Here is a 60,948-nt window from a genome sequence, read left to right as displayed (position 1 = left end):
ATTCTAAATTGTACAAATATTTCACAATATTATTGTTTTTATTTTTAATCAAATAAATTCAGCCTGGGTGAGCATAAGAATCTTCTTTCAATTTAAAAAATCTCACCCACCCTAAACTTTTGAATGGTAGTGTATTAATGTCAATGTTTGAAACAGCAGCCTTATTTCCTATCTTTTGCAAAAGTGTGATTTAGTAAAATTATTTGATACTGATTTGAAAGACTAAGCTTTTAATTCAGCATTAAAGTTGATTTATTCTAAATTATTATTATATACGACAAAAACCTTGAGCTGTCGTTAGCTTTAATTTTTAAGCTGCAAGTGTCACAGAAATATAATTTATTGCAATTTGTATCTTGCCTTTCTTTTTTCTTTTTTTCTTTTTTGGGTTAAAGATTTTTGGGAGTGGGAGAGGAGTACGTTTCACATGTGTCTATTATTTCTAGCAATTTTGTCTATCTCCTAGATTGTTCTTTTTGAAAATTGTAAGTTTTAAAGCTTTTCTCTCTCTCTCTCTCTCTCTCTCTCTCTCGCTCTCTCTCTCTCTAGAGAGAGAGAGAGAGAGCGAGAGAGAGAGAGAGAGAGTATTGACTGAGGAAGAGCGAAGCAGGTGTGAAGAACGCAGGGATTTGATCTCTGTACCTTTGAGGAATAGTGAGATAAGTGCTCTCAGAAAAGGTTTTGCGTGCCAAGACTGCAGAATGAAATAGATATTCGGTGTCTAGGTAACCTGTCCACTGTTTATTCACATATTCTTTTATTTTTGACAATAGATATTTAAAATATCTAAAATGCAGTCCTAACTTTAAAGATAGCTACAGGTATGTGTTAGGTGGCTGTAAAAGATGGTTAAGTGGCGAACAGTAAGTTCCCTTACTATAAACGGTGAAAAAGCAAATTGAAATATCAAATTTAAGATTTAAATTTATATAATGTTACATATTATGTTGTTAAAATAATGTCTATTGCATTATATTAGTGTCATATGTTGCCACGATGGTTTTTTGTATTTGTATGAACCTCTTTGCGCCTTCTATATATTTGCATTTAGCAGCTTTATGAAAATCTTCTTGTAATGAACTTTGATTCATCTCTTTACCACTGTGTTTTTATGGTGGTTGTCGGTATATTATAAAGTTATACAACAGGAATTCTCTAAAATTAAACCTCTCTTGATCGAAACAGTGCCACTTAAAGCCATAATAAGTATTTACCCAAAAATCAAAATTTACTGAGAATTTATGTACCCCAGGCCATCCAAGATGTAGATGGGTTTTTCTTCTTTGGAACAGATTTGGAGAAATTAAGCATTACATCACTTTCTCACCAATGGACTCTCTGCAGTGAATGGGTGCCGTCAGAATGAGAGTACAAACATCTGATAAAAACATCACAATAATCCACAATTAATCCACACGACTCAAATCCATTAATTAACATCTTGTGAAGTAGTCAACAGAGTTAAATGCCTTAATGATGGATTTGTTTCTTACAAACATCAAGCTTTCCACTTCACAACACATTAATTTATGGACTGGAGTCATGGATTATTGACAACTGAGCTTTTTTCAGTTTGGACTCTCATTCTAACCGTACACGCAGTTTATGAAGTATACATACACATATATAGAAAAACAAATAACTCTCTTGTTCTTCCTCTGTTGTTAAGCGAATTTCCAAGTTAAGGACATCAATGGCCATTTCTCATCAGTTGTTCTTATAGCTACAGCAGCTTGTGTCAGTCTCTGCCATTAGATCAGTGCACCTCTTGTCTCTGGGCCACTAAAACACTGTGATTAATTATTTCTCTCTAATCAGAATCACAATGGAATAAAACAATGTTTGTCTGTTTACAATTCTCCCAGGCTGATCCTGAAATTTGCATGCATTTGATGGCGAAAAAAGGAATCTCTTATCCGCGGGAAGATCAAGGTTATGACTTCCTCAAAGCAGAGTTCCTGAAACCAATTAAACGCAGTGTAGTGAAGTTCAGCTGGAGGACACAGCGCTTTAACAATAGAAGAACGTGATGACAGCCAACACCACTATCTCCCTGCATTTCCTCCCGTGCTAATTATATTTGCAGATTCTGTCATTTAGACAAAAGGCGAATAACTTTGGTAATCATCATGAAACATTTAAATCACTCCCTGGCCGATGCAAATAGTCGACCTTTCTAAATGAAGTCAATTGCAAGATATGTGGGGGTAATCAAATATCATTTCGATAAGCTGAAAATGGATATTAAATGTGAATAATTATGAGCCGTGTTTACGGTTACAATTAGCGGCAGGTATGATCTTCATGAAAAAGCGATGAATATGCCTTTTGAATGCCACTAGGGATTTTAAAAGAACCAAAACAAAACAGGTGTGTATCATTTTGGCTGAGAGGGATCAAAAACAGAAAGTGTTAAAAATGAATAATTCATATGTTCTGGAGTTAAATTCAGAATGTTTGTATTCACACACTTGTGAGCGGTACATGTATAACTCAAGGAAAGCCATTGCGCTACGTTGAGTCATACCCAGTTTTGAGGCACTGGATTTACAAAACCTCTTTATTTCAAGTGTTTCGATGTCCATTGTTAACGATCAAAGCCATTCTAATTCAGATAATGTTGTTATAGCCACAGGTTCCTCCCCCTACTCTTGTTCCTGTTCAAAAGACTATCATGCCAAAGAGAGCTGGAGTAACTGCTTTTGATTTGAATGTGAAGTGTCATTCAGTTGCGCGGCTACCGAGCAATTTGCCATGGTGATAGGCCTGCGTTTGAGAACACCTGGCAAGGTGGCAAATGTATTCTAATCTATGTGAATTGTAATGCTCTCACCTGGAGCCAATGGGCCGGGGTGTGTGTGTGTGTGTGTGCAAACACAAGTGTGTACGGAAATAAGCAGACATCATTACTAAACACAAACTTGAGGGGGATGAATCAGAGTGAGATGCATAGAAAGGAGCTGATATAAGTAGGTTTTGTCTTTTGCGTCTTAAGTAAAAAAAAAATTTAAAGTTTCAAAAAATGATAATGGATCAGCATTGAGTGCAACCTTTAGTAATCCAACCAATTCAGTTTAGGTAATACAGCCACGCATGTTTTAAGACTTGAAGCGCATCAAATGTTTGGATGTTACATTATCAGAATGGCTTGAGTGGAAACAGGAATATTTTTAGCGGGTTTCAATTTTGATTGCTTCAATCCTGAAAATTGCTGCTGTTGTTAAATGAATGGGTCTCTAAAGGCAATGAGAGGATGAGAGGAGAAAATCCACAGCCTAGGCTGAAAATGGCAACATTAAATAGCCTCTCCTCCTCTGGAAATGCTGAGAGCGATTTATATTTTAACCTTGTACGTGTAATCATTAACGCCAATGACATTCAGAAACCAGGTCCTTAGAGAAAACTATCTAGAGTTATTAACAGGCTGTCTGGGATACTTAATTCTGACTGGTCAGTAATGGCATTGTGTGGAAGTAGCGTTTCGACAACAAGCTTACAAAAATCTCATCAAAAACTAATTTGTGTGTGTATTTTATTTGCTAACTAGTCATGTAGTAAGAAGGAAGTCAGACACTTTCTTTCTTTCTTTCTTTCTTTCTTTCTTTCTTTCTTTCTTATTTTATTAGCCATGTAATCGGCAGGATTTAATAGTTTTTGTTTTTTATTTTTATTTTTTTTATTAAAGGCTGTGAAAATTAAAGTTATCATTCAAGCAATTATTCATGATTCAAAATTACTTTATATTGCAAAAGTACATTACCGTGAAAATTGGACTCCTAATGTTCAAACAGCATTGTATCTCTGAAGGATCCATAGAGGGAGCTTGCTTTGTTTTCCTCCTCCTTCCCTGTTTGTGTCTGGTAAGCACCGGCCAAGTGGTCTTTGATCGGCAGAGAGAGGATAATGTCATAGCAAGTCTTATTTATGACAGCTGATGGAAGGATAGCTGAATTTTTGTTGATGCTGTTGTCTTGTTCCTCTGTGGCTATGAAGAGAGGGATTAAATGGAATGAGGTTTGTTTTTGGTTTTCCCTCGAGGATCCTCAGACTCCTTTTTCTCTCTCTGCGTTTCCCCTCCCTGCTGCCTTTCCTTCAAGGAATATGGCCAGATTCATTATTTAGCTGTGCTCTTTTTGACAGCTGGGTCGGAGGGAGAATAGGGCTTTGGTGTGTGTATGTGTGTGTGTTTGCACGTGGGTATGGAACAGCAGGCTGGAACTGAGGCCTGACAGAAGACAGGAGGCCTGTCGGTGATGCCTGCAGGAGCTGACAGCTGATCACACTGTCAGTCAAGGGAGCTGTCCACGCTGGAGGCTAACAAATTCAACACCGTCAACCTTCTCTTTGTCGTTCAGACCGTTCTTCCTGTCAATCCTTCCACAGTCCTCCTTTCCCCCCCCCACTTTCTTCTTTCTAAATGATCCACAGTTTCTCAGTATCCTCCAAATCATCGCTTTTCATACTTTTTCCCATCAAAGGTAAATGCATCCAACTTCTCCTCTCATCGAACCATCAGCCTGCTCTTCTATCTTCTCATCAACCATCTGATTTGTGAATTTGGACCCAAAAGAACTGTGTATTTCCAGGTGAATAGGGTTAGAAAAAAAAAATAGATGTCACTATACTTCCCCATTTGATTGATTACATTAAGAATCAAAACTGTTTTGCATTACAAGTTTTCGGAAATGTTATGTTTAAATATGCAAATTATACATTATTTAAATACATATACACTATTTCGCATACATTTTCAGAACAGAAATCCCATTGGATAAAGCCAGATTTATAATTCTTGGACCATTCCCATATACAAATGTATTATATATACACATACTGGTATTCAGTTTCCATATATGAAATTTATTGTCATATAAAACAAAAATGTTTATGAAACCTATTAGAAACTTGAACAATTTCATATTCAAATACGCAGGCGTTTATGTATGTATAATACATTTTTGGTCATATTTGTCATGCACATGTGTATCCATCCTAAAACTTGTCAATATATAAATAAATAAAAGATAGGCATCTATTTATTACAAAAACATATGCTTAAAAGTTGCACATTTATAAATAAATATTGTTGACATGTATGCTTGCTATATATCTATATATAATAAAAGAAAAAATCATCATACAGATATTATATATCACCTTAGGTAACACATATGGCAATATCACTCTTGATATATAGGGCAATATTTATAATATTACTTTTCTGAATGGGTTTTGCTGACAAATTCAAGTTTTTATGGAAAGGATATATGCCTAGCTCTTTCATGAAACTCAAGATGGCGCAGCCTGATGGGTTCTAAACGTAACTGATAATATTCACAGGGTTAAAACAATGAGCTTGTTGCTTTACATTTTAAATGGTTGGTTAGCATCCACTTGAGCATTTTGCAGCACTCTTTCAGAGTTCCTCTGAAATCCTCCACCTTCCCCAGCTCCACCTGTATAGATCTGCTACGGGTTAATATACATGCTATTTATGCAGCAGCAGTATGTCTTAAATACTCACAGCACTGCATTGCCATATGCATTGGCAGTAGCAAGTTCCTGTACTTGCTTGCAGCAGCAGCAATAATCTATAACAACAGAGTAACCAACAGCAGCAGCAGCGTGGCAGATCTAATCCACCAAGTCCAAATGCATTAACAGTGACTACGTTTACATGGACATCAGTAATCTAATTATTTACCTTATTCTGAATAAGACAATATTATGATTAAGGTGTTTACATGAGTTGATTTTAGAATAATCCTTTCATGTTCCCATTTTACATGTTATAGTACACAATACACATAGATCGATTAATGGCATGCGTCATTACGTCACCACGCGACGCCATCCGACATCCCCTCCAGAATTTCACGTATAAACATATAGTTTGTCTTCGTGATGGTGCCATATACAGTTTTGGGTGTTTCATTTTTCATTTTATGAAAGCTTCCAGTGCAGTTACTTATTTGTACGTGCAAACGGACAACGGCAGTTTTGAAGCTCTTATATTTGCCGTCAAACGGTTGACCACTGCCGTGTGTGTATCCTGTCGCAAAATGTGGTGAAACGTCCTACACCACGGTAACAGTGTGATTAAGGTGTGTACATGTCTGTACTGCACCTCGATAATGCGACTAAAATAGGAATACTCCACGTCTTAATTCTATTTCTGTTTACTTCGATTATGACTTTAGCCAGATTAAGGTGATCAAAAATCTCTGTTTACATGGTAGATTCTTAATCAGAGTATTGTCTTAATCGTATTAAAATCGGAGTATTGATGTCCATGTAAACGTAGTCAGGCATATCCAATACCATGCTAAAATCTTCATAGAGTTGTCATGATAGAAAATCATCAAGATCAGAAAATACTGTAAACTGCCAGAAAAAAATTAAACAAATTTTTTGGAATAAAATTAGGCAAATTATATACATGAACAAACCCTCTGTAAAAATCTTAAGAATATCAATAGAAAATACATCTGGAAAGCTTGGTGTATGAGATTTCTTGCTCAATGTGTGAGAAAAAAATATTTTCAAGAAAATTTTAAAGGTATGTATTGCAAGTGAAATCTAAAGATGCAAAGAGATAAAGTGCTGTAACGAAGGAGGTTTCCTTTCCACTTTCTGAAACAGCATGTTATAAAAAGCCTAAAATCTAAAAATTAACCAGTGCATGAAAAAAAACAATCTTTGCCTAGTGTCTTGCCTTAAAATGTCATCAGTCCATTTGCAATAGAGGCTGACAAGATTTTTCCATTTTTTTTTTTCATTTTAGTCATGAATTTCAGGCAGACCTCAAAAACTGATATGGCAATTATGAAAATCAGTCATTCATCTTTTTAGGTTAAAATAAAGCAGCAATTGAAGAAAAACTTGTTATTCAATATCAATTGTCTTCTTTATCCGCCGCTCAGCTCCACTCCTAATGAGAGTTTGGCCTGTGATTGCCTAGTGATGCTTCCATACAGACTCAATGCTCTTTGTGGTGACAATGGGGCTTCAATTCACCCATGAGACAAACTGACTGGACAAGTCATTCATCGATGCAAATGCCAGCCAAGACGTGGTCATACGCATCTGTTTCCCTCTGTGAGCCCACCACTTGTCCATGATGGACAGCCAGCGGCACGATTCCCTCATGACCTATCCTGCTGGCCTCTCTGGTGGATAGAAGGCGCCGTGCAGACTTGGCTCCAAAGAATACGTGGCCATTTACGATGAAATAAATGTCACAATCGCCACATTCTCAGTCAATTCTAACAGACAAATGTATTATTCAGAACATCAAAACAATGTCTTTCTTCCAGACTACAAAGGACTGGTGCTTCACAATGCCTTTTACATAAGAATAAGAGTGAGCAACAGAGTGACACGAGAAGTGAGAAATTATTGTGAAATTAGAAGTGACCAAAAATTATTTTAGACCTTTGTAAATGTATTGTATTATATGTTTTATATCGTATATATGTATTATATTAAATATAGATGCATACACTCAAACATGTATATAATTGTTTCGCAAAAACTGTATCTTTGGCTATGAGTCATTTTTAGATCAGTGTGGTGAATAACAAATATAAGTGCCATTTTTTATTTCCAGTCATTAGTCTGTGAAAATTTATGCACAGGCATGATTAGGCATAATGATTTTTATAACACAACACTTTGACATCATTTTTTACAAGTTGTGATAGCTTAATAATAGCCTGATTATCCAAACATGCTGCATATACAGTTACAGTATATACATAACCGAATGTTTTCTGTCTCACTCTTTTCATTTAAAATATTATTATTATTATTATTTCATTCTTTTAATTTTAATAATTTAAATTTCCCCTGCAATTTACAGGTTTACAATATCTGTCTTTCTGAGACTGAATTAGAAATTACTATAAAATTGGTATAGAAAGCTATAGGCTACCACAAATTTGTTTAAAAGATCTACCAAACACTGTCCGATCTAATATAGCCTATAGCTATCTAAACTTTATGGCATTTATATTTTGCAAAAAGTCGTTTAGCATATTTTTAAATTCAATAGGCCTATATTTCTGGAGGTGCGAACAGCGAAAACATCCTGGATCTGAACTCTGAACTCTTTCTATAAATAAACTAGGCCTATTGTTTTTATATTTAAGAAAGCCTATTTGGTCTGTACATGTTAAAATCGTGCCTCAACAATCTGTCAGTTCTCGGTCATAACTTTCGTTCTTTAAAGGGTAAAACAGGTTAATTATTGTAATCAGAAAGAGTTCTTTTTGTGCTTTGGAAAGAGTTTCTTTAATTCAATAACGCGTGATGACGTGTAGTAGAACTCCACTTCCCACAATGCATTGTGCAGAGGTGAAGCGGATGTTTATATTCCGCGTGAACAGTGCAGAATGGGCGAGCAATGACAGCAGAAGTGAGAGATGGATCGAGAACACAGAACACACTCAGCACAACACTCCAACACACCATTGCATCGTCTGTAAGTTGCCATTGTTTTTAAGTCCCTCAGGGCAATGTGGCATGACAGCCTGCGTTCTTATATATTACAGGCGATTCATAACCCAGCCTAATGAACTATAGCTCAGCTCGCTAACAGTTCCTCTTTTCTTGTTACATTTTTAATTTTTTGGATCACATAGAAAGCCACATATGGCTAAAATCAATCGATATGGTGGTGATAGAGCTAGCAGCCATCAGCAACAGCTTTCAGTCTAACATTAAAGGGATAGTTCACCCGAAAACACCAGGAAATTCTGTCATTTTCTCCTTTTGTATTTATTTAAAGAAAGTCTGGTTTGAAACAAAATGTGTGTGTGTGTGTGTGTGTGTGTGTGTGTGTGTGTGTGTGTGTGTGTGTGTGTGTTTTAAATATAGGATTTTTGGTGAACTATTTCTTTAACTTGCTGTGTTTGGTAATTTGTAATTGAATGGCTTTCACTTTTCTTTTTCACTATTTTGGCAGTAATCAGCATGATGTCAGTATCTAAAACTACTAGAATATGTTGTGGAAGTAACAAAGTACATTTGGATATAATGAATATTCTTGGCAACATGCGAATTAAACTATAAGAAAATAATTTTTACAAACTCATTTTGTGAAAACAAGTCAAACAACAGAAAATGTACAGAAAACACTTACAAAAGGATGTACAGGAGTTTTTAATATTTTGAATTGGCTTTCATATTTTTAGTTTTTGCTTTAATCTTTAAGTTTTAGTAATTTTGTAAGTTTGTAGTAAGTTTTTTTTAATTTTATTTCAGTTTTAGTTTAATATTTGTATTATAATTTTCAGTTAGTAATGTTTGTGCTTCAGTTTAAACTTAGTTGCCAAGGCAACATTTCTAATTTTCATTTAGTTTAGGTTTAATTATATATATATATATTAAATTCAGTTCCTGTTTTGTTTTAATCAACATAAAAACCGTGTTTTAGTAGTTCTTGTTAAAAATAATAACCTTGCTGTCAATACATTTACCTGTATTTGATTTACTTTGTTTACTTAATTTAATCCAACCTTTTTTTTTAGTATTTAAAACATAGAAGATGTGTATATTGTTCATAAATTCATTCTTGTCTTGTGAGCTTTTATAAATAATATACACAAACGAATTTAACTTGTGTTTCACGAATGAAGCCAAAACATTTCTGATCTTCCTTTATATTTCAGGGTTCTCACAACCTTTTGTGTGATTTTGTTTGTTTGTGTGTGTGTGTTTGTGTGCGTCTCTATAACCCACAGGTCATGCATGCAGCTTGGCCTATAGCCTGTTCTGTGTAGAGCCTATCGCGCCACAGCGCAGGGAAGAGAAAAGGGCTGTGCTTCCTGACTCAAACCCAGTCCTGCTGCTCCATGTTTCCGATGCTAACCCTTCTGAGCATGTTTTACTATATCTGTCTACGGCGGCGTTCCAGGAGCGGGACACGGAGCGAGGCATTGGGTAGCCGGCGGGCAGTGGAGTTGGGCCAGCGTTCGGCGCTGCCTGTCACCGTTGAGGTCGAGCAGTATGGAAAAGAGGTCCTGGACTTCAGTTCTCACTACGGCAGCGAAAACAGCATGTCCTATACCATGTGGAATCTGGCTGGAGTGCCTAATGTCTATCCCAGCTCAGGAGACTTCACCCAGACAGCTGTGTTCCGCACTTACGGAAGCTGGTGGGAGCAGTGCAGCAGCTCCACTCCACGGTTCCGTCGTACACCACCCAGTTTCCACAGCCAGGACTACCTGGAACTGGCCTTCGAGGAGCCTGTCTATCCCACAGCTGTGGAGGTGCTGGAGACCTACCACCCCGGGGCCATTGTCAAGATCCTAGCGTGCTCGCTCAACCCTTTCTCCCAAAACCCTCCAGCTGATGTGAGGTAAAATGTTAGGTGTGAGCGAATGTTCTGGATTTGTAATCTAAAGGTTGTAGGTTCTGATCCCACAAAATGTGATCCATGTTAATGTATTTTATTTTATTTTATTTATTATTTTTTTTTATAAAATTCATTAAGTCACTGACAATAAAATTTTATTCTCTAACTAAGCAATTTATCAACTAAAAAAAAAAGATTTATTTATTTATATATATATATATCACTATTATATTATATATTAATAATATATGTTATTATATTATTATATATTATTATACATATATTTAGTGCTGTGAAACGATTAATTGTGATTAATCGCATCCAAAATAAAAGTTTTTGTCTACATAATATATATGTGTACTGTGTATATTTATTTTGTATATAGACACACACATACAGGATATATTTGGAAAATATTTACTTGTATTTACGTATATATATTTATATTCATTTAAATTATATCATATATAAAAATATTTAATATATAAACTTAAAATATTTTTCTTAAATGTATACATGCGTGTGTGTGTTTAGTATTTATATATACATAATAAATATACACACCACACACACATTATGTAAACAAAAACTTTTAATAAATAATAAGTGTGTGTATTGTGCATTATAAATATACACAATACACACACATATTATGTAAACAAAAACAAAAACTTTTACACACGCACATATTATGTAAACAAAAACCTTTATTTTGGATTCGATCATTTGACAGCACTAATATACATATATGTGTATGTGTGTATTTATATGTGTATATATATATATATATATACAGTACCCTCCAATAATATTGGCACCCTTGGTAAATATGAGCAAAGGCGGCTGTGAAAATAAATCGGCGTTGTTTATCCTTTTTATCTTTCATTCAAAAAATTCACAAAATTCCAACCTATCATTGAAGTAAAACAATTGAAAGTGGGGGGAAAATCTCTTTGTGAAATAAATGCTTTCTCTAGTTCATGTTGGCCACAATGATTGGGACCCAATTATTGCAACATCCTTTTCCCAGGGTAACAGCTCTGAGTTTTCTCCTATAATGCCTGACGAGTTTGGAGAACACCTGATAAGAGATCAGAGACCATTTTCTTCATACAGAATCCCTCCAGATCCTTCAGATTCACAGCTCCATGTTAGTAGTACTTCTCTTCAGTTCACCCCACTCATTTTCTACAGGGTTTAGGTCAGAGGACAGGGACAGCCATGGTAAAAGATTAACCCTCTGGTTGTGTTCGGACTCCGGTCACGCCTTTTGTGTTACCGGTCAAAAATGACCGGACTCCAAACAATTGCTTATAAATCTGTCATTATGCTATATTATCACCAAATATTGCATTCAATCTTTTTGTCAACTTGTTTTCTTTCATTTAGGACTGGTTTTGTGTTTCTATTTGCTTCTGATTAATCGTAGGCCTCATTTATCTGAAAGTAGGTACCTCATTTTTTGAGTGAAAAAAATATTTTTTTATGAATAATTTTCACAATATGAGAGAAAAAATAACGAAAATTTGCACTGTTTCTCACACTAGTGTGCTTTAATGTTTAATCAAGAAGTTTGCTTTTAAATGCTTTTATTTTGTACAAAATTGCAAAAAGTCACACTCGTGGTGTTCCCGGTCAAAAATGACCGGACTCCAAACAACTGCTTATAAATCTGTCATTATGCTATATTATCACCAAATATTGGATTCAATCTTTTTGTCAACTTGTTTTCTTTAATTTAGGACTGGTTTTGTGTTTCTATTTGCTTCTGATTAATCGTAGGCCTCATTTATCTGAAAGTAGGTACCTCATTTTTTGAGTGAAAAAAATATTTTTTTATGAATAATTTTCACAATATGAGAGAAAAAATAACGAAAATTTGCACTGTTTCTCACACTAGTGTGCTTTAATGTTTAATCAAGAAGTTTGCTTTTAAATGCTTTTATTTTGTACAAAATTGCAAAAAGTCACACTCGTGGTGTTCCCGGTCAAAAATGACCGGACTCCAAACAACTGCTTATAAATCTGTCATTATGCTATATTATCACCAAATATTGGATTCAATCTTTTTGTCAACTTGTTTTCTTTCATTTAGGACTGGTTTTGTGTTTCTATTTGCATCTGATTAATCGTAGGCCTCATTTATCTGAAAGTAGGTACCTCATTTTTTGAGTGAAAAAATAATTTTTTATGAATAATTTTCACAATATGAGAGAAAAAATTATGAAAATTTGCACTGTTTCTCACACTAGTGTACTTTAATGTTTAATCAAGAAGTTTGCTTTTAAATGCTTTTATTTTGTACAAAATTGCACAAAGTAACACTTGTCAAAAATGGCCGGCCATTGAAAGTGAATGGGGAAGAATGAAAGAAACAACTAGTGTTCAGGAGCATGTTGTGCTTGCAAACATAAATGCCTTGGACCAGTGCGTGCATGTATACTCATGCTATCACACACACACACACACACACACACACACACACACACACACACACACACATCTATGCATACAAACTATTGTATTACACTTATTTCATCCTACCCTGAACTGTATGCAATATGCTTTTATGAATCTCATATTATAACTCTCTCTCTCTCACACACACACACACACACAATGCACACAAATGCTCAAACTGCCTTGTCTTTGGCCTGCATTGACTTTTTTTCCATCCCTCGACCAGAACGTTACATCAACTTCAGCTGGGTCCTCAAAATCAGAAGATTGCTTCTTTTCAGTTGTTGCAAGGTTTTCAGCTTGTCCAGTGATATTTTTATCTTCCAATATATCTTGCAATGCATCGTCACTGTAAAATTCTTCTTCAGTTGTCTCTTCCTCGTGTAAATGACAAGCAAGGCACTGTGAGGCATTTGTATGCTCTAGCATTTAATTGTAAACTTTCGTTTACTCTGAGAGAACATGAAAGCCTCTAAACATATTGTCATAATGTTTTGTCTAGTACGGAACCGCTTAGAGCTCATGGTGGTGGAAAGATTTCGGGGTGGGTGAAAAAAAATCGGGGTGGGAGGAAAAAAATATTTTTCAAATCTTTTGCGTTCCCTCACAAAACTGCAAGAGAACGCAAAGTTTTGCGAGAGAAAGCAAACATCTTTGCGAGAGAACGCAAACATCTTTGCTAGAGAACACAAAGTTTTGCGAGAGAACGCAAACATCTTTGCGAGAGAACGCAAACATCTTTGCGAGAGAACACAAAGTTTTGCGAGAGAACGCAAACATCTTTGCGAGAGAACACAAAGTTTTGCGAGAGAACGCAAACATCTTTGAGAGAGAACGCAAACATCTTTGAGAGAGAACGCAAACATCTTTGAGAGAGAACGCAAACATCTTTGAGAGAGAACGCAAACATCTTTGCGAGAGAACACAAAGTTTTGCGAGAGAACGCAAACATCTTTGAGAGAGAACGCAAACATCTTTGCGAGAGAACACAAAGTTTTGCGAGAGAACGCAAACATCTTTGCGAGAGAACACAAAGTTTTGCGAGAGAACGCAAACATCTTTGAGAGAGAACGCAAACATCTTTGAGAGAGAACGCAAACATCTTTGCGAGAGAACGCAAACATCTTTGCGAGAGAACACAAAGTTTTGCGCGAGAACGCAAACATCTTTGCGAGAGAACGCAAAGTTTTGCGAGAGAACGCAAACATCTTTGCGAGAGAACGCAAACATCTTTGCGAGAGAACGCAATGTTTTGCGAGGGAACGCAAACATCTTTGCGAGAGAACGCAAAAGATTTGAAAAATATTTTTTCCTCCCACCCCGAATTTTTTTCACCCACCCCGAAATCTTTCCACCACCATGAGCTCTAAGGGGCTCCGTAGTCTAGAATATGTGGTGAAAGAAAAGATTATTTTTGAGGTCAATGCAGGCTAAAGACAAGGCAGTCTGAGCGTGTGTGTGTGTGTGTGTGTGAGAGAGAGAGAGAGAGAGAGAGATCCTTTTTTATTCATAAAAGGATATTGCATGCAGTTCAGGGTAGGATGAAATAGGTGTAATAAAATAGTTTGTATGCATGGATGGATGGTGTGTGTGTGTGTGTGTGCGCGTGCGTGTGTGCGCATGTGTGTGTGTGATAGCTTGAGTATAAATGCATCCACACATGCAAAGGTCCAAGGTCTTTGTTTGCAAGCACAACATGCTCCTGAACACTAGTTGTTTCTTTCATTCTTCCCCATTCACTTTCAATGGCCGGCCATTTTTGACAAGTGTTACTTTGTGCAATTTTGTACAAAATAAAAGCATTTAAAAGCAAACTTCTTGATTAAACATTAAAGTACACTAGTGTGAGAAACAGTGCATATTTTCATAATTTTTTCTCTCATATTGTGAAAATTATTCATAAAAAATGCTTTTTTCACTCAAAAAATTAGGTGCCTACTTTCAGATAAATGAGGCCTACGATTAATCAGAAGCAAATAGAAACACAAAACCAGTCCTAAATGAAAGAAAACAAGTTGACAAAAAGATTGAATCCAATATTTAGTGATAATATAGCATATTGACAGATTTATAAGCAGTTGTTTGGAGTCCGGTCATTTTTGACCGGGAACACCACGAGTGTGACTTTTTGCAATTTTGTACAAAATAAAAGCATTTAAAAGCAAACTTCCTGATTAAACATTAAAGTACACTAGTGTGAGAAACAGTGCAAATTTTTATAATTTTTTGTTTAATATTGTGAAAATTATTCATAAAAAATAATTTTTTCACTCAAAAAATTAGGTGCCTACTATCAGATAAATGAGGCTTACGATTAATCAGAAGCAAATAGAAACACAAAACCAGTCCTAAATGAAAGAAAACAAGTTGACAAAAAGAATGAATCCAATATTTAGTGATAATATAGCATAATGACAGATTTATAAGCAGTTGTTCGGAGTCCGGTCATTTTTGACCGGGAACACAACGAGTGTGACTAGGTGAAATAAAACCCACAAAAAATTACGAAAATTCTAAAAAAAATTATGAGAAATACTTGTACCCTATGTGCGCAAAGTCAGTAAGTTTGAGTCCAATGCGATAACGTTAACTAGTATTTTCAGGAAAAAGAAAAAAAAATTCTTGTCAATTTGACCCGAACACAACCAGAGGGTTAATTTTGTGCTTAGTGACCCATTTTTGTGATTTTTGTTTTATCTGTTGGTATTTGATTGAATCCATGATGCCATGCATCTGAACAAGATGGTCAGGACCTCTGGCAGAAAAAACAGCATTCAAGATCCAGCAGTATATTTAACCGTGGACATGGGGTACTTTTTTTATCCCTGTTTGTTCTAAACTCATCTGGTGGGTTTGCTGCTAAAAAGCTCTTTTTTCAGTTTCATCTGACAATAGAAGCCAGTGCCATTTGAAGTTCCAGTCGTGTCTGATAACTGAATATGCTGGAGTTTGTTTTTGGATGAGTGAGGAGAATTTTCCTTGAAACCCTCTCGAACAACATGTGGTGAAGAGGGGATGTTTGAGATTTTTTTTTGGTTTCTGACCCCAAGACTCAACTAATCTCTACAAATCTCCAGCTGTGATCCTTGGAGAGTCTTTGGCCACTCAAACTCTCCTCCTCACCGTGCATTAGGAGGACGATATAGAAAACCTCCTCTTCCAGGCAGATTTTTAACATCTTTGGTTGATTGGAACCTCTTAATTATTACCCTGATGGTGGAAATGGGGATTTTCAATGCTTTAACTCTTTTCTTACAGCCACTTTCTATTTTGTGATGCTCAACAATCTTGTTCTGCACATCAGAAATATATTCTTAGGTTTTACTCCTTGTGATGGATGATTAAGGGAAGTTGGCCTTTGTGTTCCTCTTTTATAATCCTGTGGAACAGGAAGATATTGTACTCATAAGAATTTCTAGGGGTGCCAATAATTGTGGCCAACAATCATTGGAGAAAAACATTTATTTCATCATTAGATTTTCTCCCCACTTTCAATTGTTTTACTTCAATCATAAGTTAGAATTTTGTGAATTTTAGTGAAAGATCAAAAGGATAAACAATGCAGATTTATTTTCACAGCTGCCTTTGCTCATATTCATCAAGGGTGCCAATATTGGAGGGCACTGTATATTCATAGTCATGGCCAGCTACATACATTTTCATCATATTTTTGATTATCATGAACTGCTCCAAACTGTGACCAAATGTCTGATTTCAAGATGTATTGCAATATTTAGGAAAGAATCGTAATTGAATAACAATATCACAGATTCTTCAGAGTTGGATGACATTGTTAGTGTTTTGAGTATTGTCATGTAAATGTTTTGCAGGTGGGAGGTTCTGTGGGCCGGCAAGCCCAACAAAGCTCTGACCCCTCAAGCTCACCAGTTCTCCCCCAGCATCAAGCAGATCAATTTTGCCACCAACCTGCTGCGTCTGGAAGTGAACAGCTCTCTTATGGAATACTACACAGAGCTGGATGCTGTGATCCTGCGAGGCGTTCGGGAAAGACCCATTCTGGCCCGCTATAAGATCCCTGTCATCGACATCAATGATCTGAGTGACAGTGAAGAGGAGATCAGTGATGCAGGAGGCCTCTGCTGCAGGTCGGGTGGAGAAAACAGGCACAACCTGGGGAACGGCTACTTTGATAGGCTCCCTTATGAGGTTAGCGTTGGAAACTCTCACTGTAATTGCTAATGATGCCTGTGAGTTTTGGAATGTTTAGGAACATCTAGTTTGTGCCATCAGCGTGTTTAATAAATACTACTTATGCCAAGTAACAATGATTTTGTTTTCAAGAACTGTGGATAACAACACATGTTGGACCACAGAGTGTTGAAATCTTCTAAGTACCAGACACATATTTAAAAGAAATAGTTGAGATGTGGTCTAATTCCTCAAGCCCTGACTTGTGTGGTTGCAATAGGTCATTTTCAGATAATTAGAGACCATTTTATTGTAATTTAAAAATACCTTTCCCATTCGTAATCCCTTATTACCTCCACACAGTTCAGATCTCCTGTCCAAACCACTGCCAACATCACAGTCTCTTTACAGCAAAACGAAACATAATCTGGCCATTATCTGCAAACTGATATCCAGCATTACACTCATACTATTGTTCACTTTTCCAACAGTGCACGTAGCAAAAACATAATCCGTTCCTCCACAAAACGTCTTGAGAGTAATCTTAGTATCTCTGTTTTTGCAAGAAACTATTTTGATGCACAAGAAGAACATTTAGCATGCTGTGTTTTGGTCTGAAAGTCACTGTTTGTTTGTGTCACTGTAGCTAATCCAGCTGATCGTGAGTCACCTGCCGGTTCCAGACCTGTGCCGATTGGCTCAGAGCTGCAAGCTTTTTCACAAACACTGCTGTGACCCGCTGCAGTACATTCAGCTCAGCCTGCAGCCGTACTGGGCCCGGCTCACAGACGCCTCTCTGAGCCACCTGCAGAGCCGCTGCACCCTCCTGCAGAGACTAAACATGTCCTGGATGGGCAACCGTGGAGCCGTGACGGCCGCTGGGTTCTGCAGGTAATGGCAAGAGTCTCTGATCCAGATATTTAAAATACTTGATCTACTAAATGTATGGTAATAGTCGCTCCATCTCTGTCTTTTTTCTTTAAGCTTAATGAAGGCCTGTGGGGTGAGTCTGGTGTGTTTGGAGCTGTCGTGCTGTCATTTCCTGACTGAAGCGTGTTTAGAAGTGATCGCCCAGACGTGTCCGTGCCTCCAGGAGCTCAATTTGGCTTCCTGTGACCGTCTGCAACCTCAGGCCTTCAATCACATCGCCAAACTCACTAACCTACGCAGGCTCGTGCTGTACCGCACCAAAGTTGAGGTGAGAGCAAGACTGAGAAAATGCCTGATTTTCTCGGGTAAAACCATCTGGGATGCACTTAATTAAATAAATTTTATGTATTTTTAATTTTTAATTTGATTTGTATTTGCAAATTTACATTTTTAAAGACATTTTTACAGTTTCACAGTAAATAGCAGAATCTGTGATGCAAACTTATTCAAATGTGAGACTAAAGCCTGGAAAACACTATGCGAATTTTGCCCCGATTTTACAGTCTGAACAAGTTGAGGCTAGTTGAGGAAAGTCAGAGCCAGTCTGCAGATTACAGCTGACAGATTCCACAGAAAATCGTGTAGTGTATGATGGTCACAGACTCCGATTTTTTAGCTTCAGACTTTGATTCTATCCAGTCGGAGGATATAAAACATGTTTGATATTTTCAGCTGATTTTAGAACACATGTTTTAATTTGTCATGCGTCTCCTAGCAACAGGGTGCACGTTTCAGCGTGAGTTCGTTGTGATCGGAACAACTTTAAAATCTGGTAGTGTATGATCTTCAGTCGAGTAGTGTATGATGCCCAGTTTTCCTTTGTCACTATTTACAAAGTCGGTAAGTGTATGATGCCTAGTGTTTTAAAAATCTGTTCAGATTTTAAAAGTCGTGTAGTGTATTCCAGCCTTAATTCAAATTCTGCTGTAAAGCAGTATATAAATCAGTTCAAATCCGTTCAGTGTTCATTTATTTCAGTTTAGTAAGTGTATAAAGTTTATCAATTATGAAACAAGTTCAATTCAGCAAAATACCTTAGTCAGGTTTGATGGCATATTGAATTTAGCACATATGAAAATTAGGCCGTGAGGAGTAGATTTAACAGTTTTTCGCATACACTCTATAAAGTTCCTAGATCATTTCATTTTCACAACTCACAACTAGTTGTCAAACAATCGAACAGTCCATTGAACACACTGTACATGTTTGCCTCACAGCCTCGTTTTCATTCCCATCAAAAATTAAATATGATACTACTACCCTGACATATATCAATAAGCAGCTTGACAGAAAGCAGTAATAGAAAGGCAAGTCAGCAAATCATCTTGGCTGACTAGATTTTAGCTAGTAAAATTTGCTAACAATACTGTTAATCTTTTGCCACACTGTTTAAAAACCTTTTTTAATTTACATTAAAGGGATAGTTCACCCAAAAATGAAAATTCTGTCATAAGACCTTCGTTCATCTTTAGAACACAAGATATTTTTGACGAAATCCGAGAGCTTTCTGACCCTGCATTGACAGCAATGCAACTGACACGTTCAAGGCCCAGAAAGGTAGTAAGGACATCATTAAAATAGTCCATGTGACATCAGTGGTTCAACCGTAATTTTGTGAAGCTACTAGAATACTTTTTGTCCACAAAGAAAACACAAATAATGATTTTATTCAACAATTTCTTCTCTTTGGTATCAGTCTTTGATGCACATTCATGACAGTACTAGGACATGTGCATGCGGTGCTGCTGACGCAGGAGCTGCCATTCTGACATAGAACCTGGATATGTTGCGCCTTGATTGCAAAGAGAGGAATGCACACATGCATTGTGGTACTGTCGTAAACGTGCATCGAATTCAGACATGGAAGACAATAAATTATTGAATAAAGTCATTATTTTAGTTTTCTTTGCGGATAAAAAAATTCTTGTAGCTTAATAAAATTACAGTTGAACCACTGATGTCATATGGACTATTTTAACTGTATTCTTACTACCTTTCTGGGCCTTGAATGTGTCAGTTCCGTTGCTGTCTATGCAGGTTCAGAAAGCTCTCAGATTTCATTAAAAAGATCTTAATTTGTGTTCCGAAGATGAACATAAGGTCATATGGGTCTGGAACACCATGAGGGTAAGTTTAATAGTCTTGTTAGCAAATTTTACTAGCTAGTCAGCCAAGATGATTTGCTTTTTATCAATTGTGGGAGGGGCCATTTTCAGGAACAGCCAATCACAGCCATTTATTTTCCTGAAGCAGAACAACACACAAGAAAACGGAAACTCTTCTCAGTTCCATACAGATTAGATGAGCATTGTTTTTGTACCTCATTGTATACTTCATTACTTGTGCAATATTTGGATTGTGTCATATTCACTGTATATCCTGCATCACATCTTTATGACTGTATCCATGATTAAAGCAAAACATTTAGGTGGTAATAATGAAGATTTTTAACATCAAAGCTGAAACTGCTAATTACTGATCCATGAAATTTTGCGTTCCCCAAAAATTTATCGTGCATCACCTTTGTTTATTGTTTATACTACATCGTTAAAAAAGCAAGTTATCTTGGGAGTTGAAGAAGAAAACATGCTTATGCCAGCCTATTTTAAGCTGTTATAGTTACCTGTCCTTCTAATTATATAACATCAGGCCGTGTATATCTGGCATACTGGCATTACCACCTGTTCTACATGCTGGTACAGGCCCAAGCTGGCCACTTATCTTGGGTCGTCCTGTCCCTCCGTGTGTGGTTAACTGTGAATCAGCATTTGTAGTCGTATTGGTGCCTCTTCCAACAGGTATAATGTTTCTGTAGCTTTTCTGTAGGGATGGTGACTGCGCGTAAACATACACACGAACACACAGGCAGCAGACTCTGTAGCAAACCCACCTCTCTGTCATCATCACTGTAAATTAAATGTCTTCTAGGGAACCTAACGGTGTGAATAACAATGGAAATATACACAAAACAAACTCAAAGAGAACTGTCAATCTTCAAATGGTTGTTTCATTTCACGTGACTATTTTTAAAACCAACACCGTAATGAAAACAATGGCTGTATTCTCTTAGCGGTGCTCTCGTTACACTTCAGCTTTTAAATCAAAACAAACCCATTTTTTTCTGAGAAACATCATATCACTCTATATCCAATGTGAGCGTCAGCCATGTGTTCCAGGCTGTGAGGTCGTATAATAGTTTTATTTTGACATCTATTTAGAAGAATATTGAATAGCGGAGTTAAATATGTTGTCATCTTTGATTTGTGATATCAAATGTGCGTTTGTTCTTCTCATTTTGACTCCACTGGCATCTGAATAGAATGTTATGTTATTCTCTCATTAGTGTTATGTGTTAATCGTCACTGTTTTCTCCATTTTATTTCTTTTCACATGCAGCAATCAGCCATATTGAGCATCCTCACATTCTGCCCAGAGCTCAAGCACCTTAACCTGGGAAGCTGTTACATGGTGAGTCCACTGGTCAATTGAACTGATATGTAGTTGGTTTGTGGTTAAATCCCAGTTCGCAAATTACAATGGTATTTATTAAAAACAATGGTCAACATGAAAAAGGCTTTTGAAAGTAATGTTTTAGCATTATGAGGATAAAGTCTTTTTTAATGAAAGATGTGTGTAATGTTTAATATAGTTAAATGTGCAAGGCTTCCAGCGTTAGTTAGTTCTAGTTATTTTAGCTGTACAATAACAGTCTGTTATGCTGCTTTATATTGTGAAATTGTATTTATCATATTCATCAAATTGGTAAATTTTTTTGGCATTCTAGATTTTTACCTGTAACGGCTAATGAATTGTAAGTCTTACAGAAAAATAGCTTACATCCGCTTTAAAAAATTAAGGTGTATATTATGAATTTATTCTCAGAATGTTATGACTTTAACCTTATAATTTGACTTTGCTCTTGTCATTTGACTGAATTTTCTAAATATTATTGGTAACACTTTAGTATAGGGACCAATTCCCACTATTAACTATAGTTGTTTATTAGCATGCCTCTTATTAACATATTGGCTATTTATTAGTACGTATAAAGCACACATTCTGCATGACCATATTCTATATCCCGAATACTACCCAATACCTAAACTCAACAATTACCTTACTAACTTTTAAAAGCAGCAAATTAGGAGTTTGAGACGAAAGTCATTGTTTTTCCTAATCTTTCAAATGTTTGTTTCATTTTAATATGGCACTAAAATGCTGTTGTCACATACTAAATATTATACACTAAACCTAATTTTGCATACTGTATCTCAAATAATAATAATAACAATATATTGAAAATAGTATATTAAAAGGGACTCGAATGGTATACTAATTTTATTTTAAAGTAGGCATCCGTGCATGTTTATTGGGATATTATTGCCCATGACCCCTGATACACAAGATTTGTTGCATCAGAGCGCAATTTTATGATGTTATACACTCAGAAAAATAAAGGTTCCAAAAGAGGGTTTTCGCAACATGCCTAGAAGAACCATTTTGGGTTCCCTAAAGAACCTTTCAGAAAAATTTCTTTAAAGTACCATTTTTTTGTTTTAGTGTAAAGAACATTTTTTAAAAATCTTAATTTTCTTTTTTTTAATTTTCTATTCCACGTGGCCTAATTAATTAGAATTTGCCCTACTTTTTATATTTGGTATGAGCAAATACTGCAAATCAGTATGTTGCTTTTCAGCTATAGGAACATTGCCTGGTCTGGTTGTTTGTCTTCATACGCTCATAGAATAGCTTAGAGACAGACAGTTATCAATGAGTCCTTCACTGTAGCTACATGGTGATTTGATCACAGATTGAGGACTATGATGTGGTGGCGAGCATGCTGAGCGCACGCTGCCGCTCTCTACGCTCCCTCGACCTGTGGCGCTGCAGGAACCTTAGCGAGCGCGGTCTGGCAGAGCTGGTTTCGGGCTGCAGGCTCCTGGAGGAGCTGGACCTGGGTTGGTGCTCCACGCTTCAGAGCAGCTCCGGCTGCTTCCAGCACTTGGCCCGCAGTTTGCCCCGCCTACGCAAGCTCTTCCTCACCGCCAACCGCACCGTGTGTGACTCTGACCTGGAGGAGCTGGCCGCTAACTGCAACGCTCTGGAGCACCTTGATATACTGGGTGAGATGAGTGTTTTTTATTTAAAATGCACTAAGATTTAAGGATTCAAACCTGCATTTCTTTCTTCTGTGAAAGATTTTTTTGGGAAAAAATATTTCAGTGGTTTTGCCTGCAGAATGAAAGTTAGAAACAAAACAAAAAATCTTGAATATACATGATCGTTTAAAAGTTTGGGGTCGATTTTTTTTTTTTTTTTTTTATGATTTTAATTATCTTATGCTCACCAAGACTGTATTTATTTGATCAAAAATACAGTAAAAACAGAATAATTGTTAAATATTACAATTTTAAATTGTTTTCTATTTTAATATATTTTCAAATGTAATTCATTCCTGTGATGACAGCTGAATTTTCAGCATCATTACTCCAGTCTTCAGTGTCACATGGTCCTTCAGAAATCATTCTAATATGCTGATTTGGTGCTCAAGAAACATTTCTTATTTTTATAAATGTTGAAAATAGTTGCGCTGCTTAATGTTTTTGTGGCATTGTGATTTTTCTGGATTTTTTATGAATAGAAAGTTCAAAAGAACAGCATTTGTTTGAAATAAACATATTTGTAACATTAAACTGTCGCTTTGGATCAATTTAATGTATCTTTGCAGAAAAAGTAATACTTTCTTTTAAAAACAATCTAATAAATGATGACAGAATGTTCGTTGTTAGGTTAACTATCCCTATAACTGTTTTCATTGTTGTTTTTCAGGCACACGGATGGTGAGCTCTGCCTCTCTGCGGAAGTTACTGCAGTGTTGTCCTCAGCTAAAGCTGTTGGACGTGTCCTTCTGCTCGCAGGTCGACTCTCGCTTCGTCCAGGAGCTCAGTGGCCTTTTCCCGAACGTGTCCATCAAGAAGAGTTTCACTCAGTAAAACTCGTTGGGTCCTAAGCAGGAGCAGTTTTACAGGAAGGTCTTTAAGACCCTGGGGAGAAGAGTGGTGCATGGTGCTGTGAACTTGCTGCCTTGAACTGCACAGAGCTGTGAACTGCCGGTTCGAAGATGTTATAGATGTTTCACTCGCTGGTCTCACTAGGTATTGAATCTCACACATTTCACCAGACCTCAGTTTTTGATCTGAATCTCAGGGTTTTATTTTTGTCTTCAGAGAGAGACGTTTGTTGTATGTTCTACTACAGCTGAATGGTTTTGTTTTAAACATATTCAAGTGTTTCAGCACCAATGTTTTATTTGCTTTGTTAAATGTTGTCCAGTAGATGTTAAATATTGTGAAATAGTGTACTAGGATTATTTATTGATTGATTATAAATTCGGGGACACATTGACTTGAATTGTGGGCACAGAAATATTTTGTGGCAATACCTTGTTTGTGTGAAACTTTGCCCATATCTCCTGTCAATCCTGTTATGCACATGTATGTACACAATAGGGCAAATACCAAAATATAAGCTTTTTTCCTCTATTGTAAAACTTGACGTTTCCTTTTACACAGGTGCATGCTAACCGGTAGATGACATATCCTTGTGCCTTAGTTTTAAAGAGAGAAGTGCTTTCTTTGTTTGCTGGTCGTCTATATTGTGCTATGCTAAATTGTGATTTGCCAAAATCACCCTAAACCAAAGGGTTTTTCTTTTTTCTTAATACACTTTAATTTTGAAAAAAAAAAAAAAAAACATATGGCAATGTACTGTATTTTCTTTAAATGTGTACAATTATTCAAGTCAAATACAGGATTAAGGATAAATAGTTTAGTGCTTTTAGTAAAAGTTTAAGTGCCATGTTTAAAAAAACATGATTAAAAAATCATTTTGACTTGTGCTTTACTAGCAGTATAATAAGCACACCCTGTAAACAAACTACAGTTCATTCGAAGCAACCTAACACTAAATGGATTGTATTTATGTTAAATTGTACAGTAGCTACAGTGAATTTCTTGTCATTTTGGATATTGTATTAAATTTGTTTTGTTTGGAAGCAGGAGGCTTTTAGCGTCATGTCAGATCTGAGAGTTACAGTCGAGGTCTTGGTTCAATAAAGTGAGGCTTAATATTTTGTGGGTTCGTCTTTTTTGTGATTGGAAAATTATAAACGAATTTATCAAATCACACAGATTATGTTTGGCCTGTGGTTGGTCTGTATTCTCTCCACCCATAAGATTCAATAATTTGGTCAAGCTGAAAGTCAAAACCTTCCCTGGTCTTAGTCCCTCCGAGTTTAACAGCGTATTAATATAGCATCTGGTAGTGACAGTCTCATTGGACTAACAGTAATATAATGAATAGTTTATGTCTACTTTAATGATGGACTGAGGAGCTCTAATGTGCCCTGAGGACCTGGAGGGATGCAGTTATTTAGATGAAACGATTTCTTGATTTCCATACAACTATTGCTAGTCAGTACACGCAGAAAACTGTCATTACATCCCTGTAAATAGATCAACAGTACAAAGCGAAATAACACTGTCTGCCTCTGCTTATGAACCCTGTAATGTAGAAGTGGCACTGCACTCCTGCTACAATGGTTTCAGCATCAATATGCATTTGACCTTTTCTCTGTTTCATATAACTTTTGGAACAGAATCTAGTTTTCAGGAGTCTTATTAACACCTCACATACGTTTCCTGACATAAACAAAAGCAAGCCTAAAAATGTAACGCATAATTTTGATTTAACCTTGCCTATATTGTTTTCAAAACATGAACACCATAAAAATAATTAATTTGCTAATGCAAAAAGTTTACCCATCATAAATTTTGATGCACTTTTCTAAGCCTAATCAAATTTTAAATGGTTTTTGTTAAAAATGCAACACTACAGAAGCTCTACAGGTCTATATTCATATTAATTTATAATTGTTAGTTCTTTATGTAATTATATAAACAAGATAATTAAAATTCAATACATACAGTTATTAAGTAATTTGGAGTACACATTCTTTAGAAACAAGAGCTCCCATGCACAAGCTGCTTAATATAACTTTATATATATATATATATCTCGTGTCTCAACAAAACAGTTCAGAAAGACAATAAAAAGTTATAATTATCAAACGCTTTTCGTATTTACAGCTAAAGTATTTTTCTGTGGGGAAACCAGGAGCAACTGTGATTCATTATGATCCATGGTGGGTGTAACATAAACTGTGCAAATGAACATGGCAGCATATTTAAGAAGAAAACCCCGGAATGCTGAGCTACAAATCGCCATGTGCTGCTGTTGTTACGTTTAATCAATGTTGCTTTGGGTGTCCTAGAATAAATCCTCCCTAGATGGCACTAGAGGATAAGGATGATCGTTTTACACAATCACGGTATTATTAATACAGTCATTTCTTGTCTTAACGTCTTGTTTTCCAAAATATGGGAGAAAATTGCATACTCAAACTTTTTAAACTACTCTAGTTGTAATTTATCTCTGAATGGTTAAAGCACTGGGATTTGCACGATTGACTATTGCCTATTTCAAACCTTCCAAACAAGCACCACGAAAAACATAAGAGCAACTCCAAAAATTAAATTCAGCTCACTATTAGTAATCATGACGAAATTATGAAAGCTATTACGAAGACAATGTAATGTCTCACATTATTAGTCAAATATATTTTATGGTTTATTGCTGTCAAAATTATATTAAAATTTAAATTATTTCAAACTGATTGATTGCAAACAAGAATAGCAAAAAAACACGTTAAATAAATTAATGCCATAAAAGAAGGCCTATATTGAGGCCCACGTTTTGATGTCACAAACTAAGCGACACCCTAAATAATAGTGCTTCATCTATAACTGGTTCTTTACGGAATTTAAATCGAACTAGATTTTCTAAAAACTGGCCGTGCATTTTTTATACTGCCTTTACCACAAAAACCAGCGCGCTGTTTTAAACGCAAAAACACAGGAAAGCTTCAGCAACATATCTCAGTGACAGTGCTCAGGGTAGCCTATAGCTATATCCTGTTTTTATTCTTTATTTTTCTATATCAGGGAAAATAAACAATACTTATCGGTTTGCATATGTTGTGGCTTACAAATTTCACGCTCAGTTTCTTTTGAGATTGCGCTGACATATCAAACCATTTGAACGTGTAGAGGAGTTTTGTTCATTCTGTTTCACATTTAAAAACTTTACCGAGACGTCAATAAATATAAGCTTCATCCGCATATTATATATAGCCTATATATATATATATATTTTTTTTTTACACCCGACGACATAAAATGTCAGGTTTGATTTTTCGATTTAGAAAAAAAACCATCATATAGGCTACTACAAAAATCCGATTTCTATCACAACCTCTGCGCATTTTATTATACCCACAAAATCATCCAGTTCAACGTTTGATGGAGTCTTTCTGACAGAGTAAATAAAACAACAAATAAATAGCTCCACAGTATTTGTAGAATTGCATGACAGTTTGATCAATTAATCTATGTAAATGTTTCTTTTGAAAAAAAAAGTAGAACGATAATAACAGACTGTGGAATAGATTTACACCAAAATATGAATTAAAATAGAAGCAAAATAATACAATAAGAAAATAATAATAATAATAATAATTTCTGATTGTTGTATTGTATTTACACATAGTGACGTATAGCAAGCCCCTGGAAGAAATCTTCCCATTTTTCCAATCTTCCAGTGTTTACATTTTCAGTAAATCATCACTGCATTGTGTCCCTATAAATGCGAACCGTAAACAACACAATGAAGAACTATAAAGCACACACAAAAAAAAAACAGTTCAATCCAAAGTCCAAGTATCCTTTTAGCTCGGATGCTGAGTAAACGTGGAGAATGTTTAATAATAATATAATAGTGCCCGTGTTATAAATTGATATGCTTGATAAATGAAGGAAATATAAAATACACAAAAACGCTTTGTCATATGAAACAATGAAGAATCGTTTGACTTCAATTGAAAATATTGCAGGTCACATAGCTTGCTTTTCCCATTCTCCACGATACTGTGTAAATAATCTATATTTCAAAAGAATTAAAAAAGACATTCAAATGTTTGAGATATATAATATTGAATTCGTTGGGTAGAAAATAGTGCTAACATTGTTGGAGACTGAACATTGTTTACTATACATAAACATATAGTAAAGTCAGCTCATAATTTATAAAAAAAAAAAAAAAAAAAAAAAAGCAGCTGCATGTGGGTAAAAAGCAACTGAATTCCGCAAGAGATAGCAAGCAATATTCGGCTAAATGACTATAAATATAAAGGCAAAATATACCAAGACTCTAATGTTAAAGAAATAAGACAAAAATAAAAATAAACAAAAAGCTCTAAAATCGTTTCCAAATTCAAAATAATACGAAAAAAGTGCTCAAGTGAGAGAATAACGTATATGTCCTTTAAAAATTATACAATATTTACAGCACTGTGTGGAGTCCTGTGAAACAATTGTATATTATGGTAATATGACTAGATCGAAGGAAATGCCAGGTTTCTATCACTAGCCCTTCGGTGACCTGTCTGCAGCTCGATGCTGGAAGTTTCTTTTGATTTCTTTTCAATTTAGAGCCATCCGTAATGATAAAACGGAGAAAGAGACCAGAATCAATTGTGTGAGACTAATTTCTTGGCGCCAAGACTATAACATCTGTTTAGTGTGACCTTGCACCTCACTGTGTCTCCATGAGTAGAAGAATTGGTACATAGCCATGCTGTATGTAAAATAATAATAATAATAATAATAATATTTAAAGGCATTTTAATCCCAATAAAATGGTTGAATACTGTGGGTGGCTGCATGTCACACTGATGTTGTTTTTTTTCAATCGAATCGATGTTCACCCTCAGTCGCCCACAACAAAAGTAAAAATGGCGTGTATTTGTCAAATGCTGCAGCACTAGTCACTTTTCAGGCTAATTCCGAAAAAGAAAATGCAGTGAATGCGTCTAGATGTAAACAACTGGCTATGGGACACCGCGTTTGAGGGACATTTCACTCGTCTCAAAGAGTTTGATAAATAGTAGGGTTACACCTTAAAACTGCGTCTTTTCACAGTGCTGGGTATTCAGAGAACAACCGTTCTCTTTGCTCGCGCGGGGAACGCACGGTCCCCTCTGTTGCAGCAGTACGAATTTTGAGTAACATTGAAGACGGATATAATCTGCTCTCCCGCCTCAGTAGTCTAAACCGCAGCTGCTTTCACTTTGGATAGCTCCAACGTGAACGTAATCATAAATGAAGACTGAGGCAGTCAGTATGATAAGATGTGTCCTTGTTTTTGTCTTGTTTTTGTCTTTTCTCACTGCACTGGCGTCTGAACCCCGTGATGCGGCGGCGTGTCTCCGTATACGTCCTCGGTACCCGGCAGAGGTCCGCCGGGAGGAGTCATCCGTTTCTCTTTCTGTCTTCTGTTACAAAACCAAACCCTCACTACCTCTTTTTCCAACTGCAGACTGTCCGCCAGCGAAGTAATTTCCGACGCGGCTGGCTTTGGGCACTTAAGGAAATGGCTCTCCAAAGCCCCTTTGACGCTTACCTCGATGGAAGTCCTCTTTTTCCGTTTCCTACCCTGCGCAGCTATCTTGTCCAAGCTCGTGGGGCTGCCAGATGTGGAGTCCGCCTCCTCCAACCACTTGTTCAACAAAGGCTTGAGCTTGCACATGTTCTTGAAGCTGAGCTGCAGGGCCTCAAACCTGCATATCGTGGTTTGCGAAAACACATTTCCATAGAGCGTTCCCAAAGCTAGTCCGACGTCCGCCTGCGTGAAGCCCAGCTTGATCCTCCGCTGCTTGAACTGTTTGGCGAACTGCTCCAAGTCGTCCGAGGTCGGCGTGTCCTCGTCCGAGTGGTCGTGGTGGCTCTGGTGCGGCTGATGCTGGTGCTGGGACGGTGGATGGCCGTGGTCGCTGAGGTGTGGGCTGTGGTGGTCCTCGTGCGCGTCGCGCATGCTGTGGTGGTGGATGCCCTGGCCGCTGCCCGGGATGAGACCGTTCACGCTGAAGCCGGGCTGCGAGTAAATAAGGCTCTGTCCGTTCGACGTGGCCATGCTGGGGATGTGAGCCGCCGTCGTCGTTCTCCATGCCCTTGAATCGTGATGGTTGCCGTGCGTCTGATGTACCAGATGGGGTGGCCGCGTCTGATGCTGTAGATTGCTGGAATTGTGCATCTCGTCCCGGGGGCTCTGCACCGCTGGCTTGATGTCCTGCTCGCCGAGGGGACTGGACGACCACGGACCTCCTTCCCCGTGTGACAAGGCTGTTATCCACTGGTGCGCGTGGCTGAGCGGGTGACTGTTGCTCTGCAGCGAGTAGTCACTCTGCAACAGGGTTTGCGCGTCCCTGTAAGCCGCGGCTTGCTGCATGCTCCCAGGCTCCGAGTGTACAATAGATGGACTGGAGGTGAGGATATTGTAATGATTGGATGCTGTAGTCGCCATGACTCTCGGAGCCGGACTGATCGCTCCTATTAAAGGAACCTTGCATTTGACAGTTACTCTTTTGCCACAGGCGTCTCCCAGGCTCTTTGCCAAGTGGACTCAGCGGCGCGCACCTGAGCTCCGCCCCCCGACGACGCTCATTGGGTGGAAAGGGTTGATGGACGCGTTTTTTTGGAGGCAGCCTTCAGTTCATTGGATGCTCGAGAGTCTTAACAAACGCTGCCTCTCTCCCTCAAAAGAACTCCGTGTCCTGCAGCACCTCTGAAATGTGAGGGACCGACGGGCCACCAAGACCGGAGCGAAGAACATCAAAGGTTATGCTTTTTATAACTTGGAGAGAATTCATTTCAAACTTATCTGTTATGGAATTTGCGATTTTGTGTGTGTATGTATGTATGTGTCTTGTAAAATAGAATTTATGCAATAAATGAAAACTATTTTATGTGATGTCATTTCATATTTATTGATTACAGGTTCGGGGTTTCATTTGTCAAATAAGGGAAACTATCTAATCTTTCTAGCGTGATGTTTGCTGAAAAGTATTTGGATAGTCAACTTCATGGACTTAACGGAGAACTTTCAGAGTTAAAGAAAAAACGTTTTGCAGACTACGTTTAAAAAGTATTAACTAATTTGTTTAAAATATCGTTTGTCTCATTCAGGTGTTTGATTCTGAAGAACTGCCACAAACAAACAAAACAGTTCTTTAATGAATAGCCAAGTTTGCTGGCCAACAGGCAATAACTCTGATGAGTCAAGTGATGCTGTATCCGGAACAGATTAGTCTAAGTAAAAATTTTGTAACTTAACTAAAGGGGGTAAAAAACGAAAGAACAGAAAAAGAAACAAAAATAGTATTTATTCTTTGGCAGATATTTAATTTAACATGTTAACATTCGTTTCTATTGCATTTTAAATAGGCCTATGTAGCCTACCTTTCATCAGTTTTAAAGTGGGTGATAAGAGACATGACATGTTATATTAGGTATGTTGTAATTTTTCTCATTCAGAAATAAAGAGCAGAAAATATGTTGGTTGTATAAAAAAAATGCAACCTACTTCTCTGTAAAGAATAAAAAAAAAAAAAAATAACAGCCGGTGTAAGACGGCTACTAAAAAGTGAGTAAAAGGCAGCTTCAGGTAAAAATAAAAAAATGATTAAAAAAAAAAAACAGCCTACCATTTTTTATGATTGAAAGAAAGCGAAAAACTCTATGAATATGAAAAAAATAATATGAACGTTTTAGATTGCGTTCACCTTATCTGATCCGTGATCCCTGATAAAACAGAGTAATGCCGATTTGGTTCAAAATTCACATAGACATGTACATGTGTTGCACATAGACTTTCTGAAACATGCCATTTATTCGGCGGTATGTGCAATGTGTAGCCAATGTTTATTTTACTTTGTCTTATCTATTATATATAAATATTATATATAAATATAATTATAAACAACTATTACTCCAAACATCTAACTGGCATTTTAAATATCTAATTACACTTGTCTTTTAGTCATCATCTGCCTATTAAAGATTTAAAATGATGTATTTTTCCTCTGGGTTTGCACAGTGTACAAGTCAATGGAATATTTCAGAGGGAAAACAGTGGGCCGTTTGGGACCGCAGGTGTCTAAAGCTGACCAGCTGGCTTCTCTGTGAGCCTCTGTAAAGAAAAGCACACGACATTGTCCGAGGAGGGGGACATTTTTTCAGCAGCTCTGCTGGTTGCTATAGAGAGCAGTAAATTAAACAACGCCTCATGAGTCACCAGTATCGCCTCCTCTGGAAGGCCCTACGTACATCAGAATGGATAATGGACAAAAGACAAAAAGAAACAAGAAAGGCAGAGAGAGAGAGAGAGAGATCAGCTGATTTTAAGGAACTGTTTAAAAGCAGTAAATAAAGTGTAATTTGCACAACTAATGAACTTTGAAGCAGGCATACAGCAACGTCCAATTACGCGTCACTGAACAATAGCCTACATAATAAAACAAGGTTGAAAAACCAATAAAGTCCATAATATAGGCCAGGCCTTCAAATACATTCAACACATTTACCAAAAACTATTACAAACTCAGGTCGTTTATATCAATGGAACAAAATCATTAAGACAGGCATATTTTAGCTGCTAGCCTATAGAAAGTGTTTAGTAAATGTAAAAGTGTTATTTTTTCTGATTATTATGGGGATACAAACGTTCGTTTTGTCTGAAGTGGTTCAATTTATTTGTTTCCAGATGGGACGGTCCTATTAGCCTTCTTAAGTTATATTGTACAGTGTGGTCTACGATTTAAAAAAAAGTTTCTAAAAACAATTCCGAGGCATTCAATAATCAGTTAACCAGGGCAAGCAGTAAAAAGATGCATAAAAACTCTGTAAGGACGGCCTAATTGTGGGGTTAAAGGGCGCTACAAAAACGAAAAAAAAAAAACTTTAAAGACACGTTCCGGAAATTCATCCGCGTAATAATGAACATCATTGTGGCGTAACAGTGAAATCACCCAAATCAAAAGAACATTTATGGCAATTAAGGTTGTAATTCTGAGAATTACCACAACGCCACAGAAGCTTAAATAGTCGTGTTGGGAGAAAACCAAAGCACATTACTTTAATGGTGTAATATGCAAACTATGGATCGTTCAATTACATGGTTTAACAACGCATAAATGATGCGAGTCTTGTTATTTGGACTGTGGGTTCTCTGGTAATTCATTTGGAGGGGCCAGCGCGCTCTCAAATACAGTGAAATCTATTTCTGAGCTCCGGGAGCCGCTGCCAAACTACATTTAAGGGAATAAAAATTAATGACAGAGAATCTGAGCGTTAAATTAACAGTAATTATATGACCCGCATGCTGTAAAGATTCCATTTTTTATGGTCTAATTAGGTAACTGTCTCCCCATACATCAACATACTTCCCTCTGTGGATTTTCACACAAGATCCCGGTCATGTTCAAATACTGATTGAAAATAATTAATTACATTTTACAAAGACATGCTTTAAATTACACAATAATCAAACTCTTCTCATAGTTACGCTAATCAATGACGGTCTGGTCACCTGAGACGCAGAAAAAAGATTAACAAAAAATCTTTCCATAGAAGCAGATACACATTTGGGGGGAGGGGGTGTCAAGTGGTCTTAGTAAAAACACATTGTTTCATACAGGTAGTTTACATAGAGGTTTCAATAGTAAGGGTTTCAGACTTAGGCTACAATACAAGTTACATTACAAGTTAGTTTGTACTTTAACTGTTGCCATAAATCGCGATTGCTAAACCAGGTAACCATAGCAACAGCACTGCAGTCTAGTAATGCACCACAAATCATTTTTCATATTACAAATTAAAACTTCAGTGTTTTCGATAAGCGGCCTTTATCTTACTGCTGGGGGCACCAAATTAACTATTTTTGTTGCGGAAGAGAACATCGCTATATTGCGCGCTGAAAACTAGACATTACATTACGTTTAAATTATTATTTTTTAAATCCTGCTTGCACTTTCCAGTATTCCAGAAAAATAAAAATTAGCTATTAATTCTAAAAATGGAATGAAACAGTGCGCGTGTAGGATTGTTTAGGAATTGTGGATGTGGAGAACCATCTCGTCAGTGGGGGTATCCTTATACAGCTCTTGTTGCAGGTCTTGCACCGAGAATCTAGTAATCCCATGCAATTAATCCACACAAAGACATCGTTAAATCTGTCCCTCAATACAACTGGCTACCGATTGTCTGCATCCATTGTAGGTGGGGGGGGGGGGGGGGGGGGGGGGGGCGCAAGAGACCACCCCTGTGAGGCAGAGTGGAGACCTTACGCGATCCATCCACGCAACAAAAGTGACTCGAACATCTTCAGAGACTCTGAATCATTCCACTTGAAAAAGATCAGTAGGAAAAATGTGGGATTTTTTTTTTCCACACAAGGGGGAAGGATCAAATGGCACAACCTACGAGATGAAGAAAAATCATCTACTGTGCTTTATTTACTTACTCCAGAATAAATAACACTGCCAAATAACAGACCCACTGCCTGCATTAATTTGAATCAAGCATCTAAACCTTTAATCTCTTCAACATGTTTTCCAGTGAACAACAGGTTGCGGACGAAACCAAATATAAGGATTGCAAAATATCGCGCTTGCAATATTTCATTACATTTTTACATTACTCCTTTTTGAGGCTCTGATTTAAAAAAAAATTATAAAATAAACAGATTTTATTATTGTTTTGCTAATTAAAATATGTATTATTTATAATTTAATTAACATAAATGAACAGCACTTAATATGCATCAGAGACATTTAAACATGTCAGTCCTCCAAAAAAGCTGTTTTAATCTGGTTATTACCTGTCATGTGAGCCACCATGTTGAAATCACATAAGCAGCCTTGCTAATCACGAAATAAAAACAATAGCACTGCATAAGCAAACTTCATGCATCCAGACCAATAGGAGTCAGTATAAAAGTCAAAACAACTGGTCCTACTAGGATGAATAACAGACAGCTAAATGTTAATAAAAACTTAATGAGTGCACCTTTAAGGCTGCCATAGTGAAATTTGCAGAGTCATATAAAGACACTGAAATGTACAACCTCCAAAAATGTCTCTCAAGTGGCAACGAGTTGCTTTTCTATATGACATATATGTCTAGCCTATATGTCTCTTCTATAAGTGCATCTGGTTATCTTTACAAAATGAGAGTTGCTGAGAGTAGATCAGCTGGGAAAACTTGTTGACAGTTGTAATGCGCCTAAACTTCACTTGTAGCCAGGTTGCCTACCTGAGATGCCGGGCCTACAGTTTCCTCTCGATCTGTATAGAGATGTGAATGAGCTCCTGGTCCCATCGCTCATGTGCAGCTCGATTAGCCCCACGTGTCTCGTTCTTCATATGTGGAAGTGCAGCAGATGGTTGGAGACGCACCGTGTTACGAGGCTGCGGCGGTATGTAACGCTGTTCTAATTGAAACATCAATACTGCAGCAGAACCCTGCAGTGGAACAACACTGCAAGTTTGGACAAAAGATTACAGATGAAAGTTCTCTTGGAAATTACATCTGGGAACAGTTTCTGTGTAAATCGCCTAATGATCCTAAATGTAGTGTGGATTGCATATGTAAAGCACGGGATATCAGCCTACCTAAAACCATAAAATAGGCCTAATCATCATGGTCTGGAATGCTTTTAATAGTAAAACTTAGTGTAATCATTTAATAATCATCATATAAATACACACACCAAAAAGTAAAATTATGTAAATTAGTGGCATACAGTAAGGAGTTATTTTTTGATGTTCATGTAAAAGAGACTTAAAGGGCTAGTTCCCCCATTAATGAAAATTCTGTCATCTTCACTTACCACATGTCTTTCCAAACCCACAAGTTTGGAATGACTTCATCTGGTTAATCTTTAAAACGCAAATTATGATATTTTTATGAATCCTGGGAGGTTCTGTCCATGAATCCATCTGAAGCTGTTTAAGTTTTGTGAAGAGATACAATCGCTTTAATGAACAGATTTTATTTGTTAATTTATAAGGTTTTATAGCAATAAATTATAAATTTATAAACTCAGACTGTGCAACTCTGCATCACACACACAAGCAAACAAATCCAAATGTACATAGTTGCTCACTAAAGTTGGACCTTTTGGACAAGTTTGCTCTGCAGCTTTGACTTGAAATTTGTGCTTGCACCAGTTGATCTCGACTCTGTTGCTTGATGTTTACTGTAGTGTTTTGAGCGTCAGCTCTATATATGGGGTTCAAGTCATGACTTGAATGGACAAAATTTGAAGGTATTTGAATACGGAAAACATGATTTAAGAATTTACAACAAACCAAATATAGTACAGTGAAATTATGCCCTATTTAACATTGCTTTTTGAAACTCCAGACACCCTTCTGCCAAGAAAGGACCAATGTCCACCCCAAAATGGTAAAGGTTCTTTACACATTAATGAAATTAATGAATTAAAACAAAGGACATCATTTGTAGGCCAAGTCTTGTCTGAGCCCTCTCCTCAGCCGCTGTCAACCAATCCAATACATTCCTAAGTAAAATAACCAAAGCTCTGCGTTTGGACTGAGGTTGGAAGGTCTATTTGCCTCTCTGTCAAGCATCGATTTATCCTACTCTCCAATTAATTTCTCCTCCTCGTTCCTGTGATCCATAAGGCTCCTGCCTCTGGGGGAAGAACCAGAGGAGAGACGGCGAAAAGCCTCCCAACACATTCAAAACCTGATATACAACCTTCCTCAACATAAACCGACATCTACGTTTACTTCACAGAGGAGAAAACATTTCTGAAAGCCCCTGAGATGGAGTATGTCTAATGTTACCCAAACAGCCATGAATGACAAGGAGCTGGTTTTTGCTGATTTATGTATTGATAAAGATGTTGCCAATATTACTGAACTTTGAACCATCATGGGATTTCCTTGATCCTCATAATGGAATGCCAATCAACATAAATCTTGCATGCCAGTTATACCGAAGATAACAATCAATAAAAATTCAGAGACATGGCTACACATGCTCCAATATGCTGTGCGGTCTTGCATATTTGCAAGATGACCAGAGTTTTAATTCCACCTGGTATTATTTCCCCATCCCATTTCTCCTTATGGTTTTCTGTCACATCTTATGTGCTGTCATTAGAAGTTACACAAATAAATAAAATAAGAACATTCTATAAAAAATAAATAGGTATACTATTGTTCAAAAGTTAGTGACTGGTAAGATTTTAAAATATTATATTTTAAAATGTAATTTACTCCTGTGATGACAAATTTTCAGCAGCCATTACGCCAGTCTTTAGTGTCACGATCCTTCAGACAAAGAAACAAACAAAAAACATTCTTATATTTGAACATTTCTTATTATTATCAATGTTGAAAACAGTTGTGCTGTTTGATATTTTTGTGGAAACCATGATCATTTTTTTCAGGATTCTCTGATGAAGAGAAAGTTCAAAAGAACAGCATTTATTTAAATTAGAATCTTTAGTCTTTACTGTAGGTTTTGACAGCTAGCTTTGACTAATACTATCCAAACCGTAAACCATCACTCTAAATTAAAATACAAAAGGAGTGGCATTATGTGTATTTTAGTTATTTATACTGCTATTTATTGTCCAATATGTGCTGTATTCATTACCCAACAAGCCAGAAACTCTGAGGAAGGCTGGAAGCCGAAATGCATCAGTGTGCAGAATTTTAGGCATTTTTAATGTTTATTGAGATGGCCAGAATTTGAATAAAGGCTTTTTAAAAAATTTTGGACCAGAAGAAGTGCCTTGGATTCTTCTTTTTCATAATAGTTGTTTCAAACCCAACCAAAGAGCACATTCTGGGATTACTTCACAAGGTCCTTAATCGGACAGTAGCGCTTCAAGATCTCTCCTACAAGCAAGAAACCCTATTTAGTCTGGCCATACCTATTTTTGCAAAGATAAGAGTCCTGATGTACAGATCTACAGTAAAAATAAGCAGCTACCTCCGATAATCCTTCACCAGAGTCCTGAGAGAGGCCTGACATGTCTCTATACTTGAAATCGATCAATGCCGATCTGTTCAGGGAAAATTGAAAACTATAGGAAATTAGATTGTTTCAATGATTTATTGGAATACTAAATCACTCAGTGCAATCCAGGCTGTCATACTGTACCTTCAATGTTACTTTGGGCCTGCGGGGATGTTGTCCGCGCAAACCCTCTAATGTCACAGGCCAGGCAGATATGGCAGGAAATGGTTTCTTGCGACCCCGATAAATTCACCAACCACCCTCTGAAAAAGTGACACAAAATGAAAATACAGAACAATCCGCAAAAAGCGCAAACTCCAAAAAGGAGACCAACTCTCAAAAGAGAGAAGAGACTGCAAAATGAGGCCTAAATACTCGAGTCTTGATTCGGAGGAGGAAAGGAGGGCACAATTCCATCCTCACTTGCTTTGTCCACATTTAATTGCTTTTTTTTTTTTAACAGACGTGAAGGGGGAAAAAAACAAGACAACAAACCCCCCCCCCCCCCCCCCCCCCCTTCTCCAAACATAGCAGCGACAGCAGCTAATGGAGGGGGTGTAATTGTGAATGGAGGCATTCATCTGGAGATGCGGCTGGTAAATTGCTGCAGACAATGCATAGCGCAAGGATGCTCAGATCGCCGGTGTTTAGAGACGCTGGGGTAATTGCCCCTCCGTAGAGATGGAGGGAAATGAGCGGGAGAGAAAGAAGGAGATGGCGAAAGAGGGAAGGTGGAGAAAAGTGGATATCAGAGATGGGGCTGGTGAGGACAAGTCTAGAGACTGAAAGGGAGAGCGTGGAGGAAGAGGAAAGCGAGTGTGTGTTTACATGGAGAGAAGATGATGTGGGGGAGGGTGACGACTGCGGAGAAATAGGTTCTCAGCACTGCACTTTGCAGAAGAAATAGCCGTCAACCCAAAGAAAATTCTAATGAAGGCAACACTGTGTACTCGAGTGCAAAATGTCCTCGGATGCTCGCTACAGAGAAATATATCAGAAGTCTAGACATTAACATTTAAAGAAAACATCCAAGGTCACAAACTCGGGAAGAAAGCGTGGTTGCATGCAAACAGTCGCACACAGCAAGGGCTGAAAAGAAAAGAAGAAAACAACAACAAGCATTCACAGACAAAACACATCTGTCAACAGAACAGCATCCTTACAAGAGAGAAACATCAGGGAGCAACAATTCAATTAAACACATCATCCTGGTTAAATTACGGCTACATAATCACTGCAATTCACCATTGCCTAGAATTACAAATTCACAACACAATGGGCTGAAACGCAGCAAGACAGACAGGACCATTGATAGCTTTGGCAGGAACGAGATGGTGTGTTTTGATACACGGAGCTGCTTGCAGCTATTAAAGTCTGAGGCTGGGTGAGGAGTTTTGAACTTCTGAAGTTATATTTTCATCAGAAATTGGCGCTAAATGCCTCTCTGCATTTAATTAGCCAACATATAGAGATGATCTGTTTGTAGGCCTGTAATATGTAAGAGAATTAGCATTTTCAAGTCATGGCTTCCCTCGGGAATTCTCTCAGGAAAAATATGGGGTTAAAGTAAAATAAAGTCTGTTATTATATGTTACTGTTACTGGAATAGATATTTTTTTGTTTTTCCTCTACAACACGAACACGAGTTGCTAAATAAGCACTACAACTGCAGTGTAGTCTACTGTTCAAAGTTTAGGGTCAGCAAGATCTTTTTGGAAGAAACTGGTTTTTGTTCAACAAGGATTACAATAAATTCTGTTCTTTTGAACTTTACATACATCAATGAATCCTGAAAAAAAGAACCAAGACTTCAATAAAAAAGACAAAAGTGCTAATACTAAGGAAATGTTTCTTCAACATCAAACCAGCATTTTAAATGATTTGCAAAGGTTTATGTGACACTGAAGACTGGAGTGATGGCTTATGAAAATTCAGCCATCCTAGAAATAAATTACATTTCAAAATAAACTCAAATAGTTATTTTTTAAATTGTAATAATATTGCACAGTATTACTGCTTTTACAGTATTTTTGATTAAAAGAAATGAAGCCTTTCTAAGCATTAAAAACTTTTTCAACCCCAAACGTTTGAACAGCAGTATTTGTTGTAGAACAAAGCAGGAAAGTTTCTTCAAATGATCTTATACTACTCATAAATCCAAAACCAGCTTTCTAAAAACGTATTGAAATTTCTGCCCATGGTGCATCAGCCCAACACAATAACATCATGAATTCAATAATGTGTGCAATATGGAAGTTGTGCAAAGACTGAAAATATAAGATATACTGAAAAAATATATATATACAGTGCCCTCCAAAAGTATTGGAACAGTAAAGACAAAATTGCTCTGTTGGCTGTGGAGTCAAGACATTTACAAATATGATTAAAAGATGAATATGAGACAAAACTACAGAATGTCACATTTTATTATTGGGTGATTCAACACATTGATGTTTTACCAGCTAAGAAGTTCAGCACTTTTAGAGTTTTATCCCTCTATCTGATGTGAGCATAAGTATTGAACAGTTGCCTCACAGGTCTTTCTAAGTGATCAGCTGTGTCCTGTTGCATTAATTCTTCAGATATTAAAAGCAGGAAATGTGTCGTATCAGTTATATCCATTACTTATGCATTCTGAATCTTGCATTCGATGATGACTCACACAAACCAGGATGAAGACGAGGGAGCTGACTTTGAGAGAAAAGCAAGCAATTTGGATGCTAAAAGAAAAGAGGAAGTCAAGCTCTAGCAAAAACAAAGGGCATGGAGAAATCAAGAGTTTGGAAACCATCAGCGACACCAGCAACCAACAACGACCTGATCGGCTGAGAAAACAACAGTAGTTGATGACAGACAAATCATAAAAGCTGTGAAAATGAATCCTAAAAGACGTGTCTGTCAAATCACCAACAACTTCCAGAAAGCTGGGGTGATGCTCTGACAATCTACTGTCCTCAGGAGACTTTGACACAGAATTACAGATGCTACACAGCAAGATGCAAACCTCTGACCAGCACCAAAAATAGAAAGGCAAGATTAGAGTTTGCAAAAAAGCACAAAGGTGAGCCAGAAGAGTTTCGGAACTATGTTTATGGACCGATGAGACAAAGATGAACCTTTATCTAAGTGATGGGAAAGCAAAAATGTGGAGAAAAAAAGGTAACTGCAAATGATCCCAAGCATACAGACTCATCTGTAAAGCATGGTGGAGGTGGTGTCGTGGCATGGACATGCATGGCTGCCTCTGGAACAGGCCCTCTCAACTTTACTGATGACTTAATGTATGATGACAGTAGCAGAATGAATTTGGAAGGGTACAAAAAGAAAATGCCACCAGATTAATTGGGAAGTGCTTCATATTGCATCAGGACAATGACCCAAAACACCCTGCCAGTTCAGTCAAGGAATTTATAAGGGCAAAGAAATGGAAAGTCTTAGATTGCCCAAGTCAATCTCCAGATTTAAATCTGATTGAACATGAATTTCACCAGCTGGAGAGGAGAGTAAAGGCAGAAACTCCCCAAAACAAGCAACAATTGGAATTGGCTGCATTAAAGGCTGAGAAAAGTATTTCAAAGGATGAGACCAAGAGTCTGGTGATGTCTATGGGTCACAGACTCACTGCTGGGATTGTGCGCAAGGGATCTGCAACTAAATAATAGCTTTTAATCTTTTATATCTGCCTTATGTTCAACTGTCCCAATACTTATGCTCACATCAATGAGTGGGATGAACTCTAAAAGCGCTGTTCTTTTTATTTGGTAAAACATATATGTGTTGAAACGGCTAATAATAAAATGTGACCGTCTGTAGTTTTGTCTCATATTCATCTTTTAATCATATTTGCAAATGTCTTGACTTCACAGCCAACAGAACAATTTTGTCTTTACTATTCCAATACTTATGGAGGGCACTGAATATATAGTCACTGCACTTGGCACATATATGCTCTAAAACATCAGGTCTAACTTGTGATATTTCCTAAACCCCTTTCACCCATCATTTCCTGTCCACTCTATTCTACTCCACTCAATTATAAAATATAATGAAAGGTGTGATAGGAAATGAATTTTGAAGGTGAAAGACTATTTAAAAATTGGTAAAAGCAAAAGCTGGCTTTTTGTTTTACCTTTTTGTGTAGAACAGACAAAAAGTTTTCATAGTGCAGAACTATAATCTTTGTTAGATTTTTGCTGTGTCATTTTAATGCTTTAAACTAAATGTAAAGATATTTGAATGATTTTAGTGTTGTTAGGCTTGACGTTTTCAGTAACAATTTTAAACACAGCTCTTTCACTTTATCAATTTGAAACTATCAGAAGAAAATAACCCATTGTAATAAACCTAATTATTTATTTCAAAAGGTCTTGTGTGTGTATTTATGTGTTTAGACGGTTGGCATATGGACAAGCGGTGTGAACTGTGCTAATGCTCTGCTGAGTGTCCATGTCTCACCCCTAAATACTGTCCCCTCCTCGGCATTGTGGTTAACAAGACGGTAGCAGGCCAACACACACCGCTGACACGAGACGGCAGGGTTCAGCAGGGGTCACACGGTAATTACACATATAACTCCCTCTGTGAGCAGCAGGCCGGCTGAGCTTACAGCCACTGGCTACTGTGACACACACACACTCACGCAGAGCACCATATAGTGCTGACACATGCTGAGAGTGGTCAGTGCTTATGAGGCACACACACGGTGAGAAAGTGATTACAAGGCAGGAGGAGACAACAAAGCGAGCTGAGACGAAGAGGTGCTGAAAAGCGTAATTATTAGCAGTACACACCGGCAGGGTGGAGGTCTGTGTGGCTCTGCAGGTACCAAACAAGCTCTCAAACATTCTCGAAAACAAATCTGAAGCCTCTATAGCCTTGAGATTTTCTTGAAGATTTCTTCTTGTTTGTGTTGCCTTCTTAATGTGGTCTCACTCGCAGGCTCTTATTGTACACTTGTTATCTACCACCTGTAGAAAAACACCAAAAATTCCATGTTTGTAATTTTCCTAATTATTTGGGATACGAACCCATGACCTTGATGTTGTTATAGGGCTATGCTCTACTGTAGGCATACCAGGCAAAACTGTGGGTGGTGTAGAGGTTAATGACAAGCAATGGTAATTAAAAAGTAGCAGGTTTGATTTCCGCAAAGACCAACCCATGTTCTATCACCATTGTGCCACTGAACACGGCATTTAACCCCAGGTTACTCCAGGGGGACCATTCCTGACATGAATGTAGCTACTGTAAGTTGCTTTGGTTAAAAGCATCTTCTAAATGGAGGGAAGCATTATATTTTATATATAATGACTTAGTGTTATATATTGTTTTAACAAAATAGGGTACTAGAATGACTCATATATCTGCAGAGCAGAACACTTGAAGATGCTTGTAATACGTGTGTAACACCACATGTTCTAAGAAGGATCAGGTCAGAGGATCCCACAGCTGAGCACAGCATCGATTTGTTGTGGGTAAATAAACCACTGGACACCACTGGTGGATCAATACCCTTTCTAACCTAACCAAGAGAGAAACCTCTCATATAGAAATGCTGTTCACTTCCTTTATCATTTACAGTGTTGGTTAAAAATGTCTGCATGCATTTTAAAAACTGGAACTTCTATCCCAAATCTGTATGAACCCTGACAATTTAACTAAAATATTAAAATGAAAAAACATACAGTATAAAAATAATTTTAAAAAATATTATTCTTAGTTGTTTTTAATACTTTTCAGAGCCTATACAATTGAGCCTGTAAAATATTTTTGTTTTTTTAATAAATATATTTATGAAGCTTTTTATGTTTTTGAAAGAAGTCTGATGCTCACTAAAGCTGCATTTATTTGATCAAAAGTACAGTAAAAACAGTAATATTGTGAAATAGAATTACAATTTAAAATTACTTTTTTATTTTCATATATTTTAAGATGTATTCATTCATGTATAATTTATTCCTGTGATGGCAAACCTGAATTTTCAGCAACCATTACTCCAGCCTTCAGTGTCACACGATCCAGAAACCATTGTAACATGCTGATTTATAGCTCAAGAAACATTCATTATTATTAGTTGAGAACATTCACTTTTTTGCACACTTATATAAAAATGGTACTGACCTCTTGAACAGTATTATATAAACCTGTGACACAAATGCAGCATCAGAGTCAGAGTCTGCCCATTGTAGACTCTAGACACGTGATGACTCTGAATTATTTCTAAGACTGTTTCTCATTCACAGACATGAAATGTGACATGGAATATGAGTGTATCACTCAACATGAGCAATACAATATTATGTCATGGCAGAGCGCTACATCTAAAGGCACGCAGAGAACAACGGAAAGCAGTAGCCACGGGGTCTGAAACAGATGAAAGCAAAGGTGTTTATAAATGAGAACACAGGCATGTTCATGGAGCGAGAGAGAGATTGCGGGAGATGAATAGCACTACAGCGGGAACGAGTGAGATTAGGGACGGGACAGATTGGAGGAGATAGATGAAGAGAGCTGTGTGGATGGAGTTCAGGCAGAAATGAAAGAGATATCATGAGAGAGGAAACGATGGCAAGGTAGAGGTGCAGAGAAAGAGGACGTATAATGCGAGATGGTCATACGGTGAGTGGCAGACGAGAAAGGAGGCGGTAGAGGTGGGCCGGTGGGGTACGCCAGCAAGGCTCTTGCTGGGTGTACATATGTAGAGCAGCAGGGGAGCGGTAGTGTGGACGACTGTAGCGCTGGCTAAACCCCAGCTTTCCCTTTCTCCCTCTATCGCATCAGTCACTCTCCACAGGGCTACATTTCTTGCTCGTCTTTATCTCTAGAATGACATATAACAGACTTTTGTATGGAAACCCATTTCTGCCACAGAATTAAAAATTGCAACTCTTTTTTTTATCTCACAATTCTGAGTTTATATCTCAAAATCCTGACTTTTTCCCTCATAATTCTTTTTTTTTTCCACAGAATAGCAAGGTGTAAGCTCACAGTTCTGAGAGGAAAAGTCAGAATTGTGAGATAAAGTCACAATTGCCTTTTTTATTCTGAGGCGTACAAAAAACAGAATTGCAAGATTTAAACTGAAAATGACTGAATTTAGGCTTTCATACTTTCACACACTGACGTACAATTTATATCAAATAAATAAATAAACCACAACTAACATCCCTAAACACATTAGCTATGCAAATGCATGCAAAAATATGCACCTCTACAAATCCACTTTGGGCCAGTGTGTGTTTTCCCGGATGTGTTTGTGAGTCATGCGTTTGCGTGAGGGAGGAGATTCTCCTTTCGGTATATTGGAGATCATATGGGTATTCCTTCCCTCCGTCTGGGCGATGCTGCTCATGTGATGGTGACGGTGTTTGTGTGTAAATACGGGTGCTGTCAGTTATAAACTAGCCCGTGTGGGCCTCATGCTTTAGGCTTCACATTATTGAGTCTCGCAGGCAGGGAACCCTTGGAGTCTACCCAGGATTCCATGTAAACACAGCGGGATGCTGGAACACTTGTTTAGAGCCCTGTCTTATAGGCACGGTTCTGCAGCAAGAGAGGGGCATTATGATGAGGGGCTGATGGGGAAGAAATAGGGGGCTGAAAGTGCATTAAAATCTGGTAATGATGTATTTATTTGACTGTAATTCGGTACAAATGGTCATAAAGTGTTAGTTTATCCAGAAACAAATATTCTGCCATCATGTACTCATAGCCATGTTGTTGCAAACCCATATGCTGTGTTATTATAGTATTTTATAATATTTGGAATTATCCTTTTTCAGGTTTCATTCAGACCCAGTTCTACAGGGTACTAGAGGCTCAGTTAAAGCTGTAATAATGGCTAAAACTATCCAGTGCGTTTTGGTTTGTGCTCTGGAGATCAATTTCTATTTCAACGTGTTTTTGCTGCGATGAGCAATTTAGCCAACCGTGGACATATCTGTTGATTTCTTGAACCAGAGGCGTTTAAGTTAGAATACACTCAACACTGAAATTTTTGTTGAAGTATTGTGTTCAGCATAAACCCTCATTATAACAAAGTGTAGACGGGATGTAAATAAGAGATTCGTTGTGCAGTGTAGAGAACTTCATTGAATATAATGTATCTTTGTGAGATCGCCATGAATTTAAGATGAGTGTAGGCCAGAGAGCTCAATGCGCTGCAACTTCAGAAAACACGCAAATAGAAAAAGCACTAGCAAATCAAGAAAACATCTTCATCAGTTTGACAGCAGGTGCTGCAAATGCTCACAAAGCAAACAAATAAAATTCTTTATTTGGGTGTGTTGTGAGCATTTGCAGCGCGTGTGTTATCAAATTGATGAAGTTGTTTTCTTAATTTGCAGGTGTTTTTTTCTATTTGCAGCGCGATGAGCTCTCTCAGCCACCGTATGAGTGACAGTTTTGAGTAATTATAAACGGATGCCACTATATATATATATATATATATATATATATATATATATATATATATATATATATATATATATATATATATATATATATATATATATATATATATATATATATATATATATATATATATATGTTAAGGTTAGAGCACCCTCTTCTGGAGCTGGGTCTGTTTTCATTTCAATTTTAAAGTAGCCTATTATTCATTTTGTTTTGTGCTTTTGACATTTTTATTAGTTTATGTTTTTTGCCTTAATTTATGTTTATTTTTTTAATTCATTTCAAGTTTTAATTTTAGTAATTTTATTACTTTAACATTTTATTTTAGTTAGTTGCAGCATTTCAAATTTTCATGTAAAAATGTGTTAGATTTCAGATTTATTTCAGTTTTTTTATATATATATATATATATATATATATATATATATATATAGTTTTAGTAAACAATAACAATATTGCTACATGACTTTCTTCTGTTGAACACAAAAGGTGAAATTTGAAATGATGTGCTCATTGATCTTTTGTATACAATTGCAATAAATGAGGACTGAAGCTTTATAACTTTAAAAAAAGATACAAAGCCAACATAAAAAAATATATAAACACACACACACACACACATATATACATATATACATATACATATATATATACATACATATATATATATATATATATATACATACATATATATACATACATATATATATATATATATATATATCTATCTTATATGCTATAGTCCGCACAATTTTTTTGTGAGGAACTGAAATTTTAGAAAATAAAAGAAGAGTGGCCAAAATATTTTTTTAAATTTCACCCTTTGTGTTCCACAGAAGAAAGTCAGTAATTAATTTGGAACAACATTAGGTTTATGTATTCAACATATTAGTTTGTACAATTTATGTAAACAGTTTGCATCCTTTGAAGGTAAATCACAGGAATGTTTTAAAGAATGACTTCCAAAGAATTGACGTTTCCTAGGACTTTCTGTAGTGTTTTAAACCCTCTGTAATTCATTCGAAAACCCCATTTTGGGCCTTGTCTTTGTATTTATGTGAGGGGAACTGGGTCTCGGTCACAAAGGCGACAGTAAATCTCTGGTAGGGGGGGGGGGGTCGGCATGTGCGTGTGTCTTTCCCTTTCGTCTTCAGACCTCTATTTTCTGTGAACCACCAACCGTTTACAGGTTTCCATTCTCATTTCTCTCCAAAATATATATATACACGTAAACATTCACATGCACACAAACAACTCTCTCTATGCAACACTGACTTTATCATGTGATCCTGATGTTGCCTCCATCTTTTGGGTAATAAAGAGAAAAACTGAATTTCCATTTGACATTTCACAGCAAAGGAGAGAGAGGGAAAAAAGACACCAAGTGTGAAAGGGAGAGAGAGATACAGAGGTTTTATACAGTGAGAGAGAGGATCAGGACAAACAGAGAGACAAAGTGCCACATGGGTGTTCTGGCCTAAAATCTCACATGACTCCAGCTCACAACATATTTTGTGGATGCTTGCAAAAATCAGAATAACAATACATAAAATATTATAAGTAATAATAAAGAACTGGCCCTTCATTAAGCTTTGTTGCCTAATCCAATGAGTTTTACAGGGTGCCCCATGGATATCTTTGAATAGGCCTCTCACAGAGCTGGGTAGATTACTTATGAACTGTATTCCGTTACTGATTCCAAATTACATGACAAAAATTGTAGCTATTAACGTAATTCATTACATTACATATGTTAGTTAATATAAACAGACTAATTTTTGATTACTTTTAATCCTACTCATGTATCACATTGATTTAAATAGGATAATATTGTACCATATTGATATTAAAATGCAAAGAAAATATGTTCAATTCATCGTTAACAACATAAAGTGAACTAAGCATTACATTATTTCAAGGTTTCCCAAACTGGGGTTTGTGAAGGAACTGCATTGGGTTTGTGAGTTTAATGAAAAGCTAATCCTTAATTAACTCATAAAAATGTAAAATTAAAATAAATAATTTTGAAATAACATTAATCAAAATAAAACGCTTACTAAATATTTTGTTTACCTGCATGTCAAGTAGACATTTTACAAAGGAAAATGTAAAACATGAAAGAATTAGGGAGAATTAAATTATGAATAACTTATTGCTATTGTGTGAATATATAATCAAGTAAACAATCAAAAATAACTGTAATATGATTACAAGTATTTTAAAATGTAATTTAATTAATTACAAGTACTTACTTTTTGGAATTTGTTTGCACAATCTAGATTACATGTACTAGCTCTGGACACTCAATTTTATTTGTACCCCATGTACATGGGCTGAAATGATGTGTGACATTGCATTACATGCTGCTTTCCTTGGAAGAAATCATTCAATTCTAATATGGCAGAAAGCAACAGTTGCTAAGGTAGGATTGGTTAGTACCAGTTTTAAGGTGGAGCTTATTGAAGGGTCAAATGCATAGCTGCTAGACTCTGCTTACTGAGGTGGGGGTGAGGGTGTGTGTGTGTGTTTAACCTACAAATTAGTTAGTTACAGGCTGTAAAGACAAATTACCACAGTTTACTAGTGGTTTCCATAGAGACACATCCATCACTCAAAGCCTGATAAAAATAACTAATGAATTGGACACAAAAACAGTCCAACACAGACCTCCAGAAGAGAAAGAGCACACACACACTGACCTGCACATGCTCTTTAATGTTTTTCTGTCAGCTATAAGCCTACAAGGCAATAGTGAAACACTTTCCACCACCGCAAACAAAAATACATACTTTCTCTTTATCACATGGGGTAGACTGGGGTTAGTTGTCACACTTTTTATTTCAGTGGAAAAAAACTGTTAAATATTATTACCATTCCTGTGATGGCAAAAAAAAGAATCTTCAGCAGCCAATACAATTATAATTATCAAACCTGAAAACAGTTGTGCTGCTTAAAATAATAATAAAAAAAATTCCTCAGAATTTATTTGAAATACAAATCTTCTGTAACATTATAATGTATTTAATGTTACTTTTGATCATTGCAGAATAAAAGTAGCAAAAAACAAAACAAAAAAACATTCAGTTTGTAGTATGGGGTAAGCTGTCACAGTTGAATCTGAAATTAAACAACCTAGTATTTTAAGTCAAATTTAAACAATTCAACATTTTCTTTAGACAAATTTGTAATAAATGAATTCTATAAGCTGAAGCCAAAATATACATTTTTAACAAAAGACACAAAACTCTAAGTTACTGAGATACAATCCCAGCTAGCCCCGGTCCCTCCTATAACCCAGGGAAAAACACATACATTACACTACTATCTTCTACTGTCTTCTACTCTTCTACTTCTAAATGTTTTTCTGTGCACCAATCAGCAAACTTCAGAGCCTGTTGAAACAGCAGGCCTGCACACAACAAACCAAAACTTCACCTATAAAACTTTATGACTGGGAAAACAGAGAGATTGAGAAAGACAGCAAAGCTGAACAGGTATCAATAATTCAATTGTGTGTTTGTGTTTGTTATTGGACTTGACTGTAGCTTTTCCTGTGTGTGTATACAGCCCAACAAGCATCTCTCTCAATATGTCTACAAATAAATCAACACGTTAACATGTCTGTACTCTCTAAGGTGTGAATATGTACATATGAGAACGAGTGTGCTGAAAGGCCCCCTTTCTGACACATCTAATGGCCCTATATGAAGAGGCAACAAGTCATTTGCCGAGATGATGTTGTCCTTTGACACAATCACTTCCTATTCTGTCCGGCAGAGAGGGGAGGCGTTTGCAGTGGGTAATTGCATTGAGAATTGATTTTAAGCAATGTGCCGTCTCATGGGCTGTAATCAAGCACCATTATTCACTGTTAACTAAAGCGCTCCACGCAGGCCAACACAAAGACATGACTCCTGTTAAACAGCCCGGCTCCCTGTGCACTCTCATTAACACACACACACACACACACACATCTCTCAAAGAATGACTAAGAGCTCTCACACAACACAGGGAGGTAACGTTTGAACAACATACCCACAAACGTAAGCCAAGAATATGAAGTGATTAAGCTGAAATCAGGCCTCTCGTGAGCTCTTATCGGCTGGAAATGAATTGGCTCATTTGCGGCATAGTGTGAAAAGAGAATGTTTGTTGTGGATTTGTGTAGGAGCTTCCTGAACGGATTCCAGATCCGTGTCAACTAACATTAACAGAACTGTTACGGTGACCTACACTTTTCACCAATCAAAGCTTTAGATTGGCTCAGAGGGGTTTGTTAGCTGCTGTTCCAGCTAAGCAAAAATGATTTGTTCAACCCAAGCTAAAGAATAATAATAATGTACATTTGATCAGATATAACTGCAGTACAAGATTATAAGATATGGACGAACCCAGCGATTGGGTTACTGCCCAGAAGGTTGGGTTAAACATCTAATCCAACTGTTGGCTGAAAACAACCCAGCATGTGTTCTGTCCAATATTTACCCAGCACTGGGTTGTATTTAACCCAGCATTTTTTAGAGTGTATATATATTTAATTTAAATTTAAATTATATTAAACAAGTCAAAATCTGAGTTGAATCTAGTATAATTAAAAAATGTAGTTGGAATGAAGGATCAAATTGGTTACATTAATTTGATGAGTTAAAGTAATGGAAAAACATATGTTGCCATGACATATTGATCATATGAATTTACAGGGAGAGAGAGGTCTAAAGAGAGAGAGAGAATGAGAGAGGAGCCAAGTGAGTTGGTGACTGACAGCAGTAGTGCTGTGTGTAACCAGCATGCAGCTTGTAAAGCTCCGACCCCCTGCCTTCCCACTTATCGCATCTGCGGCCCGACGCTCTCTACCTCCTCTTTTAGCCTCTCACTGACCAGTGCTTTGAAAAACTTCTCTCCTTTCTCTCCCCCTTTCTTCTCTCTCTCTCCTCCCATGGCTCCTCCCTCATGCTCCGCAGGCCTTTTCTTCCCCCAACTGTCTGGGGACCCTTTCACTTTTTGTCCCTCCCTGACCTCCCCTGGACCACATTCTGTGTTGCTATACACACCATCTGCTTTGGGAGGGGGGTACGGCGAGCCTTTCCGAGCCACGTAAAACGGTCAGTGTGTCGGCCCTCCTCCCACCCCGTCCATAGTGTCACTTTGGATTTCAATGTGAACGACGAGCTCGGCCCTCAGAACGGCTTTGAGAGGGCGATTAAAGGTGGACTCATCTCAAACTCACACCCCTCGGGCTGCAGTGGTATATCCCGCTAATTCCCTGATAGAAGTCTCTTTTGAGAGGCACTCAAGCCGCACTAAGCAGCTGCCTGCGAGTTAGGTCATTTTCCCAGGAGCGGGACAGTGGGCTTTGGCAGGACCTCAAAAAAAAGAACACCATCTGTTATTGGACTGAAAAGGTTGGTGACACCTTCTGTGGTACCAACAACCCCTAATTAAGCGAAGGGGAATGCAGGCGCAAGCTGCGAGCCGACTGGCCGGCCAGCCTTACACATTGCCCTGGTGACAAGCCAAGACCATTCCTCATCCGTCCCCCTCTCCCCATCCACATCTGTCCACCGGGGCGCACCGAGTGAGCGGCCGTGACGGAGACCCTTCGTGAACCTCTCTAGTGCTGACGCTAGCTGCGCTGTCCACCTACAGTACGACAAACACGGCAGCAAAGTCAAAGAGATTTAAAGAACAGATTTTTTTGCTGACACCAAAAAGACAGTTATGGGAGAGGAACTTTAAATGATTAAGTGTTGGATTCAAATTGCCTTCTCTGAGTAATACAGAGGCGACAGACACCATTACAGCTCTTGTAATCGCAAAGCTCCCTTAGTATTTATTTAGACAATGGTATTTTTGCATTTTCTTGTAGTTTATTGTGGATTTAAATATTTATCATACTTGGATTTTGATGTGTCAGCTCTAATAATATTACATTAAGCAGTATACTAGCCTTATCATGAGATAGATATAGAGTAAACCAACATAAAAAATCATAACATTATTTTAACTGATTGTGAGGTAATTTGATTGAGTTTATGACTTTCAAAAATGATTACCAACATCTTTCTAACTATCATGTTACAGTATCAACTAACAACTCAACAATATCAATGTTAATCACTATTTTCAAAACTGACATTTTGAGTTTAGAGCACGATTTTCATCATCCTGTCATTACAACATTTTAATAATTATTTTCAAATAAGTTTTAAAGTCTGTTTTTCAAGATAAAAAGTAAAGAAAAAGTTATTTTTTTTAGAAACTTCATGAATTAATTCATAACTACTACACTTTTAGGGATTCATACCACATAACATAATACAACTAACAATACCTTGTTATAATTCTTTTCTGATATTTTAAGACTAAAGACCGAAAGAATAGCATATTAAGTAGTATACTCATCTTGTTTTATGGGTTGAATATATGGCCAAATATTAAAAACAACATTTCCACCATTATCTTGTCATTACAATATCGACACATCTTAATCACTATTTTCAAAAATCTTTTAAAATTTATTAAGATTAAAAGTAATGAAAAAGACATTTTTATAAACATCATGAATTAATAATACATAAACATCACGAAGTTTTTGGGGAGTCATACCACTTTTGACATTTTACAACTTGAATTAACTTTGCCTTGTTATTAAAGGTCAAATTATCCAATAAATTATAGGAGACTTAAGACTTTATATTTATCTTTTTATGAACTGGATATATGATCAGAATATCAAAATATCAAAACTGATAATATTTCAGTTTTTCAAGAACATGTAAACAACACCATCTTGTCATTACAGTCTGTCTTTGTAAGTGTAGAGTTACAGTATAGCTCTATTTCACCTTTGTGACTAATTAGTGTGATTAAGTAATTAAGACAAAAGGTCTTAATTAAACACGCAAACTGGGACCTCGAAGGTGTTGGCACTACAGAGAATTTTGGCGCTCTCTCTCGCTGGTTTAATGTTTTAATGGTATCCTTTAAACAAAGAAAACACATTCACCCAAAACATTCGCCTTGCAAGCTGATTCAAACCATCTGTGGCACTTAGATTTTTGATAACACACTGCAACATTAACAATGCCGAAGCTAAATCACACGGCAAAGCATTGGGACTCTTTGCTGGGCTGAAGAACAAATCAGTCCATTTGACAAATGACCACTGGCTTTCAAACAGCGCAGAGGAAACAGAGGTGGTGCTAAAAACATCCCACCGAAATGTCAAAGCAAATGATATTGCGTGAAGTAAAAGGCCTTAATGAAAAAGCTGGCGGGGGGAGATGACAGTTTTGGCATGGCCGGTGATATAGTGAGCGCTCACACCTGCACTCAGATCAGTGGATAGAGCTGAAAGTGACTCCATTAGAGGGACCGTCACCGTATCGCTGCTCACTCTCTGTCAGCTCTTGATTGCACAGTTGAAGTCGGTTCAAAATCGGCCATCCGACCACTTAACGAAAAGCAAGGACCCTTATACTAAATTTGTTTCAGGAATCACATTATAAAAAACATATACGTCTTGGTGCTTTTAAAAAAAAGTTACATAACATGCCATTGAAGTTGTCATTTTGTGTTGCAGTGCCACGAAGAGGCATTTAATATAATAAACCCAAATAAAAACATTACAATCTACTGTAAATTAGTGAAGTGACATACTGCCAAGTATGGTGACCCATACTCGGAATTTATGCTCTGCATTTAACCCATCCAATGTGCACACACAGCAGTGAACACACACCCGGAGCAGTGGGCAGCCATTTATGCTGCGGCACCCGGGGAGAAGTTGGGGGTTCGGTGCCTTGCTCAAGGGCACCTCAGTCGTGGTACTGAGGGTGGAGAGAACGCTGGACATTCACTCCCCCCACCTACAATCCCTGCCGGCCCGAGACTCGAACCCACAACCTTTGGATTACGAGCCCGACTCTCTAACCATTAGGCCTGACTTCTCCTTTTTGAAATTAGTGAGCTATTTAAAAAAATAAAATAAAAAATAATAATAATAAAAAAAAAAAAAAAAAAAAAAAAAATTAATATATATATATATATATATATATATATATATATATATATGACTGTGGACCACAAAACCAGTCATAAGGGTCAATGTTTTGAAACTAAGATTTATACATTATTTGAAAGTTAAATAAACAAACTTTCCATTGATGTATGCTTTGTTAGGATAGGACAATATTTGGCCAAGATAAACTGGAATCTTGATGGTGCAAAAAAATCTAAATATTGAGAAAATCACCTTTAAAGTTGTCCAAATTAAATTCTTAGCCATGCATATTACTAATCAAAAATTTAATCAAAAGTTTTGATATATTTATAGGAAATTTGCAAAATATCTTCATGGAACATGATCTTACTTAATATCCTATGCCTTTTGCCATAAAAGAAAAATCTATATTTTTGACCCATACAATGCATTTTTTGACTTCTGATATAACTATACCCTTGCAACTTATTACTGGTTTTGTGGTCAGGGTCAGACACACACACACACACACACACAAACACACACACACAGACACACCCGCTCAAAAGTTTGGGATCAGTAAGGTTTCTAATGTTTTATATATATATATATATATATATATATATATATATATATATATATATATATATATATATATATATATATATATATATATATATATATATATATATATATTCATGGCCAAAAATATCGCCACCCTTGGTAAATATCAAAGAGGCTGAGAAAATGAATCTGCATTGTTAATCCCTTTGATTTTAAATTTACAAAAATCTAACCTTTCATTGGATATCAAGAATTTCAAATGGGGGGGAAATATCATTATGAAATAATAGTTTTTTCTCAAATACACATTGGACATAATTATTGGCACCCCTAGAAATTCTTATGAGTAAAATATTTCTGAAGTATATTCCCATTCATATTCACAATTTTGAGCACTCCAGGGTGATTATGAACATGAAATTAGGGAAAATAGGAGGGAAAACAAAGCTGAAATGCCCTTAAATCAGCCATCACAATGAGAAAAACCAAAGAATATATTTCTGATGTGCAGCAAAAGATAACTGAGCTTCACAAATTAGTGAAGTGGCTTTAGGAAGAGAGCTAGAGCAGTGAAAATGAACATTTCCACCGTCAGGGCAATAATTAAGAATTTCCAATTAACATAAAATGTTACAAAACTGTCTGGAAGAGGACGTGTGTCTATATCATCCTAATGCACGGTGAGAAGGAGAGTTTGAGTGGCTAAAGACTTGTAGAGAAAGGTTGAGTTTCGGGGTCAGAAAACCTTTAAAAAAAATTGTCAAACAGCCCCTACATCACCACATGTTATTTGGGAGGGTTTCAAGAAAAATTCTCCTAGCTCATCCAAAAACAAACTCCAGCATATTCAGTTATCAGACAGGACTGGAACATCAAATGGGACTGGCTTCTATGGTCAGATGAAACTAAAAAATGAGTTTTTTAGCAGCAAACACTCAAGATGGGTTTGGTGAACACAGGGATAAAAAGTACCCCATGTGTACGATTAAATATACTGCTGTATTTTTGATGTTGTGGGCCTATATTTCTACTGGAGGTCCTGGACATCTTGTTTAGACACATGGCATCATGGATTCTATGAAATACCAACAGATAAAAAATAAAATCAATAAGTGACTGACTCTGTTAGAAATCTTATAATAGGCCATGTTTGGATCTTCCAACCGGTCAATAATCCAAACTTCAAAAACAACACAAAAATGGGTCACTGAGCACAAAACCAAGCTTCTGCTATGGCCATTCCTGTCCTCTGACCTGAACCCTGTAGAAAATGAGTGAGGTGAACTGAAGAGAAGAAGCGCCAACATGGAGCTGGAAATCTGAAGGATCTGGAGAGATTCTGGATGAAGGAATGGTCTCTGATCTCTTCTCTGGTGTTTTCTAACCTCATCAGGCATTATAGGAGAACATTTAGAGCTGTTAAACTGGCAAATGGAGGTTTCAACAAGTATTGAATAAAAGGGTGCCGTTAATTGTGGCCAATGTGTATAATAATAATAATAATAATTAATTACATTTATATAGCACTTTTCTGCTTCTCTAAGCACTCAAAGCGCTCTACATTGTGAGGGGTGGTGTATAAGTGGTGGTATAAGAGAAAAACATATATTTCATAATGATATTCCCCCCATTTTAAATTCTTATTATCCAATGAAAGGTTAGATTTTGTGAATTTGTTAAATAAAAGATCAAAAGGATTAACAATGCAGAATAATTTTTACAGCCTTCTTTGATCGTATTTACCAAGAGTGATGATATATTTGGCCCTGACTGTATGTATATATATATATGTATATATATATATATATACTGTACATATACACACACACACACACACACACACATATATATATATGTATGTGTGTGTGTGTGTGTGTACTGTATATGTACAGCATATATTAAAATATTAAACAAACCTTTTGTTTAATTATTTATTGATTTACATAATTACAAAAACGAGAACCTGTAAACTAAAAAATTGTGAACACACACATGCACACAGATATATAATAATAATAATAATAATAATTATTATTATTATTATATACGTGTTTATTTAAATATATTATACATATTATTTAATACAAAGTTATCAATATGTTCAATATATATTATTATTATTATGAATATTGAAAAACAGCTATTTATACATTTAAATAAATAATACAGTTCAATCATGAAACTCTAGATGGCGGAGGCTGACGAGTTGTTAACATAACTGATGATATTCAGAGAGTTAAACGACTTGGCACAAGCTGATTGGTTCATGCTGCAGATGCAGCCAATGAGCTTACTGCCTTGCATTTATATGGCTGGCTAGTATTCACCTGAGATTCCTGCAGCGTGCTTTCAGAGTTCTCTGAAGCCCTCCACCTTCCCCAGCTCCACCTGTATAGATCTGCTACGGGTTATTTTATATGCTATTTGTGCAGCAGCAGTATGTCTTAAATACTCACGGCACTGTATCGCCTTATGCATTGGCAGTAGCAAGTTCCTGTACTTGCTTGCAGCAGCAATAATCTACAACTACAGCAATAATCAACAGCAGCAGCAATTCAGCAGCAGTGTAGCAGATATAATCCGCCAAGACCAAATACATTAACATTGTCATATCCTTCACCATGCTAAAATCTTCAGAGAGTTGTCATGATTGTCATTGTCATTGTCATATTACAATATTAAATATTAAAAATGTAAACAAACTTTACAACATACCCACTTATAGAGTATATAAATGACTACAAATACCAAAACAACTTGATGCTTTTTAATATATCAAAACAAAATGCCACTGAAGTGATTATTTTGTGTTTGTGTGCCATAGACATGAACAGTCCACAAGCTACCAAGCAGATAAGAAAAACAGTGCAGTTTCTGCTCTATTAGAAACTCTTATGAAGATCCTTACAGGGATAATAAGAAGATTTGATTGGATCAGAGGACTTTTGGCTGTCCCATAGGGCATCGAGGTCCATTACATGAGACAAGTGACACCTGACAAGCCTCTCCTGTTGGGGAAGCCTGACCAATCTTATTGGGTCATTTTTCAGCATGTCTCTCTCAGTAGTGCAGGCGCAACTGTAGGGGAGCCATACATCCAAGGCTCTGTGTCAGCTAATTGTGTGATATCATAAATTAACAAGAGATGAGAAAAAAGGGAACTTTATTTATGAATTTCTTGGATTTCTTTATCCCTCCAGCAAAACATCAAAATTGCTACTTAGCATGAATTATACATTAGTGGAGGTTGAGAAGAGGGGCCCTTTCTCCCCCGCGGGGGTGGGGGTGGCGCAGAGGCTGCCCGCGCATGTGCCAGCTCAAAAACCCCCGCAGAGAGGACCCCGCCCCTCTGCAGGAAGTGCAGCGCTCCACTTCCCCCGTCCCTCTGGGCAAAGCGGCGTGTCATTGAGACACAGACACATGCATCCCAGTTTATCTGCCCGCCTGTCAATCAAGAGTGTGCACAACCGATGCAAACACACCAAAGAACGTCCACAACAACAAAACTCGTATGAATATGCGCACATGCAGTAGACATAAGCACTCACACACAATGACCAGCACACTCTTGTTTATAGGATAAAAGACTAGACCTGTGCACAGAAATGGAAAGAAAAATCACAAATGAGACCTTTCTTATACTTCAGTCATTTCTCCTAAACAGCGATGAGATTAAATGTAGATCAAATGGAGACTCTGCTTAAGTAACCTGCTTCTCTGATTTTTTCCCCTGAGAGAAAGACTCTTATTATCTCAGGAGTTTCAGAATATATTTCATAAAACTGTGAGCTGATACAAAGCCAAGATACAAAAGTCTGCAGTTGAAAGTTAAATATGAATTCAAATATTTCTCACTAAATTCTTCGAGTATTTATGTATAGCTTTATAAACATAAACATATTTATGAATTACGAATATACTTACAGTATATAGTTACATTTTACTATAACATAGTAAACTTGATTGTACAAGGCTTCCAGTGTCAGTCGATTCCAGTTATTTTAGCCATTCAAAAACAGTCTGATATGCTACCTGATATTGCAAACTGGTGTTTATTATCACATTATGTGTTTATTTATTATAATTAACATATTGTTTTTGTACCACAAGTAGTTTTACCTTTTACTTTGTTTTTATTCTTTTAGTTATTTACCGAGAGCAACTAAAAATCAGAAGTCTCAGACATCTACAGGAAATATGCATGCTGAAAAATAAGGTGAATAGATATTATCTTTAACTAGTACAATTCAATATTCTAGAAACCAACATTCTACAAGATGTTCATGTATAAAATTGTCAAGTTTTAGATGCTATCAATATTAATAATATATGTTTTTGTGTTCATGCAAACATGTGAAAATGCATAAACATTTTTTGTTCAAATATGTATTATTACTAATGATCACATTGGTACATCAACATCTACACTGCAAAACATTTGCCTTGTTTTCCAGTAGAAATATCAAAAAATGCTTAAATCAAGATACATTTACTGAAGACGTAAAATGACTTAAATATTAAGTCTTGTTTTCTGAAAAATGTACTAAAATAGTGAGTTTTGACAAAAATAAGAAAAAGAAAAAAATCTGCCAATATGGCAATAAAAATAGACTTTATTTTATTTGATATTTTAAGAAAACCAATGTCTAGATACTTTACTGGAAAACAGAACAAAATACAGAGTAAAAAATAATTTATTTGCAGTTTGAAGATATGAAGATAAAGTTACTTACATAAAGCACAGATAAAGCTTTAGGTAAGAATAAAACTACAAAAGAGCAACCAGTAAATAATAGAATTTGCCTTTGTGTAATCTGTGCAGCTTATCCAGAACCTCCTAATTACACAGAGAGGAAACCAAAGATTCATCAGGTTCAAAGTTCAGCGTCAAGCTGCCATGATCAGATTTAACCTCTCAATATGCCCCAGAACACAATATTTGGTCCAAAAGCAATGGGTGTCCTTTCATATGGATAATTAGCATAAACTGTCACAATAACACTCTCATATCCAAGACAAACTCCCACACTGCACTAAAGAAACGCTCAGTCTGACATATACAAAAACAAGTTTCTCTCTCACACACACATTCTCAGTCTAGCACCCTCCTACACCGCTCTTTAAAAGCGAGCATTTATGATTTAACCATTAATGGTGGAGGCGCATTTGTGTTTGTTTTCCATCATTATCTCTATCCTGTGCCACTCAGAGCCACAGGATCAGGTTAGAGAGGCAGAAGTGCTCTCTCTGTCCCATGCCATATCTTTAATTAGCTCGACTCTCTCTAGTAAAACACACACAATCCGCCAGCTCAAAGTAATTGGCTCAGAGAGAGAAAGTGAGAAAAAAAAAACGGATTTCTTTAATTAATTTATCTGCCCGCAAGTGCAACTCGGAGAGCAGCCGCAGGCCAGTTTACAAGCCCGTTAGGGTGCTCTCGCTCACACATACACAACACCACCACCTGAGAATATACGGCCTTGTGAGTGAGCAGAGGAAATCTGAGAATACATTAAAGGAAAGCACTTAACCTCACACACACACACAACGGCTTCACGGTATATAGCAGCTTTGATTGGACGTTCATTTGCAGTGTTTGGTTTCAAAACTGTGCACGCACCTGTATTGACTGAGAGCTTGTTTGAATTTGCTATTCATTCAGGCAGAAATATTTATATGGACATATTTTAAAGAAACATATTTTGTGTTTCTCCAAGTCTAAAACTAATATTCCCTGTTGTTTTAAGCACACAGTGAACACACAATCAGAGCATCAGCATGTGCAGTCACACTCACACCGTAAGGCGCACTGTAAACATTTGATGAGTATGAATAATATCATAATTATCAGATAATGTGAGTGAGGAGTCATGCATCACTTTGTAAATCACAGATTTTCACCCAAGGGCCAAAATATATGAACCCTAAAAAGGCATATCAAGTGTACAAACTAGCAAACAAGCCTCATTAACATCTCCAGTGCCAGGCAGACACAGACACACACACACACACACACACACACACACACACTGCACAGTTGCCAATGTCTGGTGCCACCGCTCTTACACAGTAGATCTCCTAACACCCTC

The 60,948-nt window shown here is 36.9% G+C and overlaps 2 protein-coding genes across 3 annotated transcripts; one reads left to right on the top strand and one right to left on the bottom strand.

Annotated features, from left to right (window-relative positions):
• The first annotated feature begins 8,385 nt into the window (after window positions 1–8,385).
• Window positions 8,386–25,029, top strand: LOC306877799 (F-box/LRR-repeat protein 4-like). Of its 2 annotated transcripts, none has more exons than XM_079429773.1 (8): window positions 8,386–8,482; window positions 9,744–10,360; window positions 16,648–16,984; window positions 17,613–17,857; window positions 17,951–18,164; window positions 21,293–21,364; window positions 22,707–23,019; window positions 23,726–25,029. In XM_079429773.1, exons 2-8 carry the CDS (start codon window positions 9,855–9,857, stop codon window positions 23,887–23,889), a joined length of 1,851 nt encoding a protein of 616 aa, XP_079285899.1. In that variant the 5' UTR covers window positions 8,386–8,482; window positions 9,744–9,854; the 3' UTR covers window positions 23,890–25,029. The 2 variants fall into 2 exon arrangements, with proteins under 2 accessions (XP_079285899.1, XP_079285900.1); XM_079429774.1 differs by having other exon boundaries at window positions 9,672–10,360.
• Window positions 25,030–29,236: 4,207 nt separating this feature from the next.
• On the bottom strand, window positions 29,237–30,523 carry LOC306877738 (POU domain, class 3, transcription factor 2; the record flags this gene model as incomplete). Its single annotated transcript, XM_079429676.1, has 1 exon — window positions 29,237–30,523. The coding sequence occupies exon 1, from the start codon at window positions 30,371–30,373 to the stop codon at window positions 29,237–29,239; it is 1,137 nt and encodes a 378-aa protein (XP_079285802.1). The 5' UTR covers window positions 30,374–30,523.
• Window positions 30,524–60,948: the final 30,425 nt, after the last annotated feature.

This window comes from Barbus barbus, assembly GCF_936440315.1.
Source record: "Barbus barbus genome assembly, chromosome: 12".
NCBI classification, from domain to species: domain Eukaryota; kingdom Metazoa; phylum Chordata; class Actinopteri; order Cypriniformes; family Cyprinidae; genus Barbus; species Barbus barbus.
Note: the sequence above shows the minus strand (reverse complement) of the source record. Positions and strands in the feature narration are given on the sequence as shown.

Bases quoted from the DNA above. Each gene is read 5' to 3' on its own strand.
- LOC306877799 (XM_079429773.1), top strand. From the start codon at position 9,855: ATGTTTCCGATGCTAACCCTTCTGAGCATGTTTTACTATATCTGTCTA. The intron at 17,858-17,950 runs GTAATGGCAAGA...TTTTTCTTTAAG, and splicing joins ACGGCCGCTGGGTTCTGCAG to CTTAATGAAGGCCTGTGGGG. The intron at 23,020-23,725 runs GTGAGATGAGTG...GTTGTTTTTCAG, and splicing joins GGAGCACCTTGATATACTGG to GCACACGGATGGTGAGCTCT.